Raw genomic sequence first — 60948 nt, 5'->3', positions numbered from 1 at the left:
CTGGAAGCTTGCGTGACAAGGAGCTAACTCCTAAGGCGGCCTAATCTAGTTTGGGAAATCAAATCAGAAACTTTTCCTAAATTGACTTGAAATTTCTCCCTAGTTTTGCACCTGGAGCCACACACAGCAAGCCCACTGCTTTTGGGCATTGGAGTGTGGAGAGCAAGTCTTCCCAAGGTCATCCCTTCACAGGAAGGACATGGCCCCGGCCACTCTCTCCTTTTCTACCACCTTAGGTGAAGCAGCAGTCTTGAAGAGCCGATGCTGTGTGATTGTACTCTTTTTAATGTTTATTTTGAAATGGCACGAATGTGAGTGCCATGACAGAAGGTTAACCATCCCCTCCCCTCCACAGTGGCCCGAGGCTGGAACAGGAATGTCCCAACTGCAGGCCTGGGATCAGCAAACAGTCCAGACTGCCTTCTCCCTGGTGTGCATTCAGAGAGTTGCTGGGTCAGGTACCATTTGTCCTGCTGCAATGGTGGGTGGGAGGGCTGAGCGGGGCCTGGGGCTCACAGAGCAGGCAGCCACGGGGAGAAGCAGCCAGGGAATGTGAAAAACTGATCAAGTCTCGGGTCAGGGTGGAGCCAGGCCAGCCTGGGAGTGAGAGAACAGGGTGTGCTGGAGGCTGGAGCTGCTCATCCAGGAAGCCTTAGGGAATGGAGTGGGTTTCCCAGGCTGGACAGGTGAGCCCTGCCTGCTCCGTGGTACCCAAGTTTGTATGTGGGTCACCCGGGGCCCTTCACTCGGCCACATCAATGGACAGCATAGCCTTGATCGCAGGAAACTTGTTGCAGGAGAAATCAGCGAGCAGTTGCTTGGTGCCACTCCGTGTGGGCATGATTTCAAAACGCACCCGGGACCGCTCCTTGGGGCGCAGGGTTGGCACACTGTTGGGGAAGGGCACGAGTCAATATTGATGGTGAGATTCAGGGACCGCAGACTGGATGGGCCTCTGTGGCCTCAAGTCCTGCTCTGGTTGAGACCGGACAAGGTCACTGCTCCTTTAGCTCCCTCTCACTGCCACCCTGAGTCACCAGATCCCTCCAGCCCTGGGACCCCTCAGCAGGTGGAGGTAGGGGTTCCATGATCTCCCAAATATGCTAAGCCCTGAGGACCAGCTCCAAATTCTGGGGACCTGGACTTCCTGAGAGTTCAAGTTTGGTGAACCCCCAAACCAAGGGCAAATGTGGTTGCCTACATGCAGACTCTCGAGTTCCAAGGCTAGAGAAGCTCTGTGTGCCCGGTGCCCCCCTCCGACCACCCCACATGGGCCCTTGAAGCCTGGGACTCACTCGATCTTGAGGCTGCCCAGTAGCAGGCCGCTCCCCTCCACCATCAGCACGCAGTTCTTCACTGGCTCGTCCAGCGGGTTGGAGAACAGCATCTGCACGTTCACGGGCTTCCGCACCTTGGCCTGATCCAGCAGCTACGGGGGAGAGGGGTTGACAGGGTCAGCACACTTGCTGCTGGCTCACCTGCCATTCGGTGAGAGCTGACAGGGCTGACTGGGTGACTGGGTCATGGGGAAGATGTCACTGAGGACAAAGGAAGGCAGGACTGTCTGTTTCCTCTTCCTAAGTGTCAGCGACATTCATGCAGGGGGTTCCTAGGAAGTTGCTATGATCCCCATGCTACAGACAGGACGCCCTGGCTGAGGGTGAAGGCGGCACACTGTGGTGGCTGAGAGCAGTTTAACTTCCCTGCCGGGTTCACAGTCCCCTTTTCCAACTCACCCTGGGAAGGGCGTCCACTTCTTCCCAGGACAGCCTGGTTCCGCTGTGGGCTACTCTGAGTGTTGGGCAAGGTTTCGTTCTGAACTTAATAACTGTTCTTTCCTTGAACCTCACTCCCTGGTCCCGTTTCTTCCCTTCAAGGCTGGAAGCCCCCTCCCTGAGCTGCTCTCCACAGGACACAGTGTTGGGCCCCCACTTCAATTCAGGTCATTCTCTTCTGATGACACCCTGTCTAGTGATATCCTTCAAACTTGTGGAGCCCAGAGTTTCCTTACATGCTATCTTGTGGCCTGGACAGGGCTCCAACATTGCACTGTCCTTGGTCAGAGGCCAGAGAAGCCTAGCCTTCCAGTCAGAAAAGCAAACCTGGACGATGTGTTTGCTCCCAAAAAGAAAGGCTTGTGGTTCCTGGGTCTCAACTTTGTCTGATAAATGGACTAGTCATGCCTTCCTGCCTTCTTCTCTGGGATAGGAGGGCCCATATGAGATCATGGGTGGGAAGAAAGCGTTTTGGAAATAGAAACTGAAATTGTATGGCTGGTGGATTTCTTTTCTTCTTGTTTTGAAGATCACTACAGGGGGCTGCTTTTTGTGTTTCTTGTTCTTTTTCTTGCCACGAATCCTTACAGCAACCATTTTGCAGTACGAACAGCGTAGTTCAGAAAGATTGACTAGCCAGCGCCTCCCTGGTTTCAGAGCGTTTGCTCTCCTCACTAGTAATGCCTACCAATAATTTGTGCATAACTAAAACATTTTAGAGACCATGGTCTATACCATAATTTCTCCTGTGGAACTCATTTCAGTGTGTGACATAATTCGAAGGGTGAAGCATAATTTCATGCCACTGGGTTACAACAAGGCTACATGAGTGGTGCCATGTTTTTCACATTGATATTCAATTTGAGATTTCCATGTACTTGTTTTTCTTTCTTTATTGCTGTTCACCACCCTGTCCTATTGACCGAAATCTGTACATGCACCCAAAGGCGAGGATAAAGGCCACTAGAAACCAGTGTGTGATTGTCAGTGGTCCCTGGATGAATAAAGGACATCACCCTTTGGCAAAACGTTCAGATTTCATGGTTCAGTTTCTACAGTGTAAGGACCTCACTGCTAAGTGCCAATCAATGCCAGATAAGACAATGGGGTTTTACCCAAATTCGTATTTTTTCATACAGATCACTCTTATAAGATTAAAAATCTGCACCCTGCTCTGAATGAGCTATGCATCAATTCATTCAGTTAGGACAAGGAAGGATGTCTTGATTCTCTGAAGGCCCAAGTAGGGGAGAGAATGCGTTAGGAGGAAATTCACACAAAGAGGTCCACAAGAAGGAATGCCTTTTAACAAGATTCAAGAAGAAAGTTCTCGATGGTATATTTCCAGCCTGTACGCATTCTGATTTCCTTTTACAGACTCTTTAAAGGCAAAGCAGACTTGATATGGAAATCCAAAAGATGTAACACAAAAGTATTGAATAAAAGATAAGGCTATGAGGAGGGTTGAGGATATTGGATAAGAGATTATAATGGGGAGAAACCTAACTTCATTTAAACATGGATCATTTTAACACAGAGTGTTTTCATAACTGAACTGGCTGCTACCCAGCCTCTTTTACCAGCCTCAGGAATGAGAATAAGTACTGGGCTGTCCATCAGGTGTCCAGTGACAGGGCACATTTCTTGGAAATGCCCTGGGAAGCAGGGGAGGCCTTAACACACAGGGAACAACTATGGACTGACAATGAAAACTATGGGTGGCGAAGAATGCCAGCCTGGAGCCAAGCGTCTCTGTTCCAGGGGATAGAGATGTTTTTGTTTTACAAATATTGATTATTTTCTATGATATGGCAGGGGAGACAGTGGCGGCCTCGAGCAGGGTGAGCACCTACTGTCATGGAGTTTCCGTCTGCTGGAGACAGCAACCAAGCAATTGCACAAATAAAGGTATAACTTCAACTAGGACAAATGCCATGAAGCAAGAGGACACAGGCTCAGGAGGTGTTTAACTGGAGACCAGGCTGAATTTTGCGGGGGAGGTGTGGAAGGTCAGGAAAGGCTTCCCTAAAGAAATGACATCCTGCAAGGAAAGTGTTTTATCATCCCCGTTACAGAGTTGGAGCAACTGAGACTCAGAGATTAAGGGACATACTCAGGGTCACTGCTGATAAATGATGGGGCCTGGATACAAGGTTATAGACCCGAAGGCTGAACTACTGCCCCGCTCTGCTTTCGCCTAAACTGCTGTCCAGTCCCTGACTCCCTAGCCCCTGAGAGGGAGGGTCACCCTGCCCATTCTGAAGCACAGGACAGACTAACCAGGACAGTGAAAGGTCTCAATCGCAGGCTAACTGCATGGCTGTAGGAGCCCTGGGTCCTCCTGACCTCTCTCTGAGCTCCCTGTGGCCAGGGTGCAGCTTGGGGAGATAGGACCAGGACAGCCACAATTATCCAGCTCCTCTAGAAATCTGGGGCTCAAGAAGCTGGCAGCATTGTGATGGAACAGAGAAAGGCAATCACTACCTAGACAGGTGGGGAAGATGGTAGCTACCGCAGACGCCTGACCCATGAGGCTAGGCTGTCTGTGGGACACCTCAGGGGAAGACCCCATCTCCTCTGCCTGCCTTGCCTGCCAGCCCCTCACCCTTTAGGTTTGTGTTGTCTGGCTCTGGTGGCCTACACCCTGGGCTGGGGGGCCGGCAGGTCCAGGGGCTGGAGAGGAGGGACAGGCTTACAGTCGGCACAAGTACTCCTGGTCCAGGCACCGAGGAAGGGATAGAGTGGCCCCAGGAGCCTGGGAGCAGAGCCCGAAACCAGAGCAGAGACAGAGGCAGCCTCATTCGCCACCACTACGAAGATGCTGCTGCCGGTATGGACATGCCGGATGTCCGGGGAAGGGCCCTCGGTTGGGAGTCCCAGGGCCTGAGGTCTAGCCCTGGCTCTTGCAGCAACTAGCAGTTCTTTCTCTCTGGGCCTCAGTTTACTCTTGTGTGAAACGGCAGAGTATGGGAGCACGAGACTAGGCTCCTAAGAGCCCACAGTTCTATAACTCTGGGGTCTAGAGAGTGGAGAGATACATGTGAGTTGTGCCCATTTCTGATCTGCTCTACAAATATGTCTGGGGGCTGGGCTGTGACCTCCCTGCAGGCAGAATCCAGCTCCTGGGGCCCTCTGTGATTCTTGAGTCTGGCATGGCCCAGGACACAGCAGATGCTCAGAGCTGAGTGGGTGGGAGAGTGAACAGAAGAGTCCCTCCAGCCACTACTGAGCTGGTACCCCCAGTGGCTCTAGAACTGGAACCAAAGAAGACACAGGGCAATGCTCCTGTTTATCTCACCAGCCAGGGAACAAGGTGTGAGCAGGATCTCTTGGAGGATCCATTTGGCAGAGACTGGACCAGAGCTGAGCCCAGTCCCCTGCCCCTCTCAGCAGGGAAGGACCTTCCTTGTGGTCAGGGAGGGCCATGGCCCACAGGGCTGGCTGGCTAGGGGTCACCCCTCCCCACCCCTTTACCTCCAGGGTCAGTGTGGGGTTGTCCAGGATGACGTCCCTTTCCACCACTACCTCAGCCTCATCGGAGGCCTGGCATATGGCTGTGGTCCGGATCATATTGTCCGCTTTCAGGTACTTCTCATACTGAGCATAGGTGATCTTCACGGGATGCTGTATTTCTGGAAGAGAAGCCAGGGGAGCAGAGTGAGAGGGAGTGGGGTTGGCTTCTGAAACCTTCTTCAAAGTTGATACCAAGCCAAGTCAGTGCGAGCGGGCCAGGAATATCTGTAGCCCAGGGCTTGACTGAGCCCTCCCTGGGCCAAGCCTTGTGGGAAACACCCCCCTATCCTGTGCAGGCTCTAGAGGAGGGACCAGGGAGAGGCCAGGACTGTAGCTGGCTGGGCAGATTCCCAGGAGGATGGGCTTAGAGGGGCTGAATCTTCCTCCACATCCAGAAAACGTCAGAGGGCAAATTTCCTTCTAAAGGGCAAGGGAAGAATACAAATATTAACTGATTGCCTAGTGATGATGGCAATAATGATGATAACACAGTAAACACTAGGAAGGGAAGTCAGGGATTGGCAAAATGATCTTCCCACTTCATTTCATAGCCTCGGATTCTAGCAGCAGTGTTTGAGGCACCTCCCCGCCTCGGGCCTCTTCTGCTTCCAAGTCATCTGCACGTATCAGTCAGACACGGCTTTAGAAGAACTTCTGTTTTTCTTTTCCCAAATCACGTCCCTCCTCTTCCATGTCACCTCAAAAATCTTCCGTGGCTCATCACTAAATAAACTTCAGATCCCTCAATCTGGCCCTGCATCACTGAGCCCAACTCACCTCTCCCTTAACTACAATTTTTTACTTATATATATATAGTTACAAGAAGCAGAGTTCAGCATTAGGAATAGAGACAGTGGAAATGTAATGGCTGTGTGCGATGTCAGAGGGACAGTGGATGGGGGGGAGGGGGTTGTCACTGTGTGGGGGACATAAATGATAAATGTCTATTACGTTGTTTTGTACACCTGAAACTAATAAAAAAAAAGGAAAAAGAAAAAAGAAAAAAAAAAGAACCCTCTGCACCTCTCATTGTTCCTTCTCAGGACAGGCACATTGTCACCTCCCTGCTTTGACTCACATTGTTCTCTCAGGTGGAAATGCCTTCCCCAGCTTCTCTCCATTCATCTGGCTCCTCCCCAAGCTTTAAGGCTCCCATCTGGTACCGCAGGCCACAGGTACCTCTCCCTCCTCTGGGGTCCAGGGCAGCCCCATCTCTCCACACTATCACGCTCGGTGGCCTGGAGGCACCCCTTTGAGGTAAGGCTGTAAGGAAGAAGCTGCCTCTGCTTTTAGCACTGGAGAAATTTGCCCAGTCTGCCCCAAATGAAGCTATGACAGGCCCTTGCATCACCTGGTCCAGCCCTCTCAGGCAGTGAACACTGAGGCTTCCTTCTGAAAATGGCGGAGGACGTATGAACAGCGTCACCCGGAAAGTAGGTGACAGCATCCGGACCAGTTCACCTGTTTCCTCGCCCCTTCCCATTTCATTCTGCTCCCTCTTGCAGAAGTTTTTTTTTTTTTTTTTTTTTTTTAACCATTTCTCTCATGTGAATTACTTTTGGCCGACAAAAATAGCTCTTCTCTTGAGCTCTGAAGGTGAACAACAGCCAGGCAGTTGCTTTTGGTATGGGGAAGATTTCTGCTAATATTCTGCCAGAAGTCAGGTTGCTAGGGGACTGCTGCCTTCTGACAGGTAAAATGTGTCTCAGGTTCCTCTGCAGACAGACTTCTTTCAAGATGGGCTGTGTTAATTAATCAGTTTTTATTACTTCTTTCTGTGAAGCAAATCACCACCCCACCCTTGTTAATCTTCTCTGTAAGTCTCAACTTTTCATAACAGCTTGAGGGATTTTGCCAGTGTGGGCACACCTGCATTGTAATCCTTCCAGGGCTCCAACCTTTCCCTGCTCCACCTGCTGCCTTCCCATCTGTACCACCCAAGAGTAAGGAGTAACTGTTCCTCCCAAATTCTCAGAGCTCCCATCGCTGTTGTCAGGAAACTCCACTCACTCCTGGACAGCTGTAGGGAACATTAGGTGAGGGTACAAGACCCTGTGGTACATTGCAACACTTCTAGGGTCAAACCTGAAAAGTGATTCATTGTGGGGTGGGGTGGGTGGGCGTGGCATGTGGGGGATGGTGGTGGCAGCAATACGTCCTAGAAAATGGGTGTGGAAGGTGGTACTGGATGTAGCATCAGGAAACCTAGGACCAAGACCTTGGCATTGCCACTTACTAGCTACAACACTTAATCTCTTAGGCAAATCACAATCTCTCCAAGCCTCAGTTTTGGCCTCTGTAAAATGGGGATACTGAAATCTGTCCTTTATAGAAGATCAAATGAGGAAGCACTCCGCACACTGTGGGAAGTGGTATATACCTGTAAGGGATAATGTGGTATGTCTATTAATCACCCAAGGCTCCCTCCTTCCTCACTGAGGGCATAAAAGGATTTGGGTTGGCACCATGCTGACGCATTGTGCACCATGACAGCAACTTCCAAAACTTCAAAATCTAAGGCTTAACCGCAGAGGCCCTGTGCTGTTTGATCCTTAGACGACTGAGTCAGTTCCAATAGGAACTCTCCAACCCCAACAGAATATCAGTGACCTTGGATGCCAGGTGTCTCAACAACCTAGAGGAAAAATGAGTTACCTTCTTCAGGGTCCAGAGATATTGTGATGGAGTCCTTCCACACTTCATGTACAAGCGTGCCATTATAAACGATGGTCCAGGCTGTCATGTTCACTGTCACTGTCTTCATATCACGCGTCAGGTTTTTCACCAAAAGGGCTAGGTTGACTTCTTTGCCCACTGCCAATATGCCATTGACCTTGAACCTGCCAGAGATGCTGGGCTCCCGTTCCTCATTTGTGATGTCTCCTGCAGATGTTGGGCCAAATGAACTGTTGGGTTTAAGTTTCCCCACAGCTTTTTCAAACACTTTTCTTTCCTGGTTGGAACCTATGTGGGGGGAAAAGAGAGAAGCATCTCAGAGACGCAGTGGCAACCTGGACAGAGGACAGTGTCCTGCCTGGAAAGTGGCCTGGGACTAACACTCGTTCTGCTGCTGCACAGTGATTCTGACCCAAGCAAGTGTCCAAACTCTCCAGGTCGCCATTTCATCCTCTTTAACATTTTCGCTGCGACCTTCGTCTATAGTTGAATGCTATTTCCATGCCGCTGACTGCGGCGTTTGACTTTACCCCATGAGCTCAGTGTTCCAGAAGGGAAGTTTAAGAAGACGGATGTACATTTTTCTATATTTTTGTATTTTTCAAGAATGAATAATGATAGGAAATGTTTATACTTTAAAGTAATCATTTAACAAAATGTAGTACCTTAACTGTATTTACTTAAAAATATAAATACTGTAATTATTTTCTGTGGGTTTTTGACACATTTTGGAGAACAAATTTGAAATCAGTTAATGCAGTGAAAAGGTTAAGGTAAGGCTCTCAGACCAGCCAGTCTATGGTGCCTTTCCAATCAGCTCTAAATTTCCAAGGAGCTGTATGTAAGGAAAGCTTTCTCAGCAACAATATAAAATTACGATTGGGCTTGATATTTTTGCTTAGGTTAATTAGGTTTGATTTCTTTCTTTCTTTTTTTTTTTGAATAAAAGTTTCCTTGTAAGACTTAAAGAACAAACAGATAATTTAAAAATAAACAAAAACCAAGCTAAAAAGGTTAGAATGAGTTCACAGGCAAAATAAATACATAAATAAATAAGGTTATGATTTAGAATTGGCTTCAGTAGAATTTTTTTCAAACCAATTTACCGTGTTATTCTGCTTTGTTTCTAAAGGTGCTTTGAAGAGTTGAAGAGCGTTACTTTTGTCTCTGTCAACTGACAGTAACTTCCCATGGTTGGTACGGTTCCAAGTTATGACTAGTTTAAATTGTCAAGAGAGTTCAGGTTTCAGAAACACAAAGGACTGACTGACTCAGATTGTGGGTCCCGCTGAATGTGATGGTATAAACAGCCTGCGGAGAACAGCCATGATGTATGCTAAAGTTCATGGCTCTTGGGCACTAGGAGCTGAGTGACAAACTCCAAATTTCGGAGCCAGTGTTGAGCTCCCTACCTTGATCTGAAGATAGACCCGCTATCAATGGGGAGGTATTGATCTTCCAGGAACATGGACAGAGGTACACAAGGAATTACCATGTTTATATCTGCAGACCATATTTATGGCTTTCACCTTCCCCAACCAACCTGGAAAATTTTTAAGACTCCAGATGACTTATTGTAAGCACTTTCCCCATACGTTACATGTAAGAACTGGCTGAGATCTCAGAGACTAATTCATCCAAGCCCATCATGCTAGAATTAAGGCCGTAAGCAGGGAAGTGACTGGTCCAAGTGACAAGTCTAATCTGGAGATTAGAAGCAGAGAGGGAGCCAGTCTTCACGACCCCATAGTTTAAGGTTCCTCCCACACTCCCTACCAAAAAGGAGGCAGGCAGCCAGATTACCCGAACTGATAGCTCCTGGTGGGCTGGGTTCCTTTTGGTGCCTTCCCATTCTCTAGCCGAGTTGTAAGTCCACACCCAGGGCTGATGTCTGTGCAGGGAGCAGAACCTTCTGTGCCCAGGACCTCGGAGCAGGTGTGTTTGCACAATGAGACTCAGAGCCTAGATACCTATATAGGTCACCTGCTGGGCTTACTCAAGACTAAGCTTCCTGCTACTGTTTTCTCTCTTGGTGTTACTATTGCACAAATGCTTAGCAACCTATTTTATGAGCTTTTCTTCCCTAGGGCCCTCAGAGACAAACGCATCATTAGGTAAGGAGAACTGGGCAACAACAGGCAGGGTGACGAGCCCTGCTGTCACGCAGGGGCTGGGGCGTTGCCAGGAATCCTGCAGGGATTCTCTCCAACCTGACCCAAACCTGGCCCCTCTTCATTGTTTAGAAGGTTTGGCTGGGACAGCCAGAGCCCCCAAGAAGTAGAATCAAGGCATGACAGTAAGGTAGGGCACCCCCACAGAGTCATATATTCAAGTAAACAGTGCACTTCAAAAGTCAGCTTGCGAGGTCATTATTCCAATGAGGCTGCAGATGTTCAAACTGGAAAAAAATCACCACTAGTTATGAAATCCTCACTCTGTGCCAGGCACTGCACTCAATGCTTTATAAACCCCGGCTCATTTACATCCTACTGAAGACGGGCATCGCTACTGTCATTCTACAGGTGAGGAAACGGGGGATGAGGGATCCTAAGAATCATGCTTGAGGTCGCATAGTTCTAAGTGGTAGGACTGGAGTTCACCTCTTGCCCCGGATGGTTTGTTCTCTGGCCCCTTTGCTTGTTTCCACATCATGACATCTTTGAAAATGCTTGTCTTCTATCTGCCTTCCCCTCTGATCTATGAGCTCCGCAAGGGCAGGGGCCCATCTGTAGTGTTCTCTGTTGCCTCCCCAGAGCTGAGCATAGAGCAGGCGCTGGTGGAGGTCTCAGTCCATGTTTACTGACTGAGAGAAGGGCCATCTGATCCCGACAGTGGGAATAGCTTGCAGAAACAGATGGGGCCAAATTGAGGTCACCAATCTCATTGCCCTAGAGTTGTGCCTGCAAATGTCCACAAATACCACTACCCAGAGGGTCATGCAACTGAACTTGGAGCCAGACCCTACCTCCTGTGCTCAGCGTTTCTCTTTTGTAAAGTGCAGCCAGCACCAACAGCCAGCAGCTGCACAGCTGTAGGGTTTACTTTAGGATGTATTGTGGGCACCTTTCTGAGAGCACTTTTCTTGACCCCTCAGAACCAACTGTGAGGAGCCACTGAAGCAACTATTTCAAAGCATTTTAGAAAGAGTGAAACATTGGCTCTCTTAAGGGATGGACTGGCCTGCTAGAGCAAGCATTAATTTACTTTGGGCTATTTCTAAAAATGAACATCCCCTGCAAATGTAGAACTTTTGTCCCAGTGGAGAATCCTCAAAGAGAGAGGCTGCTGACTTTGAAAGCAACTTCCAAAATAGAGCAACAAGAGTCATTTGAGTTAAAGGTAGCCTGCTAGCAACTAGTCTTCCCAGTGACTTTAGGGGGGCCAGCACTCATGCAGATGCTTAAGATTTCAGGGGCATGGGAATTCTCCTCGTGATGTAGTCCCACCTCAATGGTTTCTTGGGAGGCTTCCGAAGTGAACATAGCACAAGCCCATGTCTTTGGAGTCTTTGTCCATTTCTTTGTTCAGAGAATGTTTTCTGTGTTTCTTGGAGGCTAAGGGAGGGGGTTGACTGAATAATTTCTCCTAAAGGCCTTGGGAGCCTCCCATGGGGACCATGTTTCTCCTTGTGCTATTTAATCATTGTGCTGTCACCCCAGGTATGCAATTGGCAAAAGACCCAGCTGAAGATGAGCTGGCATGACAGCTGCCTGTGCCCTGTGGCAAACTTCCTCTGGCGCCAGTCTGCCCATGACAGTTCTGTCCCCACTGAAAACAGTCTGGGAAGTTGGGTGTTAGGTGCCAGAGAGCAGTCTTACCATTCAGGCAGAACTGGCTGAGCTTGCCCAAGGCCCTGTAGCACGTGAGGGGCAAAAACCACATGTCTGATCCGAGAGTGCAGGGCTCTGATACTCATCCCGTGAGTTTACCCAGCACCAGTGAGTTTACTCTTTCCCACTTTAAAAGCTCTCTTGCCACCATCAATCCCTAAGTGCCACCGCCTCACCAGTGCCTCTCTTACCTTCTGGGTATTTGTATTTCTCGGTGACGTCCATGCGAGAGTAGCTGCCTACCGCCTTGGTGCTGATGTACTTGCCAATGGTGTGAGGGTCCAAGGAATTCTGCTTCTGGTTGCCGCGATGGGAATCATAGATCCAGGTGATACGGTCCGCGTTCACCTCGGCAAATACGAAGGGCATGTCGAAATCCAGGTTCACGTCCCCCTCGCGGATCGCCATCACGGAAGCGGGACCGCACTGGAACACCCCTGCGGGTCAGGGCGCAGAGGTTAGATGCACGCCAAAGCAAGGCCCGTCTGCAGCAGCCCACCCTAGGGCCTGCTCTTCTGGGGGCCGTCCACAGCCACCCAGCTCCCCTGTTTCTATCCTGCCAAGCTCCGTCAGCCCCCACAGTCTGCCCCCCTCATTTGGCACTCAGCACAAACGGTGCTACTGTTATCTTTTGCAATAGTACCCTGGTCTGACTTCATCTCTTCAGAAGACTGGCCCAATCCTACGCGTACATTCTGTGGGTGCATACTAACCCACTGCCCTAGATCTGTTTCTGAAAGAGGAAAGTCTGGCTGTCTCATGCTCAGGGTTGCCTCTTTTCTATCTCTGCAAATCATTCTTCCCAAATCATCGCCTCCCTGTTCCTGGAAGAGTTCCCTGAACACCCAGACCACAGGGGTCTCTCCCCCTCTGAGCTCCCAAACCCTGTCACCTCTCTTCTCTCACCTTCAGCATGGGTAGCTCTATCTAAATAGACTGATAGATAGATAGATGGATAGATAGATGCATAAGATAGATAGATAGATAGATAGATAGATAGATAGATAGATAGACGGATAGGTAGATAGACAGATAGGTAGATAGATGAATGAATAGATGGATCTAGATTAGATTTAGATATAGATATATAGATATAGTGTGACTCATGAAGCACCCAGCCAAAAAACAGCAAGGTACAACAGAAGGAAAAAAAAGAGAATTATTGCATTTTATTGACAAAACAAATAAACAAAAAAGATACACACTTTCATATGCCTGGAACAGTCACTTTCAACTTTCTTTCTACCATGACCCTTAAAAATAAATAGATTTTACATCTTGGCACATATATGATCCTGAAACAAAAGTTTTACAGGACAATATTTATTCTTACTATGTCCAATGCACCCTGATATTTAAGTTATTTTCCTTTCCTTCAACCCACTCCTTTACCCGCCATCCTATTTCATTTCTTAAAATGATGGTCATAACCCACTGACTTCATTTTATAACCACTAATGGGTTACAGTGAAGAGTTCGAAAAGCAGTGGTCTAGAAAATGTCTGGAGGGTTACCATCCTTCCCCTAAGTCCCCCAATCTAGTCCCATTCATTGCTTCTGGTAGAGAAACTGCAGTTGGGAGAGGGGGTAAAACTTAATTTTCATTGTAAGGCCTTTGAGAATGGTTTGAAAAAAATTTTAAACCATGTGTACATATTACTTGTATAATTAACTTTTTCCTTTTTTTAAGTTTGAAAGAAACAACTGAAAATGAAGGTAACAGACAATCCTGTGCTGGGAGGGACAGACTACTAGAGCCAGTGCAGGAAAATCACTGTTGGCAGAGGACGGCTTCTTTTCCTTGTTGCCTGGCATGTGCCGGGGCCTCCGCAGCAGTGATGGCAGCTATGTGGGCACAGGCAAGGCACTCAGTTAAATAGCAGCCTGAGCCAAGCAAAATTAGGAAAAGAAATCTACCTAGAAAGTGTTTTTGTTTTAATCCCATTGTGCCTTCCAGAGATGGAGAGGACTCAGGTGACTTTTCTGTGCCACGGTTCACTACTATAAAAAATTGAAAGGCTGTGATGTACAGCCAAACCCAGAAAAGGGGGCCATCAGGGGGCCATCAGGGGGTTACCTTGGCTTCTCTCCTGGGGGGTGGCATCCAGAACCTGCCATCCGCTGTACGAGGGGCCCAAGTCAGTCCGCACAAACCAGGCTTCATTCCAGACGTGGAAATTCCTACAGACAGAACCACAGACTGCAGAGCTTGCCCAAGGCCACCACAGCAGGTGAGGGGCAAAAACCACACCTCTGATCTGATAGGGCAGTGCTCTGATACTCCTTGAGTGAGTTTACCCTGTGCCAGTTATTGCGGTAAACCTTGGCGCGCATTGCCTCTCTTATATTCTCACAGCGCTATGAAATGGGAACTATTTTTATGCCCATCTTATAAAAGGGGAAACAAGGCTCAAAGAAGTCAAGCAGCTAACAGCGGCAGAATCAGTTTGGACCCAGATATGCCTGACTCCAACACCGAGGTCCTTGACCACCATGTTCTGCCTGTCTGAGGAGCAGAGTGGATCTAGGTTAGAGCTAGAGACTCAGTAGGCAAACCCACACGGTTTTCTTTTGTGTATCCTACCGGGGGACATTACACTATTTGGTGTGGGCTGAAAATGAATGGGCCTACATAAAAAATGACACATCTGGCTGAGAGCACAAAGTCTTTGGCTGAGGTCTGGATTGAAGAAGGACATGTACCCGTCCTGACATGTTCTTCATCAATGGCATCCCCTCATCTCACAATCGGTTCGTCTCAGTCACAGATTCCCTCCCTCACCAGGTATAGCCAATTAGCTAAAGTCTTATTCATTCTTGATTCTGCCCTCTCCTCTCCACTCCCACAGCAAGTACATTAATGGTGGCATTTTGGAGTTCAACTAGAAGAAAATTTAAGTCCAAGTCCTAGCTAACTTGAAAAAAAATTATTTATACTTATGAGGTGAAGAAGATGGATTTAAGCAGAGAACCAATTTCAGAAGCCATAAAGGAATAGATTTATATATTTGACCAGGTAAAAGTATTAAACTTGCATATAACAAACAAACAAACAAACAAACAAACAAACTCTGGTTCTGTTGCCAACATGGAAGAGTAAGTTCATAAGAGATAATCCCCTCTGCAGATAACAATAAACTAAAAAAAAAAATACAAAAGACAATTATCTGAGAGTGAACAAAGTAGGATTTTAGAAGGGAGTCAAAACCTGGAGGAAGAGTCCAGCATGGAGTGAGTTGCACTTTTGGTGACTTTGCCCTAAGGATAGGCCACAGTTGGGGTAAAGTGCAGGGCAGTAAAAACTCCAACAGACAGCCCTCATCTTTCTGACCTGAGGAGATAAGAGAGTGAGGGGCAAATCTTGGAAAGGAAAGAGTCAGAGAAAGGCAAACCCTAATTTGTATACAAACTCTGCCCACGCTTCCAGGAGACCTCTGAGGGAGACTACAAGTAGTCCAGCTAAAGACAAAAGAAGTGCACTGAGACATGAGTTGCTGCTCACCACTGGTGAGACAGAGTTTGCAGTTGAGCCTACCCTGGGGGGGGGGGGGCTGCTAAGACAAAATATCAGAATCCAGACATACCCAGTGTCCAGGATACAATCCCAAATTACTCACCATCCAAAGAACCAGAAAAACATCACTTATCCTCAAGAGAAAAGACAATCAACAGTGACTTAGATAATCCAGATGTTTGAATTATTGGACAAGGACTTTAAAGCAGATATTATAACTATGGTCAATGAAATGAAGGAAAATATGCTCGTAGCAAATGAAGAGAGGAACTCTTAGCTGAAAAATAGAAACTATATATATAAAAAAAACACCAAATAGAAATTTTTAACTGGAAAAAATACCAGTATGCGAAATTACTCAATGGATGGGCTGACTAGCAGAATAGAGATGACAGAGAAAGTGTCAGTAAACTTGAAGATAGAGCAGTGGAAGTTATCCAATCTGAAGAAGAGAGAGAAAACTATTGGGAAAAAAAAATCAATACAGTGGGGGAAATATATGCAACATACATGGTAGACAGAGATTTACTATAATTAATATTATAGAGTATTTACAAATCAGTAAGAAAAAGACACAAAAGAAAAAGTTAAACACACCAATGATGGACAATGAGAAGACAATTTTCATAGGAAATACCAATAATCACTGAACATATGAAAATAGTTTTAACCTCACTGCCATTAAAAGAATTAAAATGACAAAGAGACACCATTACATGTATTGGGCTAACAAAGATGAAAATATAGGATGATACACATTGTTGTGTGATACTCATTTCCAGGTGTGGGAAAACAAGAACTGTCATACACTACTGGTGGGAATTTAAAGTGGTATGACATTTGTGCAAGGCAATTTGACGATGCATATGAAAAACCTTTAAAAATCGATATATGCACTAAACCATTAATTCCACTTCTAGGAATTTCTCCTATAAAAAAACTCATATGAATGCACATAGATATACACGAAAAGATATTCACTGAAGCATTGTTTGTAACAGCAAAAATAATAGAGGAAAAGTTCATCAATGAGGGAATGGTCAGATAAATTGTGGCACAGCCATGCAACAGAATATCACAGAGCTGTCCAAAAGAATGAGCAAAATCAATCCAGCACTTATGGGGAAAATTGTCTAAAATATATCATCAAGTAAAAAAAAGCAAGTTACAAAATAGTGTGTAGATATATATATGTATATCTATAAGATTACAAAAATATGTACAAATTTGATGAACCTATTTGGATTTAGAAAATTATACATTAAAAAGTCAGTGAAAGTTAGTCCCTGATAAATCTATTACCTTAAACAACCACAGTTTAGATAATAGTTTGGTGTATATATTGTGTATATGGACAGATTTTGGTACATATTGAACTAACCTTATTACATTATTTATTTCTGTTTTCACTTTCTATAAGAGACTTACTTATTATTTCTATAATTATATAATTACAAAATGAATATTTAAAATATGTGTATTATATAAACACTAATAGCTAATACAGTATGTGTCAACATAGAAAGTTATTAAGGATTCTAACAGCCCTATATAATAACCTATTTAACCTTTGTAATGCTCTTATAAGATAGGAATAATTATTATCCCTCCTCACCAATTCTGGAAACTGAGGCACAGAACAATTAAGTAACTTGTTCAATGTTTCACACTAAATAGGCAGAGTGGGCTGCAGTACCCATGCTTTTAACTACCAAACAATACTGTCTCTTTAAATTTTTATGTATTAACATAGAAAGATATAAAAAATTATAAAATAGATTGTTTAACTTGATCCCACTTGGGTAATCAAATCTCAATGCACATACAGGCAATGTGTGTGAATATAAACAGAAAAAAATGTCTAGAAGGATCTATCTCAAAATGTTATTAGTGTTTTTTCTTTGGGTAGTTATATTATTAATGACTTTTCTTATTTATTGATTTATTTTTTATTATTTTATAGTCAGAAAAAAATCGTTTTCATTTTGCATGTTGTAAGAGGCTTCCTGTGGAGACCAGATAGGATATGTGTGCAAGAAGCTCTACACTACACAGCTGCCAGGAGTTAGAAGTGCACTGTAAGTACTTATCAGATGCAACATGACCTTGCTATGTCCTTCAGGGAACTAAAAAGTCAGCTCCAGAACAAGGCAGAAAGGAATAAGACTGTACGAGGTGAAAAAACAGATAATTAAAAATAATACCAACAAATGATATGAGTGGGAAGAAAGAATACCCTTATTCACTACAAGAATGAAACATAGGTTGTTATAATCTTTCTGGAAGGTGACACCAATAGATGTCATAAGCCTTGAAATATTCATTCCCTTTAACCCACGATATACCGTTTCTAGAAACGAAGAAAGATTTCTTAATCACAGACATGCTCAAGATTTACATGAGAATGCACAGTACTGTGTTATTTATAATAAAAAAAAGGGAAGTAGGTATCATAGGGAATGGGAAATTGGTAACAGTAGAGAAAAAGACATGGTTCAACAAGTCAATGAAATATGATACACTTAAAATCTTATTTTTGAAGGTAATTTAATGACAGAGGGAATATGCTCATAATATGTTTAGTCAAAGACACATGATATAAAACTGTTTGTGAAGGGGTTAATTTCCAGGTGTGGGAAAAAGTAGGATGTATTTATCATATGCTCTATCTTGTACCCAGTCCTAGTAAAATGTGCGAACCCAATTCTACAAACAATAACTAGAAAAAAGATTGGATAGAAAATGATAAAATATTAAAAGTATGTTAATAATCAGATTACAAATGATTTATATATTCTGAAATTTCCTATAATTGTGAAAAAAAAAAAGTCATTATAAAAAGTTATCTCTAGGAAGACCCAAATAATGTATTTTTGAATGGGTTTTTAAGACCAGTTAAAATTCATCCTGGAGAAAGCAGAAGGAGTGTGGGAAGAGGACCCTACATGGGTGAAAAAGGCAAGAATGGGCAGAGAAATCAATAAGAACATCAAGATATATGTTCATTTTCTTCCTGGCAGAGAACCCTAAGGGAAGGGCGGGTTGGTTAAAAAAAAAAAAAAAAAAATAAGTAGCTATGTTTTAATACTTATTTACAAAGCAGGAATTTGAGACAGAGCAGATAACAAACACTTCCTGGTTCCTCCCTCATTTGAAAGCCAGCACTTTACTCAAACTTCTTTGGGGTGGATGTGCCTTTCAAGGACCCGAGGCGCCATCATTGAAATTCTGGTTTGTTTTTTGAAGTGTGCCGCACTCTCTCCCACCTCCCAGCCTTGGGCTCTGTTCCTGTCTTGAGGGGTTTCAGTACTACTAGGAGCTCAGAAAAAGGACACGCTGTAGGTATCAGAACTACCTAAGGCATTTATTAAAAGATGCATTCCTGTCCCTCCTATCTCCCCCACCCAAGTCAATTTTAATAAAATATTTAAAGTTTATAAACCAGTGCCCTAAACAGCAACTTAACATTACTCAGTTACGCTTACCTTTGAATTCATGGGGTTAGGAGACGTGGTCTAGAAAGTAATCCCAAACCCCTACCCTTTCCACTGGTAAGCTCCTATTTGTCCTTCCAAATGCAGTTGAGATATTATCTCCTCCAAAAGCCGAACATGCCAAGTGCCAACTATACCTCTGTGTTATCTCTGAACCTTACACATATGAGTAATTGAATTATTTGACTTCTACTCTGTAATTGCCCATCTTCTCATGCAGCTATGAACTTCTCCAGTGTGGTTCCTGCCTCTCACTGTTCTTGGTGCCCAGTGCAGAGTCTGGCCCACAGTATGTACTTAATAATGTTTTCTGAATTAAATTACTCTGGGGCCTGCGCCACTCTTGGAGCTGGGGTTTCCCTGCTGTGGGTCTGAGTGAGGTGCTCTAGGTATGTTGGGTGCTGGCTAAGTATTAGTGGAGGCCACAGAGAGATTGCGTTAGGAGCCAGGGACTCAGGCTGATGGGCGGGTGCCAACAGCTTTTCTCCAGAACTGGCTGACTCTACCTCCCCGATGACAGGGCAGGGCAATCCCCACGTGCCTTCCACCTTGGAGCTCTATGAAGTCTACAAGTAGAGTCAGGTCTGTGACTCTAGAAACTGAGGGATCAAGTCCAATAAATTAAGAAAATGAGCCCGAAATGTCAAGATAAAGATAACCTTGGTCAAACCGTTCCAAATCATTTGACTGAGCAAGCCCCAGGGACCTCCTGTAAGTGGTCCAGAAGGAACCATATAAAAGAAGCAACCCAAACATAGCTCTCCACCAAAGCATCCTGACTCTCAAGAAAGGAATACTCCAGAGCCTGAAGCCTCTCAAGCCAAACTATGGCCATGAGCAGAATGGCTTAGAAGAAAACGTACCCCACTGGATGCTGTGAGTGTGATGTAAAGAAAGATCTGGAAGAAATTGCTGAGGTCTCCTGATCTAACCCTTCATTTTATAGATGATGAACAAAGGTACAGAAAAGTTAAGGCAAGTATGTAGAGTCATACACTTATTTAGAATGCCTAAATGCCTCCAGCTCTTTACCTCACTGCTCTTTGGGCCTTTGTTTTCTCATTTATGACGCGATCAGGTCCCTTTCTAAGATTCTTTCCAGTCCTAATGTTCCTTGACTTGGGAGAGTCCTGTTGACAGAGACTTGTGTTCCACTCCTCGCTTGGACACGAACTCACAGATTCACTGTGGGCAAGTCATTTTTCTTCATTGAGCCCCTGAGACAGCGTTTAGTCTTATAGAAAAGTGGCATTTGCTGCCTAAGTGTGAACCAAAGAATCTATCTGAATAGGCTGGACAGCACTCAACCTAACCAGAGCTTTGGTTGGTGTCTAGCCAACCCACTCTGGAAAATTTCAAGGTAAGCTGTCAGATTTCTCCAACATCAGTCAGAAACAATAATAACAACAACATCCCCTGGCATCTCTCTGGTGCTCCAGAGTCTACAAAGACATCTGGGTTGAAAGCCCAGCCCCACCATTTTCTAGTTAACTGCCATTGGCTAAGTGACCCTGTGTCTCGGTTTCCTCAGCTATGAAGTGGGGATGCTCATAATAGTGACTACCTCACATTTTTGAAGAGGTAAAAGTCAGCACTTAGAAAAGTACCTGGCACACGGCAATTACTCAATGGATTAATAGTTGCTGCCATTGTTATTATTAAGCACGTTCAGATGCTTAACCTCGCTTGATTCTTACATTCTCATACTTTAGGCAAATCTGAACAAGGGTCTAAATGAGTTGAACATTTGCAATATACAAAGATTCAGATAGAAGGTTTTCTGTCCAAATCCAAAATGTCCTTATAATAATAGATTAGAAATTTCACTCCAGGCAGAAAATGACTCATGGTTTCACTCCCCCACCCTGGGTGGGATCCATGTAGAGAGGAGGGGAGAGCTCCTTTGGGAGGGGAAGCTCTCGTGCAAAAAGTGGGGTGAGCTGAAGTGGCAGAGAATGAAAAGATTAAAGCTGGTAAGAGACTTAAGTGAACATCTAGTTCTAGGCGAACGCTTATGTTTCACTGATGGAGAAATTTGGGACCAGAAATATGAGGTGGTTTACATAAATCCTAGAGCAAGATGGTGGTGGGGCTGGAACTAGGATTCAGGACTCCCTGTCCTCAGACCATCCAGTGCTTATTCCTCAGCCACAGGGAGTAGGGAATGGGGTCGGAGGGACCATCAGCTCCCGTTGCTTTCTGAGGAGGGTTCAGAAAAGGCTGTTGGGGGGTGGGAGGGTGAGGGATGATGAGACTCCCAGCAAAAATCCGATCTCTTGGGCCTGACACCCTCCAGTGAGGCCAAAAAATGACAGTGGAAACACCCTGGAATGTCTTCATGCGCCCATACTTGCCCCAAAGTGATTACATTTGGAATGAATTATGTAGCGAATGTGGGGTGGGAGCATAATTAAAGATCTGGCTTCTAATTCCAAATTCAGCTTAGAAGTCCCACGTTCCTGCTCCCAGGAAGCCTTCCTTGATGACTCCATCCCGGAGTTCCCACCGTGCTTACTGTTGGAATCACGGACCTGGTGCTCCACACACCATCCTCAGCTGTTAACCAGCCTCTACAATGACTGCCCCACTCCCTGTTCCCTGACAGCATCAGAAATGCCGTAGAGGCACTGAGTCTTAAGATTTCTGGTCTTTCTGCTGTTCCTAGTGGGCAGAATAATCACAGGATTATGCCTAAAGGTGTCTCACTGCCAACATCAGTCATCTTGTTGGACCAATCATTTCCTTTTGTGAAGAAAACCAAGGCCAGGCATAGCATTGCCTCAGCGATCAGAACAGTTGCAATGGGATTTTGGCCAAAACAACACAGAAAAACAGCAGGGAGAAGATACTCATTTACAAGATGCCTGAAAACAAAACTTTGCTGTAAGTAGCAGTGTCATCGGAGAGAAACTTGTGTATGTGCAGATCAAGAAAGAACTTCCTGTTCTTTCCTGAAATAAGCTTTCTCTCCCCCATTAAACTCTAGAATCCATGAGACCTTGGGTGAATTACATGAGCCTCACCCTCGTTCAGAGGGGAGGGGATGCTTATATTCTTCAGTTCTGTTGTTGGCACAGGGTTGTTGTTTGTTTTAACAGCCATTCCGTTAATTTCTATTTTCCCTTGACTTTGCTCCATTCGTTACGCTGAGCACAGTTCAGAAAAGTTGGGTCTACTTATTCTGGGAATTAAAACTAATAAAGAATATTTTATATAGACTATCTCAAACAGGTGAGCATCTGGAAATAACATTCGCATCAGGTTATCTAGCCATATCTATGCATGTAAGTGATTAAGTGTGTGTCATCTGTATATCCTTTGAAATAGATTAAAACAATGGACTATTAACGTGTTTACTTATATGTATAGACACATAGATATCTATGTGAATATGTGATATAGACATAATTATTTCAGTCCCATCTGGCAATGACTTGGCATATGGTATATCCTTAAATAGCTGTAACAATATCTACTTTATGAATACATACTGCTATATGAAGCTATAGATATGTCTATAAGTTTTATATAACCTACTTCCAGTTGGCATCTATTATACATGACATATATGTTTGTATGTACAGATACATATGCACATGGTCTATTTATGGTTAGAAATATATATGCCCATATATATATACATATAAAGCCTCTTATTTTTTGTTGGAATCCAGAATAAGCTAACTTTTTATTCTATCAACAAGGAGACATAAAACGTACATATGGGTAAGAGAAAAATGGGTTGCTTTTCTTTAATAAAGTCTGTAAGCCATATGTGTTGCCTGAAATGAGATAAATTTATATTTATTACTGGAAAATCAATAGTTTCAATGTAGCATTTAAAACTAATAGTTTTAATGTGGCATTTAAAACTAATAGTTTTAAAGTAGCATAGGGCCAACTGGGCCTTATAAATTAGGGCAGTTTCGCAGAGCCCATGAGCCATATTTGATATCGTATTTGGTATGAACTAGTATCGGACTTTTCATCCAGCAGCAAGATAGAGCAAACCATCAGACTTTGCAGAAGAGTCATTTTGGGTCTTGTTAGAAGTGAATCAGCATTTCTAATCTAAACCAGGTGTTGACGTGTTACTTGTTTCCCAACTCCTGTTTGGAGCCGGGTCCCAAGGGTTGGGGAGAGCAAGAAGCTGCACAGATGTGATGCTCAAAAAAGGTCAGACAGACACTCACCATACGCTGTCGCTGCCCTTGTCCAGTGGATTTCCCTTGGGGTCGTAGTACACATCTACGCTGAGGTTTTGGTCTGTGTCATGAGCTGAGTTGAAGTTGGTGATCACCCGGGAGGGAATCCCAAGAGCCCGCAGCACTGAAAGTCAAAGGGCAGTCTGAGGCCTTGGGTTGCGATGGAGATGCTATCTTGGGTCACCCCACTACTGTCCACTGACCCAGCAAAGACATGTCACACCCACAGTACCTGTGTTGAGGGTCCCTGCAAAGACCCAGCACTGGCCAAATCGGACTGGCCTGAAGCCAGATTTCTTCCACTGCTTGAGGATTTCCACACTACCGTTCCAGTTCCTGGGGTCCAGGCCACCTCCGTAGTTGCCGCTCCAATTCCCAGCAATCACACCATTGTCGTCATTGCTATTGATCTGGGCAGGAAAAACCCCAAGAAAATCAGCACAGACAGTGGCATGCAGAGTTCAGAGGACAAGGTAGGGAGATGAGGAAGGAAGCGAGGGAGCCATTGAGTGGATTTTTTTGTCTTTACAGGTGATTTGGGGACGATTACTGTGATGATGAGATATCCACTAGTTTATGAATTTAAAAGTGCTTTGCTCAGTGGACTGTGTTTGAGGCTCCTGAGTTCCTAATCCTAAAACGCCTCAAGACAGGAACAGAGCCCAAGGCTGGGAGGTGGGAGAGGGTGTGGCACACAAGGAATAAACCAGAATTTCCATGATGGTGCCCTTGGGTGTTTGAAAGGCACAGCCATTCCAAAGAAGTGTGAGCAGAGCTGGCTTCTGAACGAGGCATGAACCAGGGTGTGTTTGTAATCCATGTTTGACTGGCCATGTGTCAATCCTGTGCAGGAGGTTCACGTGGAAACTGAGGCTCCATGGCTCGCCAGTGGCAAAACAGCATCCGAAATCCAACCTGCAGATGATTTCTTGCCACAACTTATGGGCTGTCACTGGTATCTGACTTGGGGGCCCATGGTTTGAAACTTTCTTTTGGTGTACTGGTCTTCTAAAAGATCGCTTTAAAACTTTAGCAACTAACGTCTTCTTGGAAAGAAAACCGATGGTATACTGCTATTCATTCATTCATTCAACTTAAGGCATGATTCTTGTCTAAGTAACACAAGCACAATGCAGTGTAAAAAGAGCACTGGACTAGGAATTGGAAGACCTCAGTTCCATTGTTTTTTAGAGACACTTCTTGAAATATTTATGGATGAAATGATGTAAAATCTGGGATTTAGCAAATAATCTGTGGAGGATAGGGTCAGAGATGAAACAAGACTGGCCTGGGGTACGTAATTGATGAGGCTGGTGATGAGTAAGGAGGAGTTCATTTCATTTTCCCTCTACTTTTGTGAAACTCTGAACTATTCCGTAATAAAAAATTAAGAGAGAGAAAGAAGGAGAAACTAGGTTACAAGCCCAGCCTTGCCACTTGTCAGCTTGGTGATTATGGGCAAGTCAATTCACCAATCTGCGCCTTAGTTCTTCACCTTCGAATACAGGGAAAGTTACAAACAAATGAGCTCCCAGGTGTCTTCCAGCAGCCAAGTTTTCAGTGTTTATGACATTTTGATCAACATTTATCCAAACTGTACAGTGAATGGCTAGACCAGGATCTCTCAGCCTGTGAGTGCTTACTCCCTCTCTTTGTGGGGGTCCACAATTGGTAAGTCCTATGAGAATGGACAGTCTGGAAACAGAAGGATCCTCGCCCAGGACAGGCTGACCCAGCCTACTGCGGCCCCTTCCGTGTGGTGGGTACATACCACACCCACCTCCAGGAGGGCCTCAGCTGTAATCGCAGGATCAGGCAAGTCAGGGCCTCCTCCAAGATGGAAGATTGTGCGGCTCACCCCCATTCCCTGAGTCACAGTGCTCCAGCCACCAAAGTGGTAATCAGCAGGGTCATCTCTGGCTAAAAGCTGAGCATTTCAAAGCCCTGCACAGGCCATAATTATTAGCTTATGGTACAGCCCAAACAGGAGGTCTCGAGAGAGCAGCACGGAGGTGTAGCTGAGGAAATTGGCACTGAGATAAAGTGGCTTGTCCCGAGGGTGAGAGTGAGTCAGCAGCTGCTGGAGCCGGCTGGCCTCACCCACCCTCTCGTGGGCCAAGAAGGCTCAGCTTTGTAAGTCACCCTGAATACCAGCTTGTTTTCATGTGGGCCTTGGCTTCAATCCCACCCCTCCATGGCCACTTGGTTTGGTCCAGTTCCCACTTCCTCTCTGTACCTTTCCCCAGTGGCCCTGGTTCCCATCCATATCCTCAGTGTCCCCACGTTCCCTGTGCCTCTACACGCCTTCCTGCAAAATTGGTTTAAGACTCTGTTCTTTCAGGAAGCCCTCACTGGTTATCCCCAGATATTTATCATCTAGTCAGAAGGCTGTTCAAGTTTCTATCCACGTAACTAGGAGTAGCTTGTTAACTTGGATGTTCTCCAACACCAAAGTAAAAAGACAGGGACAGGCCTTGCCCATTAAAAAATAAAGTTAAAAACATTTCTGGGGTAATTATTTAGTTCCAGAGGATTCAAGATCAAGAGCTCTCTGACTTTCAACTTTTTAATTTATAACTCTTGAGCATGTTGGCCCATGTTTGGGTACTTTCTGATGGAGGCGTTCTCTACACACTGAGTGCAGAGCGAGAGAGTCATTCCTCCAGGATCCAGCTCGTGTGTGTGTGTGTGTGTGTGTGTGTGTGTGTGTGTGTGTGTGTGTGTTTCGGGAAGGAGGACAGGTCTCTCAAGGGGAGGGACTGGATGGGTGAGAGAGGCCCTGGGTGGGCATTTCAAGGCCTTATTTTGGTTTGACTCTCAGGCTATGTGCTGTGAACAAGTCACCAGCCTTTGGGGCTTCCGTTTCCCCAATGAGTGGGTTGGCCTTCTGCCTTCCTAGTCTGACATTCAAGCACTCTACACTGTGAGCGGATGGGTCAAAACAAAGGGGTTGACATTTCAGGCTTACTTGGGAACTTACCGCCTTTCCCAGAAGACGCAGGGATGGAGCAAAATCTCAGCTTTGCGTCCTCCCAGTCTTGCCAGGCACCAAAAGGGTAACTTCCCTTGTCATCTGAGAAAGGTCTCACGATACAGTGGAAAAAGCTTTGGAGCCAGGCAGACCTGGTTCCAATTCAGCCTCTGCTACTCACTCACCATGCCGTCCTTTACCTTAGAGGAGCCTCATGCTCTGTGTGTGCAAAATGGGGATGGGAATAGCCACCAGCTGTATTTTGTGAGGCTTCAATGAGATGACATACATAAGAGCGCATGTGACTAGTTATGGTTTTCCTATAACTCACCATTGCACTCAGCACCCGGCCAACATATTTGGGGTCGCTTCTGCGGGCCACATCAGTAGTAGGGTCACGACGGAAATTCAGACTCATATCCAGGATCGAGAGGCAAGTGGTCAGAATGTCTTCTTCAAACTGTTCAAAATGGAACCAGATATTACAATGAAAGAAATGACAAGCAGTGCCAGCTAATTAAGGGTATGGGGGCTGCACGGGTGAGAACCATGGCAACTGCCTGGGTCCTTTCACTCTCTGGCCTCCAGAACTGAGAGCTACTGAGGAACATCCACCTCACCCAGCTTTTAATCCTGCAAATCTGGCCAGAGCTCTCCAGATACATGAGACCCTGTGCATGAGGCCTTTACATGAGCAGGACTCTCTCATTGTCATGAACTTGGATGCAAATCACTTAGCCTGTCTGGGCCTCAATTTTTCCATCTGCACAACAAAGGATCTATCCAAGCTCATCTCAAAGTTTCCATCTAGCTCTGTGATCTTGAGCATATTTGTTAGACTCCTGGGAAAGTAATTATAAAGGTAAAATAGCTCACTAAAAAAGAGGTATCTGAAGCTATTTTCACAAAATAAGACTTATTTTTAGTCACTGCTTCTCAAATGGAGAAGGCCAAGCTCATCCTTCCTTGTCTTAGGGTGTTTGTAGGTGCTGTTCCTTCTGCCTCCAATGCTCTTCCCCAAGATGTCTATCTGGCCCCCTTGCCTCCTTCAGATATCTGATCAAAAGTTATTTCCTGGGAGAGGCTTGCCCAGACCATGTCATCAAGTCTGTTTTCTACCCCGGATGCATTCTATGTTCTTACCTTTTCTTTTTTCTTCCTTCCAGTGAAATGTAACACAGAAACCCAACATATAAGATATATAGCAAACTTGCTCTAGTCGATGATAGAATGGGGTCTGAAGATAGGCAGAACATGTACCTGCCCACCTCCTCCTGTATATCCAAAGCATCCCACCCACGTCACCTCATTCTAATGCCTTCATGTGTCTGCTAGAAAAGAAACAGCGGAGGGAATCGCTGAGCAAACCTGGGAACTCTGTGGACTCACATGAGTGGTCACAATAAAGAAGGACCTTTGGAAGGTTGGATACATATGCCAAGAAAGTTTCATCACATTCTTACATGAAATGAATAACAGAAACTACATTTTTATCCCAAGTGTCTCTATGGGGCCTTATCCTCATTTGTGTAACATGGCACCAATAACACTTCACGGCACCAATTTGGTTATATGTTTGTTTTTGCCCTCTCAAAGACAAGAAATCTGTCTTATCCATCTCCTGTATCCTTAGTATGCAGCCAGGGACTGGCACATAGTAGGTAGTCAATAAATGTCTTCTGAATGAATGAATGAATGAAGGGCAGGCAAATGGACAGATTTGGGAACTTCCACCTATCTGTGGGGCCAGCTGCTGAGCTTCTTGGATATTAGGGACGTTACCCCAGCCTCCTTTACCTGTCCAAAGTTCCAGCCAACCATGCCAATTCGATTTGTGCTTCCCACAAAGATGATGCCCGCATCTTCCTGAACATACTCCTCTCTCTCAGCGTGGTTACTCATGAAGACACCATCCGCTGTTTGATACAAAAATCAGATATCAGGGACCAGAATCCTACAGAGGACAATAAAGATCAGTCTTCCCCTCATTTCTGAGGACTGGCCCGGGAGCCCGAGCAGGTCATACCTGCAGCCCTTCCCCCAACCTCCACTGAGGAAGGAAGCCTTGGGCTGTAACGCTTTCAACTCATATTGTAGGAACTATGAGCTGGAAAGAGAAGCTGGGATGATCCGAGAGTCTGACAATGAGACCCCAGGAATGAGACATTTGCTCCTTTAGGAAGGAAACTACCTCTTGCTATAGAATTGTACTGCAGTTGTTGTCGCTTATGATGATGATATTATATTATGCAGCTTGTAAAAGCTCATGAGACCCCTACCAGAGGAAATAGCAGGATGTCCATTTAATGGTGAGGGATTTGAGGGTCAGAAAGGTAGACTGACTGCCCAGACTCGCATAGCTGGTTAAGTGGCAGAGCTGGGACTCAAACCCATAGCTTCTGACTTCTAAGCTTCTATGTATTTTTCCATAGCCCACAAACTTTTCCTAATCAAACCTGAGCTGGTGAAAACCATTCCCCCATCTGCTTTCCATGGGCATTCATTAGCTGTTGGCTGGGAGCGTGAGTCGTTAGTGCCTACCTTGCACCCAGGGGTTAAAGAGCAGTATGAACATCCCAAGTTTCAAAGTAGAGTTATTGCCCGGGGAGGAGATCTGAATGCTCAGAGTGTACCATCCTATGGGAGCATTGGCAGGACTGATGATGGAGATGATCAGAGTGCTATTCATCTGAGACACGAGCTGTGCACGCCAGTTGCCATCATTTGTCTCCCTGGAGAGTGGAAACACAGCCTTCGTTTTGGCCAACTCTGAAGGGGAGGGTCCTGTAAAAGAAAACGGGGGTCAATGAAAACCAAGGAGTGCTGGCCAGACTGTGGGGAGAGATCAGATTCCAACATAACCTCCTTTCAGGGACATTATCCAAAGGAGTGCCGCACGATGGTTCTGGAAACCACTGAAGAGACGATGCAGGCCAAATCGCTCTTGATTTGAAGACTAGGACTCTCCGGCTCAGAGCCAAGCAGAAACTTGCCCAAGGTCACACTAAGTCAATAGCAGAGCTGGGCTAGAACCCAGTAGCGCAGTGTCACCACCACCACCCCTTGGATGCATAGCCCCGTGGGCAACTCAGGTATGTGTGGATGGGCAGGGGGCAATGAGCAGGTACCTGTGGAGACTATGAACACCAGACTTTCTCCAGATCTAGGAAGTCGGTTCAAGGTCAATGACAAGTCAAAGGATTGCCCTCTTCGCAAGATGAGATCCGGGTTGTAGAACTTGTCTGTGTGATGTGCCTGCCGATTGGCGTTTGTCTGCCAGTCGATATTCTGGAATTTTAAATCTGTGAGACAGAAAAGAGGTCCTGAGGTCCTGGGAGGTAAGGAATGTTGGCGTGGGGAGAAGGTATAAGTTACCAAAGGGATAGCGTTTAGGTGGGGTTAGTCAGGACAAAGCCAAACTTCTAGGAAGAATCACATTAAAATCCAAAGAGCTTGCCCGAGCATAGTAAACACTTCACAACCTATTCCCCATCTGCCTTTTCAGGCAGCTGAACCTCTGCACATACTATTTCTACTTTTGAGAATATCTTCCTCTTCCACCTGGCCAGCAGTCACTGAGCTCTCAAGGAACAGGCCAGGTGCTCCGAGTAGCTTTACCTGCCCAGCCAGAAGAACTGTGAAACCGGAACACCCATGTTCTGTCCACTTTTAACATCATTACTTGGTGGATGGGGGCTCAAATAGAATTGGGAGGAGGCCGCTTCTCTCAAATCCATTACCTTGGTTTGGCTCCCTTTGAGTCTCCCTAGACACCAAGAGCTTTTTATGCCTCCAACATCTAGCAAATGTTTTCTTGTGTATTCTATACTTTATACATGTCATGCCTTGGTTTTGACCTGGGACTCTGATGCTGGAGAGGATAACATAACTCTTAGGACTTCTAAGCCTAAAGATTAGACTTCTAGATGCTCACTGGCAAAAGCAGTGTATCAGAGCAGGTCAAAGGCCCAGGAGATCTCTGGATCATACCCCGAGGATAAATACCTTGAAATTAATGCCCTCCCCCACTTCTCACATGATTGTGGAGGTGATGGAGCTAAATTGAGAAGAGTTTATGAGAGAGGTCATGAGGTAGAGTTTAGCTTATGTAAACCTTTCAAACTTGTTTTTTATTTGTTTGCATTATGTTTGAGACATTCTATCATCCATACTTCTGCAAACCAGACTGGTCTCTGTCTTTATGAAGACGTCACAGCTATGAGAATGTGGTGGCACATCACACCCACAGACACATTTGTTTTTCTGTCTCCCCTCATCAGAATATGCCTTCATCAGCCTACTTGATCTTTGTATTCTGATGCCTAGCACATTGTTGACTGTATTAGGACAATTAGATAAACGAAGGAAGGAATTAAAGGAACAAACAAAAACAATGCCATGCTATGACCATCATGACTACAGCTCAAGATTTAGTCCGCAAGGAAAAGTGAATATAGGGCATTCGTCCTATAAATATGTAGAGAGTACCTATCATTTATAGCACACTAGGTTAGACACAGTGTTGGGACTGCAAAAATGCAAGAAAAGTTTTAACCCTCACAGAGCTTCAGCAATGGGTAAGATAAGCACGAGTGGTAAGGGATGATGGAAAGGTGTAAATCTGATCTCCCCGATTAAAGGTGTCTAGGAGATGCAGGCAGGAAAGGATCACTTTCACTTGTAGGGATCAGAAAAAGCTTCATTGAAAGTGCTGGGCCTTGAAGGAAGAGAGAATTTTGTCGGGTGCAAACGGAGCAGCCTGCCTTCCAGACAATGGGAAGAGCAGCCACGGCCTCTCATACAGGAGCACAAGTGTGTTATTTGGCTAGAGCCGAGGCTCTGCCCAGAAGAGAAAGGTGAGGCGGAGAGAGTGTGGCTTCAGAGCAGGTCTGGGGCCAGGCTCATCCCACCTGAGTAGCTTTGGAGATGGGCAGAGGCTCATCGTAGGGACTCTCTCAAGTGAAATGCAGCCTCTCTGGGGTGGTGAGCCAAACACTGCTACTGGAGAGGGGGGCTCAGGGTACCAAAGATTCATTCATTCACACATCCTCTTATTCATGCATTGAAAAAATAGTTATTGAAAGAATAAATTAATGTTTTTGCACAATTTCAGAGAAACTGAAACATTTACACGATCAACAAATATCTATTAAATGAAGGGAAGGGCAAAGGGAGGACTGGACGGACAGAGGGAGAAACGAGAGAAGATGAATGTTTCTGTACAAAACTATCGGATGGAGACAGCCCAGATCTGACACACTCTCTGTCAACACCAAGCTCTACGTGGCCTGTAGATGCTTGTTCTCTCTAGGGCAATGACTCCACCTTTTAAGCCTCCCAACCTGGCTCACTACCCGCTGTACCTCCTTGCCAGTTGAGATTTGGTGAATTTTATTACTTGTCTTGTTTTAGAAAAAAAAAGAGCCCTAAGGAACATGTGGTTCCAGATCATATGAACACCCTAAAGATTCTTTACCCCTCCCACACCTGAAGGATGCATGTAGCCGACCTTTCTCTTACTTTAATAAATCTTCCTTCTATATTTCCACCTGACTCGTGAATCCTTTCACTGCCTATGAGCGAGCAGACACAACATGCTCCAGGTGAAGCTCACCACCGTTCTAGACCTAGAGTTCCTTGAGGGCAGAAAGTATGTCCCCAGACAGCCTCTGCCAAACAGGGGGTAAGGAAAGAGGGGTGGCAGGGATTCTACATCTACAGCTGGCATCTGCCTCCCCTGCAAAAGGTCCACATCCTTCTTTGCTCTGCCAAAGCTTATACACTGTCTGCTGTAGCTGTGTCAATAGCAGAGGCTTCTTGCTTTCATCCCAGAGACCAGTGGCTTGTCCATAGGGAAAATGAGAAAGACTGAGATCCAGGGTGATGTGGCCGCAGAGACACGGAAAGGAGATGAAGGGCATTCTGCATGCCCCACTAGGGGGGCCCTAGGGTGACTGTGATGGTCATCTCTGCCTCTCCTGACACTAGATGTGAGCCCTGGCATGAAAGAGACTTGCTCCCCATCAGGGTGCTTGTGGGATATGCAAGGCTTCTCTGGGTGAGGAAAAGTAGGACTCACATTTGCCATCAATCTATTGTATGTCAGCTGCTCCTAACAGTATACAGAGCACTTTACATATTTTCAATGGAATCCTTACAGAAACTAGAAACTGATCTTCAGAGATATAAATATCTTATTTAAACCCAGGTCTTATTGGCCTGCCCCTGTTGCCCTGGTCGCCAGTTCTCTGCATGGAAAGGGGACCCAGGCAGGAACTTCCATCCAGAAGGTACCCAAGGGGTGAGGGGTCCTCATTATGCATTTGTATCATCTCCTGATAAAGGAGAGAGTGAGCACCTGGAAGGGAAAAATGTGTTCTAAAAGGGCATTCTACATGGGAGGTAAACAAAAGGGGAGCAGCCCACCTCTGCATCCTGAAGTGAAAGGGGCAGGTTGACAGCATGTTCCGATGTAGATAAATAAATACAGCCTCCTATGTGGTTTCTGAAATCTTTCTCCTGCTGGCTGCCGCCCTTGGTCACTGTTCCACCCCTTGAACCCTACAATTGGCTCTGCCAGCCCTCAGATCAAGACTCTGATGATCGTGTCTGTGAATTATCTTGGTTCCATAGTTGCCCCTGCTCACCGCCCCTCTACGTAGCAGTAATCACAAGCCTCTTTGCCAGAGTGTGTCCTGGAAGAGAAAGGGAGGGAGTGGGGGAGGGACACAACCATCTAAGTTTAGAAACTTCGTGGATACCGATGAGTCCCAGGACTGTCTTCTGCACCAGCCTGGGATGAAGGGAAGGGACACAAGGAGCATTGCATCAACTCTGCAATTCACTCTTTAGCATGTTACTCTTAAAAAAAAAAACATCAGAGGGGAAACAAGTCCTTGGAGACAGATCATCTATTTCCATCCTTATCCAGATGGGAGGGCATGAAGTCCCGGATGGTGATTTGCCCACAGTGAGACATCTCTGGACACTCCTTCCAGTACTCTTTTCACAGTGCCATGCCACTTCCCTGATAATTTCAGCGCCACCAGCAATCCTAATGTGGCAGGACTGCTAAACGTCTATGCCAATATTCCACTCCTTCTTTCTTGGTAATAAAATTCCCCATATTAATGGGAACTACATTTCCCAGGCTCCCCTGCAGGTGGGAGTCACAGGAATGAGTTCTGGCCAATAACCTGTAGGAGGAAGTTATATGCACTAACTTCCAGGAAACCTCCTTTTTTTTTTTTTTTTCTTTTTCTTTTTTTTAAATTGAGGTAAAATTTACAGAACATAAAATTCACCATTCTAAAGTGTACAATTCAGTGGCATTCACTACATTCACAATGTAGTGCGACTATCACTGCCATCTAGTTTCAGAACTTTTCCATCATCCCCCAAAGAGACCCACATTGCCCCCTAACACCAGCCCTTGGAAACCACTAATCAAATTTCTGTTCCCATGGATTTGCCTATTCTGGACATCTCATATGAATGGAATCACACATATATGTGGTCTTTGGGTTTGGTTTCTTTCACTTAGCATAGCGTTTTCAAGGTTCATCCATGTGGCAGCATTTATCAGTAGTCCATTCCTTTTTTGTGACTGAATAATATTCCACTACAATTGATCCTTGAATAATTGTGGGGGTTAGGAGTGCTGACTCCTCATGCAGCTGAAAAAAATCTGGTTATAACTTCTGACTCCCCAGAAACTTAACTACTACTAGTCTACTGTTGACCAGAAGCCTTCCTGATAGCAGGAAGTCAATTAATGTATATTGTCTATTAATGTATGTAGTCAATAGTCAATTTGTATGTTATATGTATGGTATGCATATATGTACATGTATACAAAAGAGTAAGCTAGAGAAAAGGAAATGTTATTAATAAAATCATAAGGGAGAGAAAGTACATTTACAGTATGTATTGAAAAGAGTCCGTGTATAAGAAGACTAGTGCAGTTCAAATCCGTGTTTGTTCAAGGGTCAACTGTATATGAATTTACCATATTTTGTTTCTCTGTTCATCTGTTGAGGGACATTTGGGTTGTTCCTAATTTTGGGCTCTTGTGACTAGTGCTGCTATGCACATTCACATGCAAGTATTTGTTTGAATACCTGTTTTCAGTTCTTTTGAAGAAACCTCTTTTTCAAAACGCTTGGCAAATGCCCTTAGCCTGCTTTCCCCTGTCTTTTTCCATTTTGCTGCCTGGAGTGTGGGTGTGATGTGGACAGAGCGCTAGTGGTCATCTTGGACTAGGCATGCCTTGGGGACAACAGCGTGGGGACTGCACAGAGCCTGGGCCCCTGGGGATTGTGCAGATGCCTTATCTGCCCAGAACTGCCTACATCCAGACCCATTCTGTAAGGAAAAAGTAAACTTCCGTTTTGTTTATTCCTCTAAGCCGTTATTACTTGGGGTTTTATTGTCATTCACAGCCATACCCAATCATATACACCTGGTGATGTAACCCCCCCAACTTATTCTGGGGTCCACGTTTGGCAGGGGTAACATGAGAAGCACAGAGCAGATTCCAGACTGTGAAATAAGGTTACTAGTCAACTGCCTCAATCCTTATCAGCCTGGCTCTGTAATCAAATCACCTGCAGCACAGTGGGTAGGATTTGGTCACGGGTGTGTGACTGGGTTCTCACCTCCTATTCCTGGAAGAACCACGGCATAAACTTGCTGGCAGGTGGCCCAATCTGATGGAACTGATACTCTAGTGGCTGCATCTCCCCCACCTGCCCAGACCCTATTCCCTATGTCTTTTCTCTAAAAAAAGACATATTTTTATCTTTCCAGAGTTAATCAGGGCCAATTGATATACTAAAAATTATATAGCCAAGTGTCATCAAGCATTTTTTTAGAGACCACATTAAGAAATACATTTTACACAGTGCTTCCTTACATGGGTCTATACTTGACACAAAATTTCACAAAACAATACTAACTCTTCCTATGTACAATGTACTGATATTTTCCCCATACTTCATTTTAATTGCTGGTCACAATCCACTAAACTAATTTTACAACCTGCTAATGGGTGGTAAATGGCAGCTAGAAAGATAGTGTAGTCATCCCGTATTCCCCCATTACAGGTAGGAAAACCAAGGTCCTGAAAGGGGAAATCGTCGTCCAAGGGCAGCTTAGAAGCAGAGTCTGGCTCAGAAACCAGGTCTTAGATCCTTGTCACAGAGGGGCTGGGAATCGTTCCCAATGCTCCCCACCTCTCCCCTCTGGACACAGGGAATGTCCCCAACTCCCGGCTGGCCCCACCACTGGCTCCAAGAACCAGGTGCTTTCCTGTCAGCTCTCACCTCTCTCTACGTTCTCTCTCTGTAGCCTGTGCCATTTCCCTTTAACTTTCCCCTGCATTTAGACATTCTCAGTCCCTGTGCAGCACTCTGGTACAATTTATTGGCACCCAGGTGTCAGGGAAGCTTGGGGGTTCAGCTGGCGAATGAGTGAGGGGCTGGTGATCCTCGCAGGGATGAAGTGAGTGAGTCCTGGACTGGTCTGGAAGGCTGAGGCCTTGGGCAAGGTCTCCATGTTTCTGGATTGTACTTTTCCCATCTGTAGAAGGGGACAGTGAGATCCGCACATCCCCTTTGTGGGGTTGTTATCGGAATTCAACATGTACTTATCACTAGCACCAGGGCCCAAGAGGTTGGGGGTCGAGCAAATCCCTTGGGATCCCACACATACTGGCAAAAGCAACAGGAGAGAGGAGGGTTTGAGCCTTTCTTACGTGCTGCCATTGAGGACTTCAGTTGTGCTAGGTATTGTACTAAGCATTTTACCTGCATTGTATCCTTTAACACAGAGGGTGCCAAAAAAATGTATACACATTTTAAGAAAGGAAAAAACTACTAAAATTGTAATATTCACTATATATACCAATAAAAAAAGATGAATACAAGTCACATTTGACTTCTGCAATTATAAGAGGTGCTCAAAGTGGTTACCATCAGCATCCAGACACTTCTGATTATGGCGAACTACTGCTTGAGCAGTAGTCTGGACATATTGAACAAAGTGTCCACTTGTATACATTTTTTTGGCACCCCGATAGTTATAAAAACCCTATGATATTATTCTTATTTCACAGATATTGGATTTGGAAGTCCAGTCAAGTGACGTCACTTGCCAAATATCACACACTGAGGCAGAGCCTGGACCCAAGCCCAGGCTGGAAGCCAGTTTTGCTTGACCAAAGACCAGTTAAATTAGAATTTCTGGGTTAGGGTCAGCATTGGTATTTAAAAAGAAAAAACACACAAAAACTTTCCTGGTGATTCTAATAAGCACCCAGGACTAAGAATCACTACCGTAGGCCTATATATCATTTTACACTTATCAAAATTCTTTTACATTAATTATTTCACCTGAGCCATACAGGAGCTCTGAGAGGGATGGGGGGAGGTGGGGGGCAATCACTGTCTCCTTTTTACAAAGGGGGAAAATAAGGCTGACAGAGAACAATGCAGGCTCCTACTGAACCCACCTCGGAGCCCCTGCCAAAAATCCTGGGGCCTCATTCCCTCCAGTTTTGAGCAATAGGGAAAATAATTTTCTAACTTCGGCTCACACCCCAGGCCGGCACTGGGCCCTGGGGAGGAGAGTGATTTCCCCATCTGTGGAGTCTGACCCAGCAGGGTGGAGGCAGAATGAAGTTATTTGAGGTGAACAAGAACAGCTCACTGGGGATTTGAAAATGTGTGAGGGGGCTGGCAAGGGGGCAGGGGAGGCACTTAGTGGGAGAGGTTTCCCTGGCAATTGTCCTTCATTACAAAATGGACTTCATCTCATAGAGTTTTTCTTCAGGATCATGAAAAGTTTCCAAGAAATAATAAGCTATGTGAACTGAGCACCTATGAGGAGGATTCCACAATCACCCCATTTTTGAGATGAGGAAACTGAAACACTTAGGTTAAGAACCTGCCCCAGATGGTCCAACCAGTAAGGAACAGAGCTGAGGTTCAACCCAGAGCGTATCTCTGAACATGTACTCGTAACTCTTTGGCTTGTCCTTCTCTCTACATGTGGATGCAGCTACTGGCTGGTCTGTGTCTGATGAATAGGGAGCAGCTGCTGCTCCAGATGAAAGAAAGTAGATGGGGCTGTGGGGAGAAGAGGCAGCTTCTCCTTATCAGAAACGCAGGGTGCCTGAAGCCATGAGCCTCTGAGACCAGAGTGGCCATCTGCTTTCTGAGACCCTCCGTAGTGCTCTGGTACAGGTGGCTGAAATGTGAGGTCTGACAATGAAGTTTACGAACTCCTTGCAACGATGTTGCTAAACTTTTTGATATCAGAGGGATTATTCATTATGAATCAGTACCAACTGCACAAACAGTTAACCAAGTTTACTATCTGGAAGTGCTGAAAAGGCTGCATGAGAAACTTAGACGACCTGAACTTTTTGCCAACAATTCATGGCTCTTGCATCACGACAATGCACCAGCTCACATGACACTGCCTATAAGGGAGTTTTTAGCCAGTAAACAAATAACTGTATTGGAACACCCTCCCTACTCACTTCATCTGGCCCCCGATGACTTCTTTCTTTACTCAAAAATAAAGGAAATATTGAAAGGAAGACATTTTGATGACATTCAGGACATCAAAGGTAATACGATGACAGCTCTGATGGCTATTCCAGAAAAAGAGTTCCAAAATTGCTTTGAAGGGTGGACGAGGCACTGGCATCAGTGCATAGTTTCCCAAGGGGAGTACTTTGAAGGTGACCATAGTGAAATTCAGCAATGAGGTATGTAGTGCTTTTTCTAGGATGGGTTAGCGAACTTAATTGGCAGACCTCATAAGAAGCTGTTGCCCAGTGTGAGGAGAACTCAGCACGCTCCTGGAAGATTTCCCAACCAGAAGGAGGCAGGGACCCAGGAGAAAGAGCCACTGGTGTCCCAGATCCAAGGAAAGAGATTTTGTGGCAGAACCATGGCCCAGAATGGCATAGGTCCTCCACAGATTGAGGAATGAGGCCAGAGAAGGTAAGTCTCTGCATCCGAGACCCGTGTTCTGACCAGAAAAATAGTTGACAGGAAGTTGACTGCCCCAGGGGGTCAGAGTGTTATTCCCCAGAATGGTGATTCTGGCCTCCCACAGGCAGAGAGGTGTGCAGTTCAGGTTTGTACCCTGAGACGCTGCCTCTGACCCAGGGACTCGGAGTGGCTTTTGGGGGTGGGGAACAAGGCTTCCCCTCCACACTGGGTCCAACGTCTGCGTTCACAGCCTGCATTCCTGTTCACCCTGGGGCTCTGGCCTCAGCTGACCCTTGAACAATGTGAAGGTTCGGGTCATCGGCTGCCCTCACAGTTGAAAATCCAAGTATAAGTTGGCCCTCTGCACACATGGATTACCAGCCATGGAGTTGACCCTTGAATAACTTGGATTTGAACTGTGAAGGTCAATTGAAAAAAAATCTGCGTATAAGTGGACCTGAGCAGTTCAAATCCATGTTGTTCAAGGGTCAACTGTATGTTGTGCAGGACACTGCCAGGCCCACTGTCACCCCCGTCCATAGCCCAGGCCGTTCTCTCCACCCGGAGGCATAATAATCGAACCCCCGCTGATTCCAACAAGAACCTTAAAGCTGGACACAGTCCTTTCCAACAAGCACACATTGATCTGATAGTCCCCTGGGTCCCACCTGATGACCCACCCACATTTATTTTCCTGTTCCCTCTGCCCAGAACACTCCTCACCCCACAAAACTACTATTGACCAAGCAGATCAGGCTGTGAGCTCACAGAGGGCAGAGGCTATAGCTCATTTATCTCTGTGTTCCCCACTGCACCTATTCGTAGCTCCTTTCCCTAGGTGTCCACTAAGTAAATTCATTCCTTCACGAGACATTTACTGAGCACTGCCGGCTGAGTGACGAGGAGCTGAGCTAGGAACTGCGTGTGCTGCAAACTGAAGGGATGAAGGTATTCACTGTCTCTACCCTGCCTTTGTTAAAATTGATTTTCTCCCAACTAGCCACTGCCTACACTCTCCTGTGAGCTGGTTGGTTTAGATGTTGACCTCGAAGAGCTTAACTTCTCCATGACTCACCGGCACTGACACACCAGACCCTCAGGGTGTGGAGCAGGGCTCCCAGGGGCAGGTGTGAAGCTATTCATGTGCCCACAGTAGGGCCTGCAGGGTGATGTGACTGCACACGCCCCAGGGGCCCATTGCTCTCTGTCCCCAGTTTCCTCTCATGGCGAGAGTTGTCAGTTCTGGAAGGAGCCTGAAAGCCCATCTATTTCAAGCCCTTCATCTTGCAATTGGGAACCCGAAGCTTGGTGGTGACAGGGAACACAGAAGCTGTTGGTAATGGTGTTCAAATGAAAACCAGGTTCAGCATTGCTTTGCTGTGCCCTGGATATCACATGCACTCATGGATGCACACAGCTCTGGTAGCAGGAAACTGAAAAGGGCTCTGCTGGGACCTCATCTGGGCTCTGCTACCAACTTTCTGAGGGATCCGGTAAGTCTCTAGCCCTTCCTGGAACTTGTCCCCCTGGAGGGAGGGAGATGCCCTGGGTGACAGCTGACATCCCCTCTTGCTAAAGTCTTCAGGACCCAAAGCTCCTCTTCTTAGGGACTTAGCATATTCACAGGAGGAAATGGGGGACGGGGGTGGGGGTCCATTTTTGCAGCCAACCTGTCCTGGTCTTCGTGATTCCTGAAGGAATCAGCATTCCCCTTTTGCATTGTGCTCAGTGATTTCTTTGGCAAACCGTCTGCAGTCCTAACCACCATTAACGATATTTTACAGGTTTGATACATGCCTAGTTTGGGTTTGGCAACGCTGTCAACGCACAAGGTTGAGTACCCAGGACAGGCAATAATTATCGTGCTGCTCAGCAGGGGCGCTGTCTACCAAGAGGCCAAATCCTCGACAGTGACCGCAGAGCTAAAGAACCTGGCTGCTTCTTGTTCTTTCTCATCCACCTTCCCGGGTGTCGCTTGTACGGACAGTGTTGTTGGCACACATGCTCCTCCTGCTACTGGGAGATTTCAGCTCATCAAGTCACTTTCAAAGAAGCTGCCGATGCTTCTGGATGTGTAGTGTACTTAGAAGCACTCCCATGCTGCTAATGGTTTCTTTTAAATCAATTTACAGGCTGTCATGCTCTCACTTTCTTGTAGCTCTGAGATGTGCATTTCTTTGCCTGTGCTACTGATAGCTGAGAAAACTGCATTCAGAAACAAGGGAAGCAGGTACTGTCTGGCTTGACACAGCAAAGCTTATCCATCTGTCTAAGGGGACGTGACCTCCAGCTGTGTTGAATACCCTGCTCATTACTCACGACTACATCCCAAATATATTCTTCACCTGGGATCACACTAGAGCGACTAGGCAGCCACTGAGAAAGAATAGAATTCTAAAATACTAAGAGTCAACCTTCAGAGCCCCCAGGACAGCTGTCCCGAGCTGGACACTCTGGTGTCTCACGCTGCCCAGGAGAAGCATGGGCTTCCAGCAAGGGCTTCGTAGAGAAGGTGCCAGGTACTCACCAGCCATGTTGTCTTCCTCTACCTCTTCCTCTTGTTGGGGCTCCTCTGGGAATGGCAGGCAGAAGTGGGGAGACAGGCTGCTGGGGATTGCCTTACCATTTATAGAAGCCTCTCCCACACACCCCAATTAGAATTCTAATGAGGTGGGCGAGGCACCAGGCCATTCCTGTAGTGCCTGTAAGCGTTTCCCTTACGACATACTCGTCACCCAATGGAAGGGAACCCTGCTTATGCAAGCCCAGCTTGGGAAGAAGAGGGGAGATAAGGGAGAAAGAGTCCACTTTTATGATTTTTTTCAAAGATGAACAATTCTCTGGGTTGTCGGGTTTAGGAATTTATGTTATGCTTGTCTTGCAGTATCTTGTCCAGAGCTGGAGCTGTGATGTCTCCAAAGAATGTCTCCTCAGAGCCCAGAGCAGAAAACTGCTTAGTCCTTTCTCACGATACACACATATTGGTGGTTTCCACTTGCGGCTGGGGTATGAGCTGCTCATCACAGCTCCCCTGGCCACGGTTTCAGTGTGGCAGGAAGCGCATTTGGATTGAAGTTAGAAGCACTCAATGCCAACGCTAGCTGGGCCATCACTGAACCTCAAAGCCTTGGGAGCTTCCTCTGTGCCTGGGGGTAACCACATCCACCCTTCTCAACTCACTAAGTAGAAGGAATAATCAAATGAGGTGCTGTAAGTCAAAAGTGTATGAATGTGTACCATAATGGATTCAATCCGGATACCATCTGGATTTGAATGTCAGTTTAATTCCAGATTGGGGAGGAAACTGTTCTTTTTAATGAGGCAGCGGGGACAGCCACTGATCTTGCAATGGTGACACGCTTTCATCCCGGTTCTACCACATGCTCTCTGTAACATTGGAGGGTAAGTCACAGACCTTCTCTAGGCCCAAATTCTACATAGGTTAAATAAAGGAAGAGGAGAGAGGACTTTGATATTCTATATTTTTTGTTTGCTTGTGTGTTGTGTTAAGGGGATATATGTTTTTTTTAAAGGTCGTATTGTGGATATTTACAAGTACCAACATTTCCTGTGATGGGCGAGGGAGTTCAAAAAAATGATAATGCTTCAAGGATTCATGATAGAACACACATTTCTCAAGGCTTCCCCCAGAATTCGAGTGGAAATGAAGCTCCAGCACCATGATAACAAGAGTAGGTCTTTAGGGAAAAGGTGGGAATGCTGGATCTTGAGAAAGGTGAGACTGAAATAGACAGGCGAGTTGCAAAAGAGGAATCTCCATCTTTTCTCTGTCCTTGGGGCTCTCACAGCATTTTGTACATTGTAGGACCTCTGTTACCATCTGTATCTCACCAGAATAACCTGTTTATTCTGACCCCATCCCTAGTCTGAGCTCTTGGAAGGTACAGGCTGCATATTAATCACATTTTCTCAGAACCTAGCATGGGATGGCCACATGGCAGGAGCACACATATTTTTGAAGACATAAATCCACCACTCACCGTAACGATGGAAATAACTACCATCAATTGAATGCTCACTGTGGGCAGACACAAGTGAACACTTTGCATATATTACCTTTTTTCGTCTTTATATCAACATAGGTACTGTTATTATTGCTAATTTTTAGGGGGAAGAAATGGGTGAACCTGAGTCTATGCAACCAGGAGATTCACATTCATATGTGAGCAACTCCAGAGCCTGTCTGTTTAGCCCGGAGGTTGGCTGCCCAAGCAAAGATCTCAGTCTTTCCCATGCCTCTAGTGGCTCCGAGGCAGGTGACTGCACGCATGCAGAATGAGACCGCTGTTGGCTCTGGCAGATGACCCAGAAGAGAGCAAAGGGTAGAGAGGCTTGTGGCAAGGAGTGCTTGTCCCCAGTTAGGTTTGAGTGTGGGTCCTGGCCCCTGTCCTGGCACTGCCTGTGACTTTGGACAAGGCCCTCCTTATGTCCAGTCAGTCTTGCCAGAAACCCTGAGAACCGTGGGAATCAAATGGGATGAATGGATGTGAAAGGGCCCCGCACACCTCTCAAGTGTGTTATAAAGAAACAGGGGTTTGGCTTATTATTATTACTGTTGTTGTTGGCCTAGGAACCAAGAGGAATTGGACACTGGGCATTCTTTTCAATGATTTCGCAAGGCCACCTGCAGAAGTGACAGGGAGGCAGTGCTGTCCTTAGAGAGGAACCCTGAGATCATACAGATGTAGATCCAAATTCTGGCTCTGCCAAGTCACCTCCTCTCAGGGCCTCTGCTTCCTCATCTGCAAAACTGAGATAGAATTTCTGTGAAAGTTAAAGGAGACAATGAATATATAAAGTGCTTAGCACAGTGCCTGGCACCGCCCAGTGCAATGTTAATATTGACATTATTAGTATTCTTATTATCCTTCAAGAATTCCACAGTCCTGAGTTGTTGCAGATTTTGCAGTGGGACCCACAAGTGTGGGCAGTGGTGCCTGACCACTGATCAAGTGGTCTTCCCTTGGAAAGTCTGTAGCTGATCAGACTTGACCCCAGGTGGCATGGTAGGCAGATGCAGACGTTGGATTCAGAAGACCCCAGCTGGAAGCCGGGCTCTGTGGCTTGTCCACTGTGTGATCTTGCAGGAATCTTTTGACTTCTCTGAACCTCCCTTTCCTTATCAGCCTACCCACACACGTCCCAGGGCTGTAGTGAGGCTCAAAACTAGGAAACCGTGGATATGATGCTTCTTTGCAGGCAGGGTCATGTTGCACCCATGTCAGGGGCCCGGCTTCCCTCCTCCTCCTCCTGCTGCTCCAGCCAGCTCCCCTGTAACCTGGTAAGCTCGGAGCAGCAGGGCTCTGCCTCCACCGCCCTGGAGAGTGTGCCCTGAGTCCATTTCATAGTAGCTGCTGGAGGATTGCACCATGCCACGCTGCAGCCACAGCCCCAACCTGCAGGTGGGCCATAATTTACACACTATGTCACAATTTCAGCTAAATGATTTTCAGTTCATAGGTGGAGTCACCCAACTACATGAAGGATGAAATTCCTGCTTGGCCACACTTTGTACCTCAAACTCCACTTAAGATGCAACATGCAAATGTGGGTTGTTTTTTTTTAAGACCCTAATTGATCTTTGCCTTTTTTTCTCCTCTAATTAAGGGATTTAGGGTTGCTGAGGATTTTGCAACACGTGGAGAAGCTCAGGATCTCATGAGAAGTCATTGACCCAGACTTTCTCCCAGCACAAGAATCCCCTTTCCTCACACATTTATTTTGAAAACTCCAGGGACAGGGAACTTACACCTCTCAAAGCAGCCTGTCCTTGCACTAGACAGTTCTGGATGTAACATTCATTTCTGGGGTGATTCTCTTTAAGGTGTATCTTGCCCCATTTCATAGGAGCTCTGTGAGGGCAGGAACTTTATCTGTAGCCATCACTGTTCCATTCCCAGTGTGTTCCAGTGCCTAGGCCATGTGGTGGTGGGCTCTCAGTAAACTGGGTTTAATGTGCATTGAAAGGACCAGAAAGTTCTTTCTCGTTTGAACTATGAATTTGTCCCACTGGTCCTCACTGCTTACCCACCAATCCCTCATTGAGTCCACATGAAACAAATCTGTTCCTTCACCTGACAATGTTCTTCCCTGAGTCTGGAAACCACTTCCTCTAGCCTCCACCCCACCGCCCTACCCCAAGAAGTTTTTTCTTTTCTACGTTAAACGTCGTTTCTTCAACCATTCCTGATGAGTCATGATTTGGAGGCCTCTCACCATCTTGGTGAGATCATGTTATTCCCCTTCTCTGAAACCTGCAATGGTTCCCCCATGGCCTGTTTCAGCCCCAATACCTGAGTCCGGCTTTGAAGGCCCGCCAGTGTATGTTCAACCTTAATTCCATTATTTTCTACCACTGTCCCATGACCTCTCCTATTCAGCAAAACACGTCTAATCATTTTTCCTGGAACCCAACCCCATTGACCCGCCTCTACGCCTATTTATAAAATGCCCCTGCCTGGAATACCTTCCCTATTCCTTTTGTATCCAGGTTTCATCATTACCAAGGCCAAAAGCAAGTCTCTCCCCTCCTCCTGGCCATCTCAGTGTGTCGTGGACAGAGGGTTTGCAATGAACCAAGCAAACCTAGGTTGAAGTCTCAGAGACACGTTCTGACTTAGTAGGAGGACATATTTTTATAATTAGTCAGAACTTGGGCAAGTCATTTAATTTCTCTGAGCCTAAGGTTACGCCTCTGAAAAATAGGTGTAATGACACCTGCATCTCTCACCCTCTAGAGCATCCTGGGGAACCAGGAGATGACATACGTCAAAGTCAAGTCCGTTGTCAATGATGAGATGAACGGACTTCCCCACCGCTAAGCCTCTCGAACATGCCCTGTATCACTCATCTGGCACCTAATAATACACGATCTAAATTTATTAGTAGTGAGTTTCTTCAGGAGGGGGAGTACATGAGTCGGCATGGCTGGCCACCATTTCCTGATGGCAGGCTCTTTGCTCAGAGTTTCGCATCAGTTAACTTCCAAGCCTCATGACCACCCAATGAGGAAGATATTGCTGTTCCATATTACTCGTATAGGTAAGAAACCGGAGGTGTAGAGATACTAAGTAACATGACAATGTTCCATAACCAGCAAGTAGTCACATCAGGTCTGAACCCAGGTCAATCTGACAGCAGAAACCCCATCTATGGAGCCCTGTCTCTGACGAATCCTCCAGTTCGGTGAAACCCGGGTCTTTCTGAGCCTTCCGTTCAGGAGATTGTTGTTGCTGATACTGGTGATGATGGTTTTAATAACTCAGGGGTGTACAGGAAGGCAGGGCCCCACCAAGACTAATATCAAAGCCTCAACTTGACTGTATTTATGCCCAAAGTTTTCACTCTCACCCAAAGAAATACAAATAAAACAAAGGAAAACCTTGAAGGCAGAGTAGATGTGTAAGAGTCCTTTACAACTCGTGTCAGGGTTCATTTCATTGAATGCCTGCTTGTATGACGTGGGTGGTCAGCATGAAGGGACACCCAGCCCTTGAGAAGATAGGCAGAGAGCAACGGAGGTTTTCTTTCTTTTTTTTTCTTTTTTTTTTTTTTAAGACAGAAGCTGATAAGAACTAAAAACGAGGTGCATACCATTCATGGAAAGAATTCAGAAGGAGTGATTATTACAGATTATGGAGATAAAGAAAAGTTATTTTTGGAGGAGGAGGCATGTCAAACATCCCCCGAAGAAAAAGATCATAGAGACAGGTAGTCTGGCAGGAGGAAAAAGAATGGAGGAGAACATGCCACTGACCCCAGAAAAGACTGCAAAAGAGCTTATCTGGAGTACACAGCATCCAGGGATGTGGGAAAAGGCCAGAGAGGCCGGCTGCACCCAGAAACAGAAGAGGATGCTTCTCCTGGGGCACGGGGAAGGTAAATGGGTGGGCAGCACCCGCTCACCACACGTCTCAGGCCTCTCTGTGGGAGGATTGGTTTACTTCGCCAAGCTGTCACTTAGCAATTTATGAGCATACAGCGGAAAAACCAAACAGAGAGAAGAAAACACAGCCCACCCACCACCTGTGGGTTCCGAAGCCACGCCTGGAAGGTGGACTGGTGGTTTCCATAAGCCTGCAGGCACCAAAAGCATGCTCAGGGACAGGGAGAACACAGGGCAGGTCGCCAAGGTTGTGTAAATCCTCAGAAGGGAAACAGATCAGAGAGGTCATCTAGCTCAACCCGTTTGTTTTACAGATGAGAAACCAAGGCCTTTTGGAGAAATGATTTGCCTAAGATCACAGATTAACTGACCTGCATCTCTGAGCCGGAAAAGCGTTAAGGGTCATGTTGTCCAACTTCCTCGTTTTACTCAGATTACCTGGAAATGACAGGTTTTCCTGCTCTCTGAACTCGGCTCTTCGGGTGGCTAAATCATTTTAGTCCCTTCCTTTCAGTTGAGAAAAACCATTGTAGAAAAAGGTCTAAGGGGTTGGGCCTGCAAGATTAGGGAAATATTTTTCAACATTATCAAGAGCAGCAAATATTATTAGCATTGTTAAAAATTTGTACAATTATCACAAAATTTGTTTTTATATTCAGCATCTCACCCAATCTTTACCCATCTCCTAGGCAGCAGATTTTAATACAATTGCCACATTACAGGGGGAAAAAAATGGATGCCCAGATGAGTTATGTATCTCAGCAGAAGCCAGACTCAAATCTAAAACTTCGGACTCCAAATTTTATGCTCCTTTTCCGTCTTATGTTAGGCACTACTAAAACATGGGTTTAAGAAAAAAGTATGTTCAAAATCATTCGTGTGCTGGATGCTTTATAGTAACTTGTATGTACAATGCTTTGCTGTGTTTTTGCCATCTGACATACCATAAGCCACTTAAATATAAATGTGATTTATGAAGAAAACTAAAGGTTTGGGAAGGGGTGAGTGGCTGTCCAGGAGAGTGTTGTAAGTGGGGAAAGCTATATACTAGAATGTAAGCAGTGGTCTATGTGCTGTGGTTAAAAGATAATCTTGGTTCTTTACGCAATTCTATATTTTCTCAAATTTTTTTTTACAATGAACACGCATTTTTATAATCAGATAGCATATTTCCATTTTTCAAAAATGACCATATTGTCATAGAAAGATGTTAATGATCTATAGTAATATGCACATCAATTTTAAAACTTTATGTATAGGATGACTCAATTTTGTTTGACATATCTTTATGGCAAATGTAGGAATTTTAAAAACCTAGAATGTTGTACAACAAAATCCAAACAGTTAGTGTTCCCTGATTTTGCTTTGCTGCATTGTCTGGTTTCTATAATGGATATGCATAAATCATGTAACAAGAAAGGAAAAAAGGGCATTCTCAGCAGAGAAAAGTTAGGAGAACAGCACATTGGAGAGGCTTGAGCTGCCTGCCATTTCTGCCTAGCCATCAAGCTCGTCCATATATTTTCTCCTTTTTTTATAGTTACCATTTTAATGTGGACTATATATGTTTCATTATCTGAAGATGATCACCCCTTAGTGGTAACCAGGGTCAGCTGCATCAAGAAAAAGCCTTCTCAAAAAAAAAAAAAGAAAGAAAAAGCCATCTCCTCAGCCTTAATATCTATGTATTGTGCTACCCTGGTGAAGAATAGAGATACTAATTAGAATTCTTAAGGTACTGTTTTATCTTCCTCATTCAATTATAGGGGCACTTATGTCCATATTATATGTATTCGTCCATATCAAGGTAATTGTGAATGTGGGCAAAAGGAGTACTTTCTTTCCTGATTTGATCTTGTGTACTGCATGAACTAAGTAAAAATGGATTCAGCACTAGACAACCTATTAGTGAATTATTTTGCAGTTTGAATATTGGCTGTTGGCTGGATTTGATTTTGGTCTTCACCAAATTTACACAATACTAAAATTCTTGAACTCTCAAGGACAAGTAGGGATTTCCCATGTAACAGATTTCAATCTTAATTTCATGCATCCATAAAAAAAGAAAGCTATAAACTGCAGAGGGCTAAGCCTTGTCCTGGTATGACATAGGCCTTTATAGCAAGGAAATTAATAACTTTAAACTGGAAGAGTGACTTGCCAATGATGCTAGAACCCTTTCTCCCAAAAGAGAGTCAGGATAGCAGGAAGGAGGGAAGTTCTGGAAATGGCTCTCTGGAACATAAGGTATGGAAAGTCCAAATAAGTCTTGCTCTTAGAGCTGTGGCAATATTCATAGGACTTGTGCCCAAGGAGCATGAGAAGGAAATGGAAATTCAAGTCAATTACAACACAGGACCAAATAAAGAATTTTTTAGCCGTGGTCTACTTCCAACAGGCCCCAACCACCTGGCTTCTCTTCACCGTCTGCTCTGCAGCAGAGCAGCAAAGCAGTGAGGAGGGCGTCCTCCGGCTTTGTCTCTGTCCTTGAGGATTACATTTGGTTGAAGATGAAACACTAAATTAGGCACCTGGAGACTTAGATTCTAGTCCCGACTCTGTCACTAACTCACTTGGAGACCTTGTGAAATGAGGAGTTTGGTCTAAATCAATAGGTCTCAACCTATTCTTCAGCCCCCACATCGTTACAAGTTCTACACACATTCCTCAACACCTCTCACTGAACACAAGGATTGTCAACTAGCATGACCACCTCCACCCATTCTCTGGCCTTCCCTGAGAATCTCTGAAGCAAATAATCTTCATGTTTCATTTGCAAGAGAAAAGTTAGGAGAGCAGCACACTGAGGAAGCTTGCGTTATCTGCTCTTAAGTTTTAAGGTTTTGGATTTAACTTATCATGAAAAGAGCCTTGAAAAAAATAGACACACACATTGCTTGTGTATGCTTGTATATTCCTAGATAATTTCTGGGAAGATGTAAGAGAGATGCTAACAGTGGTTTTTCTCTGGGGAGAGGACCTGTGAGCCTGATGGTTAAGGAAACAAAGAGACTGACTTTCGCTGTATGCTCACTGAATTTTTTTTCCTGAATACATATTATTAGGAATTTCAATTGACTGCATGAAAAGACTTGAGGAATGGTGACGTAAGCAAACAAGGGGTTTTATTTTTCTTACTAAATGAAGTCTGGGACAGGCTGTCCAGGGCTGGTACAACGTTATTAGGGACCCGGACTCCTTCCAGCTCTCTGCTTTACCATCCTGAGATTGTGACCTGCCGCAGGCTCACGGATGACTGCTATACCTCCAGGCCATACCCCTGTGTCTCAGGCAAGAAGCTGGAAGGGCAAAGAGCAGTGCCTACTGATTATGACCCCTTTAAAGAGCTTTTATGGAAGTTCGTTTCAGCAAATTCTGCTTATATCTTGTTGGCTCAGAACTAGGTGGGCTGGACCTCTGACTGCAAAGGAGACTGGGAAATAGAGTTTTTTATTTTGTGAACCTATTGTCATCCCTGTAACATTGGGGTTCTGTTAGTAAGAATGGAGAGAATGTATATGGGGTTGATAATTAATTGTATCCGTCATACACGTATTGTCATTATTATTATTATTAAGACTTTATCTTTTTAAAGCAGTTTTTGGTTCACAGCAAAATTAAGAGGGAAGGTACAGAGATTTCCCATCTACCCTTGCTTCCACACATGCACAGCCTCCCCCATTGTGAACATCCCCCAATAGAGGGTACGTTTGTTATAACTGAACCTACACTGACACATCATAATCACCCAAAGTCCATGGTTTACATTAGGGTTCATTCTTCGTGTTGTACATTCTATGGATTTGGACGAGTGTATAATAATAACATGTATCCACCATTATGGCCTCGTACATTTTCCTCTGTGTTCTGCCTATTCATCCCTCCCTGCCCCAATTTTTGGCAACCATTGATCTTTTCGCTGTCTCCATAGTTTTGCCTTGTTCAGAATGTCATATATTTCAAATCATAAAGTATGTAGCATTTTCAGATTGGCTTCTTTCACTTAGTCATATGCATTTAAAGTTCCTCCATGTCTTTTCATGACTTGATAGCTTATTTCATTTTAGGGCTGGATAATGTTCCATTGTCTAGTTTGTTTATCCATCACCTACTGAAGGACATCTTGGTTGCTTCCAAGTTTGTTTGTTTTTTTCTTTTTGCTAGTTTTCTTCATGTCTGTTTTTAATCTCTTTTTTTTTTATTAGTTTCAGGTGTACAAAACAATGTAATAGACACTTATCATTTATGTCTCTCACACAGTGGTAACCCCCCTCCAAGTTTTTGATAATTATGAAGAAAGCTGCTACAAATCCATGTACAGTTTTTTTTGTGTGAATGTAAATTTTCAACTTCTTTGGGTAAATACAAAGGAGTCTGATTGCTGGATTGCATGGTAAGAGTATATTTAGTTTTGTAAGGAACTGCCAAAATATCTTTTAAAGTTGCTGTACCATTTTGCATTCTTATCAGCTATTGGTGAGAGTTCCTATTGCTCCACACCTTCATCAGCATTTGGTGTTGTCGGTGTTCTGGATTTTGGGTCATTCTGATAGGTATGTAGTGGTCATGTACTGTCTTAAAAAAAAAAATATATATATATATATAATATACAAAATATATATTATTTATAATATAATATATATTTATTTATAATTATATGTTATATATAATATATTTATTTATAATTATATATTATATATAATATATTTATTTATAATATATTTATAATATATTATGTACTATAATATATTATACAATATATTATAATTTATTATATAATATATAATATATGATATATGATATATACATTATATATATATTAGGAGTGTGGGGGTGAGAGGTAGAAGAAGAGTGTCAGGAGTAATAGGGCAAAGGAGCTGATATTTATTATGGGCCTACTATGTGTCAAACACTCTACTAGATACTTGATATCTGTTATCTCATTTAATACTCTGCACAACCTACAACCTTAACAAATAGGTATTATAATGCTCATTTTACGGATGAGGATTATATATATATATATAATATACATATTATATATGTATATATGATATATATTATAAATACATATATCATATTTAATATTTATATAATTTACTCATGGGTTTTGACATATCTACACACCAGCCAACGCATTATTTACTTAATAATTTTTCTTTAAATCAACTCTCTTAAAAAAACAATTTTTTTTTATTGGGGAATATTGGGGAACAGTGTGCTTCTCCAGGACCCATCAGCTCCAAGTCGTTGTCCTTCAATCTAGTTGTGGAGGGCACAGCTCAGCTCCAAGTCCAGTCGCTGTTTTCAATCTTAGTTGCAGGGGGTGCAGCCCACCATCCCATGCGGGAGTTGAACTCCGGCAACCCTGTTGTTCAGAGCTCGTGCTCTAACCAACTGAGCCATCCAGCCGCCCCTGTCTTTCCTTTTTTTCTTTAACTTACATACCTACTCTTTCCTGTACCAATCAATAACATCCATAAAAGGGTTTGGTATGTTAATTGTTTTTCTAATGCATGTTTAAATAAACATTTAACTATTAGAATTTAAAAATGTCTATCCCCTTGTCAGAATCATGTGTGTTACACTTGAGGGTAGATATAAGTTAGCTCATTTGGTTTTCATAATTACTCTGTGAGGTAGGAATGATTGTCCTTTTCCTATACATGAGGAAATGCTCAGAGGGGTTATGTGTCTTGCCTTAGGTCATGAAACTAGCAAAGGCATAGTAGGACTTGAAGACACGTATGTCTCTAAGGCCCCTGATCTTTTTCTAATAGTGCTCTACAGTGGGAAGAGAAGAAGAGTAGGACAAAAATGAGGTCGGTTCACTAAGATTCTAATGCATTTGATCCAACCAGCTAGTTCAGGCCCTACAGGAAGCCAAGCCTATTGCCTCCCTGGAGAATGCTAGGTTTCTTCTACCACAATCGAGTCCCATGTCTGACACAAACCTGGTGCTTGATTTGTGTTTGTTAAGTCATAGCTTTGCTCAAGGGCAGATCCTGCGGTAGCTATCCTGGTGCCAAGGCTCCTAGAAGCCATCCTGAACTCTGCCCTTTCTGTGTGCCATCACTCAGATCACCACCTTTGTTTCAGCTTCTTGCCCAGGCAAACAGGCCCAGGCTTTGCTTCAAGCTGGGACTTGGGAAGGGTTTGTTATTTGAGGTAGTGGCTTTATGACAGCGGGCATTCATTCTGGAACAGTTTGAAAGTTTCTGTTCATTTTTTTCTCTCAGCCTAGCACAGAGAAGATCTATGTACTTGGCAAAGAAGGGCAGGATTCTCTGACACCTCCCTTTTGGTCCCCTCACCTCTGTTCTGTTGGGGTGTGGTCCTTCCATGAAACTGAGAGAACGCAGTCAGGGTCGTATGAGGACTTGGATTCAGCTTACCCCTCTGCTACATGCTCTGCACTGCCATCGACTGGCTCTGGGCTTAGGGCTGAGGCAGTGAGAGGTAGAAGAAGAGTGTCAGGAGTAATAGGGCAAAGGAGCTAATATTTATTATGGGCCTACTATGTGTCAAACACTCTACTAGCTACTTGATATCTGTTATCTCATTTAATACTCTGCACAACCCACAACCTTAATAAATAGGGATTATCGCGCTCATTTTACAGATGAGGAAATCCAGGTCTGGAAAGTTAAGTGACTTGTTTAAGGCCACACAGCTGCTAAAAGACTGAGCCAAGATTCAAACCCAGGTCTGTTTGACTCCAAAACCCCCGGACTTTTCACTATATCAGGTTAGATGAGACACAGTTCCAAGAGGACTTGGAAATCATCTAGTCAGGATTTCCCAGGCACTGTGCTTCACAACACCAGCTCCTCAGATAGGAGGAAGAGGCCAGAAGATTTTGGAGAAAGTTGGTTTAGATGAAATTAAATCGATGTCTTTACTGTAGGACTTCTCAGAACCTTTAATATTCTAATATGTACATGACTCTCCAAGAGGGATCTGTAGTGTGACACATCATCCAAATTACCCAGGGAGACTGTTGATTTTCCTGAAAAATATCCAAGAAACCAGGGTGCTACAGAACAGTTCAGAAACTATTCATCTAATCAGACTCTCTTATTTTATAAACACGGGGGCAGGAGACTTGCCCAAGTAATACGACAAGCTGAAGCAGGGTAATTCCAAATGCCCCACCCCCTCACTCCTGTCCTGCCTGCCTGTCTCAGTAGAGAGAGGCTCTGCTCATTTCATCAGTCATTAGCAATGAGGTAAGTAGTCCCCACATGCTAGGCACTGGGCTAGACAAGACAGTGGACAGGCAGCCACGTGGCAGTGTGGTGATGGCATTGACGAAGTGGTGGCAGAACAGGTGACTGCCCTGGAACCAGGCTCAGGGGGCTGGGGCAGCTTTCCTTGGAGACCGAGCTGGTCGAAGGACTCTGCCACAGCACTTCTCATGAGAACCTGGAGCATCTGCCCCCAGACCTGTGCGCCCATGATCAACAGCAGGGCCATTTGGGGGCTCCACCTCCACTCACATCCTCAAAACTCTTCCTTCTCTCCTGACAATAAAAGAAGCAAGTGGCAGAGAGGTATAGATTCCATATTAACTCTGCTGACAGTGGTTGAAATATCTCTATAACATAAGCTACACAAATTCCTGGGGTGCCCGACCACAGAACGATCACAGAAAGTCAGAGCTGGAAGAGATTTTGGTGACTGGCTAATCCAAACAATGCTACAAATGGGGAAAGTGGAAGAAGGGTGTGCCTGCTCTGTTTGTCAGCCCACAGTTTAGGTTCCATGTGATACTTAAGTTATCTGAGGTAGAAATGAAAGTGTAGTGTTTGTGAGCCTGCAGCCTCTCTGTGGGAAATGGGTGAAGGAAGGTAAGTGCCGTGTCAAGTGCAGTGGAGCCTTCATGGTAGAGCCTAGAAAACACAAGACTGGCTACTCCAGATTCCAGGAGGTGGGACCTTCTCAGCCTCTGCCTCATCATTACTGTGTGCCCTTGAGAGGGGGTCACTTCCCCTCTCTGGGCCTGTTTCCTCATCTATGAGAAGGAAGAAGTTGGGTTTGTGATGTTGCTTTTAGTTCTAAAGTTCTCTGGATGCTCCATGGGAGGGAGCTTTGTGCAAAGGGCAAAGCACCACTGACCCCTGGCTGCTCTCAATGCCCCTCTCTGCTCTCACTTTTTAAAGCCCTGGCAATTTACTGGGCATGTTTTCTCTCTTGAGATTGTAGAACTTGTGTTTGAGAGACTCAAAGCCCAGAATGGGCAGGTTGTGCTGTTGTAAGAATATAAATTACAACTAACTTGCTGGGGCAAGAGTAGGCCTGATGGAGCTGCTGCCTGGGCGGCAGGGAGGGAGAGCCAGCCTGCCCCTGAGGGATCCTCAGGAGAACACAGTCCCTCCCCCTCTGCTGGGCCCACAGCCACAGCTGGGCTGGGGCCAGGCCCTGATCACTGCAGTGCTAATGTACTGTCATGGTGCTACCTGTTGCCTTGACAACCCAGAACCGTCCCAGGCTATGGACCCTACTAGTGCTAAAGCTTCCAGCCCTGAGATCAGAGACCATTCTTTCATTCTCCACTCCCTCCCCACTTAGTGGGCATTTTCTGAGGTCAGAGGTAGGTGTCAAGTAACCACCCTAGACAAAGTACCCTCTGCAGTTCAGACCATCTTTGGAGTCCAGCTTTCAATCCTGAAATTTGTCCAGGAGGATGGCCATGCTGATACTGGGCCTGGAAACCCAGTTCTTCTTGGGATAGTTTAAGGGACTACTCTCTGGCTGGAGCCATTTAGATTAGAGATATTTAGCTGCATGGGACTGAAGCACTGTGATTACAATGGGTTGACACGTGGAAGAGGGGTTAACTTTGTTCAGAATGGACTGCAACATAGAAGGACCTGGGTGGCAGTTTTGGGTTCAACATAAGGACAACATTTTCCAGGAGTCAGAGAAAGAGAAACAGTATTTCAAGGGATGTTGGATTTGTCCACAACTCAAGGACAAACGGAGGCTCAATGACTGTGACAGGAATGCTTTGGAGACAGTTGGCAGACCAGCCAGGACTAAGGGAATTATAACAGATAGCTAATTTCAGGCCCCTTTCAGTTTGGAGACTTGAATTCTGGAAAATTCCTCAAAAGAAGATACTTGCCTTTTTCAGCAGAGGTTGTCCAGTAGTGCCTGAATACTTCCTGAAAATAAACAATTTGTACATTTCCCCAAACACCTGTGGATTTATAGAAACCACATCCTTTCCCTCACCGCCGATAATATCACTACTCCTTTGGAGTTCTTAATTTCTTCTGAGGTTTCTCTCTTCAATCTTGAAGTTCCTGGAGAATAAAGAGGCACTCTCTTCTCTGTGGAGGCATCTGTGCCATAAACTGGAATCAGTACCAGGTGTCGCCTGGTGTGTGTGTGTGTGTGTGTGTGTGTGTTTGTATTTTCCCACTTTCTTTGCTAAGCTGGCATTATTTTGCACTTGTGATTGATGGCTCACAAATTTATCCTTCTGCTTCTGTTTCTTGATAGATGATAAGAAGTTTGGCTACGATCCACTGGCATCTTCACTCTGCCTTGGCCTGTTTGGGAAGCAACATGCCAATTTGGTCTTTTTACTGCTCTTCCAGTGAGAGTGAGTAATGACTTAATTCACAGAATGTAAGTGATTAGGAATAACTGGAGAGACCTGAGATCCCCCCAAATCCTTACTTCATGGAAAGTCTGATGATTTTCCCTGGTGATTGATATTCTATGGTGTGTGTTTAAAAACCAGAACTCAAGGGAGGACTCATATAGGAATATGATCAGACTTGAACGCAGAAAATATGTGTTTCAGTCACGGTTTCCTCATTGGGACAAACCACTCAACCTTTTTGGACCTCAGTTTTCTATTTACAAAATGGGTGCATTCATTCTTTCACTCAACAAAACACTGTATACAAGAAGTAGTAACTGTTCTCTGCTTGTGGAATTGCTACACATCAGAATTGATTGAGCTAAGTCTGAAAAAGTTTCATAAATTACAAGGTGGATTGTGAGGAGGAGTCATCATATGTAAGATGAGATCTAGACTACATTTTTCTTGTGAATAAAGCCCATTGTGTTCGGTTCTAAGGAAGTGTTTCTTAACAATGATCCCACTTCTTTTGTGGTTGACACCACTGGATTATAATGAATGAGAACAGCTATTTCCCTTTCCTTCCATCCTGTCCAAAGTGAAAAGTCTATGCATTTACGAGAGAACAGAGGCTTAAGTTCTTTTCAGTTGGCTGATATTCCTCTTAACTGCTAGGACCTCTCTAGACACATACACTTCTAAGAAGCACTCTCCATGCCCTAAGTTGGATAAGGCATCAATCAGGCATCAACACTTCTGTTCTGGGGAAGCTTAGGAAGGCAACAAGATGTAGTGATGATAAACAAAAACTAAATAAACAAATAAAACCCATCACTCTTACAGACATCTTTGCCATTCACTACTAGCCTCGTCTCCTTATCTGTGGAGTGAGAATTACAACACCCAGCCTACTTCCCATGCAGCGCTACTGTGATGCTCCAGTGAAATGATGTTGTGAAAGCGCTTTGAAAAGTTAAAAGACTGTGTACTAATGTGGGGATTTTTGTGTGTGCTTACCACCTGAATTTGCATTAGCAATTGTAATGTCTTACTGTGACTGTACTTCCCGATTACCAATGCCAGCTTGGGTTGCAACCACTAGTGATGGTATCTGATTTTCTGATCGTTATCTACTTAATAAGTTTCCAACATTTCTATTTTCTAAGAGTCGTTCTCTCTCTTTCTAAATACCTGTGTAGAATCATTCTCCCAACTCAGAAGTTGAAAACTGATTTCACCTGATAGCCCCAGCTGTATGGCTAATACCACCTTGTTCCCCGGAACTGTTAACTATATGTATTTCCTCTTTCTGTTTAAGTGCAGTCATTCCGAAGTCACGGCCACCTACAAGTTAATGATTTTATTTCCAAGCTTTAATGACCATATTAAGACAGTCCCAGCACCACTCTTTGCAACACCTCCTAGAACATCTTCCCACAGTTAAACCGACTGATAAACAGGAATGATCACTTAGCATTTATAAAGCATTTGGTGTCACAAAGGAATTTATGACTTGTTTTATTGTTGGCTCTTAGAACCTCCCTAAAAGGATGGTCAATAAAACATTGGTGAAGAAATCGGGGGAACTGGGTGACACCATCAGCATGACAAATCACCGTTTCCATGGATAAGACTCCTGTGATTAATTCCTCCAGTAAAATCCCGCTGAGTCGATCGAGTTTTCACATTAATAATAAAGGGATTGTGAGAACTCCATCAGCGCGATCAATGAAAGTGATGGGTATTGATGGCCTTTCAAAACTCCACCAGTAAGCTAATAATTTCCAGATGTATTTTCCTGCAGCTGGTACAAACATTTCTCTCCTTCCTATGTGGGTATTTTCTCAAAGATGGAACAGGGAGCCTAGGCCCTGAGAAGTGACTTGCCCAAACGCATTGTGTGCGTTGGCTGTAGTGCCAAGACCACAGTATTGGGCACAAAGTAGGTGCTCGATATATACCTGATGAATGACCGATGAAATAAACCCAAGTCTAGGAGATGTTTTTCTCCCCCCACCATATGCTATAAGAAACTATATTTAGCTTCCTGCCATGTTTTCTACTCTTCAGAAATGAAACTACTTCATTAAGCCTAATGAAATGCTACTCCTGCACTCAGATGACTGTTACAAGCTACATGTGGCTACTGAGCACTTGAAATGTGATGGGTCCAAATTGAAATGGACTACAAGTGAACCTCAAATTTTGAAGGATTCGTGTGAAAAGATATTGTAAAATATCCCATTATTAATTTTTTTTCATTGACTACGTGTTGCAATGATAATAGTTTGGATATACTGGGTTAAGTAAAATGCTATTAAAATGAATCACACTTGTTTCTTTTTTAATGTGACTATGAGAAAATTTTAAATTCTCTCTCTGGCTGTTTACGGCTTGCATTTGTGGCTTGCACAGTTCTATTGGACAACACTGTAATCTAGTTTATAGAAGTTTCAGAAAAATAATTATATGTGAATTGTTAACCTTTCAATGAAGATTCTTTCTTCAGGCTAGCCAAGAACCTAGGAAACAAAGGTAATGGTAATTAACTTTCTTTGCAACAAAAAAGAAAGATTCTCTCTTTTCCCTACTTAACCCCTTTCCCTAAAGTTTCAATTGCACTCTTTTTAAACCTCATAATTTAAAAGCTGGGAACTCCGCTGAAGTATTGATAGGTGGTTGGGTGGCTGGCCAGCCACCCCAGGAAGCAAGGCATCTAATCAGAAGAGCCACCATCCCAAACCCAACTGCCACAGGCACAGAAGTCTTCCTGTGAACCAGGGAAACACGTTTTTGGAGTTTACTCTTGGTGAACAAGTTTTAACAAAAATAATTACCATGATAACTGACACTTTTATAGCACTTTGCAATTTATAAAACACTTTCACAGCTATCATTTCATTTGATTCTCATAATAGCTTTGTAATCTGGACATTATTATGATGCTATTTGACAGATAAAGATATAAAACTTACCAAGTTAAGAGCCTTGTTCATGATCACAGAGCTAGAAAGTGGTAGATGTGGTTTTAAACCCTGGTTTCCTAATACAGGGCTGCAACTCTTATCTCAGGGCACTCCAGAATCCAGCACGTGAACTCTGACTGGCCTGACCTAGGGCTCAGTGACCCCCAAGTTTCTGCTTTTGCAGTGCCTCTCTAGTACAGATCAACAGTGGAGGAAGAAAGGAAAGATGGAAGAAGCAGCAGAAAAGAAAGAAATCCAGATAAGGAAATATATATATAATATCTTGAAGAGAAACTTCCCCATGGCACACCACAATTCCCACTGTAATAATCTTTTACGCCACTGTACATGAAAAAGGAAATACTATCATGGTCAAATCCTTTTTGGTGGAAGTCTACCTACCGCTGGGCAGTGTTGGGTATTATTATTCCCAACTGAGGCTCAAAGGTGTTAAGTCCAATGTTTATTTCACCACCCTAAGTTGGCTTGTGCCTCAATATACAAATCATATGCATTTTTATTGTTGCAGTTTATTTTTGTGTTTATTCATTAAGTATTCAATAATTATCTCCATTACTTGTATCCCAGTTTCTTCAGCTTTCCTTTGTTTTCTTTCTCTGGCTTTTCAAATAGGACACTTTAGGTTCTTAAAAAAAAAACTTTGTTTTCTAATAAACGCACTTAAGGTTATGAATTTTCCTCTAAGTATCACTTTTGTTGCATCTCCATGGGTTTTGATTACTTCCATTGTGTATGATAGTCTCAAAACCTATTTCGTTAACACTTTCATTATTATTCAGCTCTAAATATTTTATAATTTTTATTGGGTTTCCTCTTTAACCCATGGGTTATTTGGAGGTATGATTTTTTACTTTCCCCAAATAGTATCTATGTTTTGAATAGATAATATATATACACATGGTACAAAAGGAAAGAGATACAAAAAAGTATATGGTGAAAAGTCTCTCAAAAGCTGCACCTGTATGATTCCATTATGTGATATAACAGAAAAGGCAAAACTACAGGGAGAGAGAACAGATTGGTGGTTGTTAGCGGCTAAGGGGTTGGTTATAAGGGGACAAGAGAAAATCTGGGGGGTGATGGAACTATTTTATACCTATATGGTGGTGGTGGTTACATGGCTGTATGCATTTGTCAAAATTTGGAGAAATGTACACTAAAAATGGGTGAGTGGCACTGTATGTAGAACTCTAATGGCAGTTTTCCCATTCATCTAAAACTTGCAGCCATAGTTTTTCTCCTCATACTGGAGCAACCTCTACTTTAGTTACAAAAAACTTCTAAAACTATCTTAGTTTTTTAAAAGCCAATTTTCAGAACAATATTTTGAACTGGGACAGATCCTTCACAAGTATCCATATTCTTCGGTGATTCACAGGGAATAAATGGCCTGAATACGCATACTCCTCTACCTGGGAGCGACTGCAGTGGTTAGGATCTGCTAGCACTGCCTGGAAAGCTCAGGGGCTCCAGCAAAGTTCAGTGCCCTCCTCTCTAGGCCATTGCTTGAAGTTGGCATTATGCTTAAACCCTGAACATCAGCAGCTCTGCTGTGACATCATCTAAGTTGGAGTGAAGTGGCCATAGGGGAAGCTTGCTAAGATGACATGATCATAATTATCCAGAGCCAAACTGAAGCAATCTTATTGTCATTCATGTCGCTGGGTTATGCTAGCCAAACAACTGGGATTAAACAAGGAATGGGTGAGACACATCATACTAATTCTTGCTTAGGTCTGTATATAGCAGCAGATTTGGTAAAAGGAAGCCTTACTCTAGGAGGACTAGTTATCAATCTACTCTTTCCCTTAATCCAGAAAGTATCTGAAGATGCTGAGTCCTTGCTTAGTCATTAAGTACACAAGTGTCACTGGAGAGGTGACTCTCTCTAAGCTCCGGCTTCCTCATCTATAAAATGGAGGAAATTCCATCCATTTCACAAGTTACTAGAAAGATTGAGAGAGAAAGTGAATAGAGATACCAGTCACAGAGAAGGTTCCTTCAAGAGCCACTGTGTTTCTCAAACGAGGGCCTCTGATTCTCACTCTGTGATGATGAGGATAGCCTTTCATCCTTTCACCCTAGTCCCTTGAGGGTCTGCAGGACCGAAAGAAAGTATCAAACTGTGCATTTCCCAGTCAGCATCATATCAAACCAAATTGAAATAATGGATGGATAAGGGTTTTGGACCTTACAAAACACTAATGACATCAATACCTTCCTTGTACATCCATACTCACCTTTCTACCTGGATAATTCAAACCTGTCCTTCAAAACTCAGCTCAAGCACCAACTCCTCCAGGACAGCCTGACTTGAGTTTAATGGCCTTCCTCTGGGCTCCCTCCCAGAGTCTCGACACTGTGATTGCCTGTTTGCTTGTCTGTCATCTCCTGTCATATGGAGGCTAAAGATCAAAGTCTGCATCTTTCCTGTCGGCTTCTCATGGGAGGTATGGTATCTGGCAGAGTGTGGGCATGGA

At 44.5% G+C, this 60948-nt stretch overlaps 1 protein-coding gene across 1 annotated transcript; it reads right to left on the bottom strand.

Moving 5' to 3' along the window:
- Positions 1 to 265: 265 nt before the first annotated feature.
- TGM3 (transglutaminase 3) lies at positions 266 to 40610 on the bottom strand. The gene is made up of 13 exons (XM_074317763.1): positions 40508 to 40610; positions 29107 to 29280; positions 28520 to 28762; positions 27776 to 27894; positions 26310 to 26438; positions 23240 to 23417; positions 22996 to 23131; positions 13872 to 13975; positions 11986 to 12231; positions 7944 to 8252; positions 5250 to 5407; positions 1296 to 1429; positions 266 to 890 (listed from the first exon to the last, which is right to left on the bottom strand). Exons 1-13 carry the CDS (start codon positions 40512 to 40514, stop codon positions 743 to 745), a joined length of 2085 nt encoding a protein of 694 aa, XP_074173864.1. The 5' UTR covers positions 40515 to 40610; the 3' UTR covers positions 266 to 742.
- Between the last annotated feature and the right edge of the window lie 20338 nt (positions 40611 to 60948).

The sequence above is a fragment of the Rhinolophus sinicus genome, linkage group LG13 (assembly GCF_036562045.2).
Source record: "Rhinolophus sinicus isolate RSC01 linkage group LG13, ASM3656204v1, whole genome shotgun sequence".
Classification (NCBI taxonomy): Eukaryota; Metazoa; Chordata; class Mammalia; order Chiroptera; family Rhinolophidae; genus Rhinolophus; species Rhinolophus sinicus.
The sequence above is the reverse complement of the archived record's forward strand: the minus strand, read 5'-3'. Positions and strand labels throughout refer to the sequence as shown.

Coding starts and splice junctions, on each gene's coding strand:
- TGM3 (XM_074317763.1), bottom strand. Junction 1,430..5,249: donor ACCCCACACTGACCCTGGAG/GTAAAGGGGTGG, acceptor TCTCCCCCGTAG/CTGCTGGATCAGGCCAAGGT. Junction 891..1,295: donor CTGGGCAGCCTCAAGATCGA/GTGAGTCCCAGG, acceptor CTTCCCCAACAG/TGTGCCAACCCTGCGCCCCA.